This window comes from Chanos chanos, chromosome 7, assembly GCF_902362185.1.
Source record: "Chanos chanos chromosome 7, fChaCha1.1, whole genome shotgun sequence".
Taxonomy (NCBI): Eukaryota; Metazoa; Chordata; class Actinopteri; order Gonorynchiformes; family Chanidae; genus Chanos; species Chanos chanos.
The window spans coordinates 26920682-26992770 of NC_044501.1; the positions used below are offsets into that span (position 1 = coordinate 26920682).

Genomic DNA, 72089 nt, shown 5'->3' on the forward strand with positions numbered 1-72089 from the left:
TGATGGTGTATTGAGGTGCAGTAAAGGTGTGGTGTGACATGGAGTGATGGTGTATTAGGGTGCAGTAAAGGTGTGGTGTGACATGGAGTGATGGTGTATTAGGGTGCAGTAAAGGTGTGGTGCAACATGGAGTGATGGTGTATTAGGGTGAAGTAAAGGTGTGGTGTGACATGGAGTGATTGTGTATTGAGGAGCAGTAAAGGTGTGGTGTGACATGGAGTGATGGTGTATTGGGGTGCAGTAAAGGTGTGGTGTGACATGGAGTGATGGTGTATTGAGGTGCAGTAAAGGTGTGGTGTGACATGGAGTGATGGTGTATTAGGGTGCAGTAAAGGTGTGGTGTGACATGGAGTGATGGTGTATTAGGGTGCAGTAAAGGTGTGGTGTGACATGGAGTGATGGTGTATTAGGGTGCAGTAAAGGTGTGGTGTGACATGGAGTGATGGTGTATTAGGGTGAAGTAAAGGTGTGGTGCAACATGGAGTGATTGTGTATTGAGGAGCAGTAAAGGTGTGGTGTGACATGGAGTGATTGTGTATTGAGGAGCAGTAAAGGTGTGGTGCGACATGGAGTGATGGTGTATTGGGGTGCAGTAAAGGTGTGGTGTGACATGGAGTGATGGTGTATTAGGGTGCAGTAAAGGTGTGGTGCAACATGGAGTGATGGTGTATTAGGGTGAAGTAAAGGTGTGGTGCAACATGGAGTGATTGTGTATTGAGGAGCAGTAAAGGTGTGGTGTGACATGGAGTGATTGTGTATTGAGGAGCAGTAAAGGTGTGGTGTGACATGGAGTGATGGTGTATTGGGGTGAAGTAAAGGTGTGGTGCAACATGGAGTGATTGTGTATTGAGGAGCAGTAAAGGTGTGGTGTGACATGGAGTGATTGTGTATTGAGGAGCAGTAAAGGTGTGGTGCGACATGGAGTGATGGTGTATTGGGGTGCAGTAAAGGTGTGGTGTGACATGGAGTGATGGTGTATTAGGGTGCAGTAAAGGTGTGGTGCAACATGGAGTGATGGTGTATTAGGGTGAATAAAAGGTGTGGTGCAACATGGAGTGATTGTGTATTGAGGAGCAGTAAAGGTGTGGTGTGACATGGAGTGATTGTGTATTGAGGAGCAGTAAAGGTGTGGTGCGACATGGAGTGATGGTGTATTGGGGTGCAGTAAAGGTGTGGTGTGACATGGAGTGATGGTGTATTAGGGTGCAGTAAAGGTGTGGTGCAACATGGAGTGATGGTGTATTAGGGTGAAGTAAAGGTGTGGTGTGACATGGAGTGATGGTGTATTGGGGTGCAGTAAAGGTGTGGTGTGACATGGAGTGATGGTGTATTGAGGAGCAGTAAAGGTGTGGTGTGACATGGAGTGATGGTGTATTGAGGTGCAGTAAAGGTGTGGTGTGACATGGAGTGATGGTGTATTAGGGTGCAGTAAAGGTGTGGTGCGACATGGAGTGATGGTGTATTGGGATGTTGAATGACATGTATGGATGGTGTGGAATACTGCACATAAGCAATGGTTGAAATGACATGAAGTGAATATTGCACATATTCCAATGATAACAGTATGTGAAATCATATGAGTGACATATTCCATATGCCTGGGTTGGAGAGAGATCCCTGAGAATTCCTCAGAACCATGGAAAGCCCAGGATTTTCCAGGGTACCCATCAGGCTGTTTGTCTACCATAGAACAAATTTCAAACCTTTTGATTTCCACTGCCTTCCTTGGAAAGTTTTCTTCACCAAAGTGGTCAAATGTTCTTGTATTTTAATCATTTCATATATGGATTAAAGATTGTGAGAGTATGTCTTTGTTGCTATGGACTATTTACTTTGGCTGTCTGACCATGTTTGAGGTGAGCTGTAGGTAAAACTTTACCCATGTAATGGTATGACAGCAAATAATTTACTTACATCCATGAACAACCACCCCGGACAGACGTGCCTGAAGAAGGCCAGTCACCTTTTGGAGATGGTCAAATTTTATTTGGTCACTCAGACACAGAGGGCAGCAAAACTGTCATCTGAGGCACTGGTATGACTCAGGGGGTCAGACAAATATTTGCCATGTGAACCTGAAAAATATAACAGTTGAATTATGTAATTAAAGTTTTATCATAATTAAAGTTTATATCAATATGAAATTCCTCATAAAAACCCTCTTTTAAACCTTGGATTAAAATCCATCTGTGCTCGAATCTGTGACAGCTGACAAGATTCGATAGTAGTGGGAAAATCTGACGATATATTTACATTGTTTAAATTACATTATAAAAATGTCCACAACATAGGCCCCCTGGTGCGTATATTATATATTTCGTTCAAATTGACGTTCAGGGGCGCTTGTCAACGCCTGTTCTAAATGCAGGCCTGAAGAAAGTCTGACAGTTCGAGAACGCTCTGTTTACATATAATGTCTGCCACAAACGTCAGGTGTAAAAAGTCCTATAAAGCAAATAGTTCATATTTTATTATGGAATAGTTTCTCGTGGCATAACACATTATGAGTCCATGCCCTGTGCAGACTAACTACTTTGTAGTTAGTTGTAGTAATTGTATTCTATAGAGCACGTGTGTCATTGATATTGCTACGAGACATCTGCACCTGTTTGAGTTTATCGACCTCTGACATTAACCCTGCCTGAAGCGTTTAACCTAAACTGCAAAAATGGATTGCAGAAAGTAAATACATTTCTTCAGTTCCTTTAGCTAGCCTGCTAAATTATCAGACGTTAACGGTATGTTAACCCACATGTTAAAACAAGTCACATCTAAAATCAAACAATTAATTATTTAACACATAGTGGAAAGCACAGCAGTTCTATTTTTAAAATATACTTCTCTTGACTCAAATTTTGCCGTAGTGCACCTTCATCTAGCTTACCATTAAAACAGTGGCTGCTCTCGAATGACACTGATTGTCTTCGTTGGTTAAAGACACCGCTTCACAAAACAAACGGGCAAATGAATGAATGAATGAATGAATGTATGACCAGTTTGGTGCCCTAGGCAAGATTTTAGCTGGTGCCCCTTGCATCACACACAATTGCACCACCAATCATTGTGTTCATACATTCACACAGAAACTGCTGAGCCACATTATAGCCTATAACATTCTAAATACAAGCAACAAAAGTACACTCTTAGGAAAAAGGTTCTCATGGGTGCCATATGAAACCATAGAGGTTCCATATAGCACCCTCTTACCAAAAAGGATTCTTGAGGGTGCCATAAGTGTACTTATAATTACACTTAGCATTCATGCACGAAACATGTGTTCAATGAGCACTTCTCTCGCATAACGCATGCTGTTTGCTGTACATATAGGTGTAACGGTAGCCAGCGAGTAGAGTGCTGCGCAGTGGGTATACCGCACTCCCCCGACACCTTAAGAAGCATACTAGCGACTAATCTAAGCGCCCATGGGTTTTAGCCTCCTTGCTAGCACGCCCGCCTCCCATCCCGAGGGTCGCCGGCTTGAGCCCAGTGGTAATCACAACGCAGCGCGGGTAACATAAGACTAATCAATAATGAAAATGCAAAGGCTTAAAACTATTCATCACAAAAGGGGATGGAAAAGGAAAAGCATTTCAGTTGACCATTACAAGCAGGGCTAACGTTGACTGGACTAAGATGTCAAAAAAAATGTATGTCTGCTTTCTCGAGGCAGACAGTTGATAGTTTGTACAGCACCCTTGAAAGAAAAGGTGTATTTCTCAAACCTATGTTGTAGGTTATTCCCCAAACACCTGAATAGTCTTTCCAACTTTCCCTAATGAATTTAAGGTGGGAGTAACTGACGTTAACTCAAGCTATGTACTAAATTAGTGAATGTTACTTTCGTCCAAAGTAAGCTGGTAACATTCTGCTTCAACGGTAATTAGCGAATGTTACCTTTGTCCAAAGTAAGTTGGTAACTCTCTGCTTCAACGGTAACTACAGTATTCTTTCATCACATTACCTCTCTCTTTTTCCCTCCTCCTCTCTTCTGTCTATCTGACATGATATACTGTCTATATTAGAATTCGCCCATACCGTCTATGGCTAAACAGATAAGTTTTCAGCCTTGACTTAAACATAGAGACTGTGTCTGAGTCTCAAACATTAATTGGGAGGCTATTCCATAACTGTGGGGCTCTGTAAGAGAAGGCTCTGTCCCCATCACAACTCAAGGTACCAACAAATAGCCTGCACCTTTTGATCTAAGTAGGCGTGGTGGATCATAAAAGACCAGGAGTTTGCGCAGGTACTGTGGCGCAAGACCATTTAGTGCTCTATAGGTTAACAGTAAGATTTTATAATCAATACAAGATTTGACTGGGAGCCAGTGCAGTGTGGATAAGATAGGAGTGATGTGGTCATATCTTTTGGTTCTAGTAAGAACTCTGGCTGCTGCATTCTGAACTAACTGCAGCTTATTTATACACCTATTAGAACATCCAGAAAGTAAGGCAATACAATAGTCTAACCTAGAGGTAATGAAAGCATGAACCAATATTTCAGCATCTTGAAATGACAATGCATTTCTTATCCTGTTAATATTTCTAAGATGAAAGAAGGCTATCCTGGTAATGTTATCTACATGAGCTTCAAATGAAAGACTGGAGTCAATAATTACACCAAGGTCTTTTACTGCTGCACATGATGAAAGAGAAAGGCCATCCAGAGTTACTAAGTACTTCTGTCTTTTCAGAGTTAAGTGAGAGGAAGTTAGTAAGCATCCAGTGCCTAATATCCTTTACACATTCCTCAATTTTGTTAAGCTGGTGTTTCTCGTCTGGCTTCGCAGAGACATACAACTGTGTGTCATCAGCATAGCAGTGGAAGCTAATACCGTGTTTATAATATTACCTAGAGGTAGCATATATAAAGAAAAAAGCAGTGGGCCTAAAACAGAACCTTGCAGAACTCCAAACTTTACTTCAGTATGTGCAGAGAAGTCACCATTTACATCGACAAACTGATAACGATCAGTCAAGTAGGACCTAAACCATAGGAGGGCCGTTCTCTTAACTCCAACAACGTTTTCTACTCTAATCTAATCTAGTCTAGTCTAATCAAGGAGAATATTATGATCGATTGTGTCAAAGGCTGCACTGAGGTCAAGCAACACAAGCAAGGAGACACAACCCTGATCAGAGGCCAGTAATAGGTCATTTGCAACTTTAACCAGTTCTGTCTCTGTGCCATGATGACGCCTAAATCCTGACTGCTACATTTCATGAATGTTATTCCTATGTAAGTATGAGCATAACTGCTGTGCTACAGCATTTTCTAGGATCTTGGAGATAAAGGGGAGGTTACATATTGGCCTGTAGTTGGACAACGAACAGGGGTTAAGGTCAGGTTTTTTAATTAGGGGTTTGATAACTGCCAGTTTAAAGGATTTAGGTACATAGCCAGTGCTAAGGGAGGAACTGATTATTTTTAGAAGAGGTTCGATGACTACTGGTAGTACCTGTTTGAGGAAACGTGTAGGTAAGGGATCTAATACAGTTGGTGATTTTGATGAAGAAATTAGTGAGGTTAATTCGGTCTTTTGAAGGGGAGTAAAACATTCTAATCGCTGATCTGATATACTTGTTATCTACAGTGTTAGTTATCAAATTATCTGGTTTTAAATTTATAGTCTGAATTGTTTGAATTGTTTGATATTTTCAATTTTGCTATTGAGAAAATTCATGAAGCTGTCGCCACTGTGTATTAATGGTGTGCCTTATTCCCAGTTAGTTTTGATACAGTATTAAATAAAAATCTAGGATTATTTTTGTTGTCTTCTGTTAGGGTGGAAAGATACATTGATCTAGTGGCACTAAGAGCTTTTCTATAGCGCAGGAGGCTCTCCTTCCATACTAACTGGAATACTACCAATTTAGTTTGGCGCCATTTACGTTCTAATTTTCGAGTGGTAAATTTTAAGGTGCGTGTGTGCTCATTATACCAGGGAGCTAGTTTTTTCTCTCTGATTATTTTCCTTTTAAGTGGGGCCACATTATCTAAGGTGTTGCGGAACGCTGACTCTAAGGATTCACTTGCCTGATCAAGTTCTGTGGGGTGTGACAGTGATCCAATCAAAGTTGATAACTCTGGGAGATTATTGATAAAGTTCTGCGTAGTAGTTGGCGTAAACGTACGTTTATTACGATAGCGTGGCGATGTGCATATATTATTACTAAGAAACATTCTCGTCATAGTCCAGCTGTGTTTTTGTTTTGTAGTTTACACATAATACAAAGTCTTGTGTCCATCAGTTTGTCCAAAAAAAAAAAGAATTTTACTGTGTTATATGCGCATACTGCGATGGTTTATTAGGTTGGGCTGTAATTCTGAATTTTTGAAAAGTGCGTCTCCATGTCAATACGTTGTCCTGCTCCTGGTAACTATAGAATGTCCAGAATCAAACACTGATCAGAGTTGTTCACAATTTTGCCGAAAGCACAGCGCTTTTACGCTGCTCTCCAGATAGCAAAACCTTGCGATTTTCTCCGAGACTTCAGATCTGAATTTTAAGCTCTTCGACTCACCTCTGTACCTACAATTTTTAAAAACCCATATGACTATTCAGATTTTCGCCTTGAGTCCCAACGTTGGCCTGCTTGGGCCTTTCGGCTATTAATACAATTGATCGGTCACGCCGTTTTTCTATTTAAGCATACCTGAGGTTTAGCTTTATTAACTGACGAAATCTCTACAGTTTTTGGAAAATCCAGACAACTGTCCATTTCTTCGCCTTTACACCAATAATTGTTTAATTGGCTGCTGTTAAAATTAATCGGACTGACCGCCAGACCTGTATCTTACGGTCTGCTTTATTGAAAGAGTCATTTTAAAAATCTTTTTATTTTGAGAATCCACACGGGAGACATTTGGTAAGTAACACTAACTTACATTTTCACACGCTGTGTTTGGTGGTATTACTTTGATCTTTTTTCTAGAATTTCCTGCATCAGTTCACAACCCCGGTTCTGATACGTTTGACAAAAGTAAGCGTATTAACGTATTATTATTATTGTTATTGTTGTTGTTGTTATTATTATTATAATAATTATTATTATATTCACTTATCTTGGTCTTACTTCCGTGATGGAACTAATTTGAAAAGTGTATTTATCAGATTCTAACACTGCGACGTCATCAAATAATTAAATGTCACACAACCTTAACTTTTACTTCTCTTTTTAACTTTAACATCATATTATCACGAGGGTGTGTGTGTGCGTGTTTATCCATTCATTCATTTGTTCATTCATTTGTTCATGTACAATTGAGTATCAATAATATCAATATACTGCAATAATACGTAGGTGAACAGTAGTTTTTCATCTAATGTCTCCAATCTTAGTTCTTTCTCTTTTTTTTTGCAGAACGTCAGAAGTATGGCCTCTGAGGGCTTGAAGAGAAATGCCTCGTGGGAAAAGACCCAATTTAATGAGCAGGTAAGTCTATGTCAAAATTCAATGACTTTGCTTTTTACCAAATGTAAATTATTCCCTGCACTGACCGCAATGGATTCCTCTGTATTACAGCGAGATCTGCTCAAACAGGTTCTGGTCCAGAGAGAGAATGTCCTGCCACCACATATCACAACCACTCCCCTGGAGGAATGGAGCATCTTCCATGGGAAAACAGCTTTCACTGAGAAGTAAGTGTGAAGCTATCAATAGTAAAATGTCTCAGCAATGCTCTGATTTTTTCTTTCATAGAATATCACCAGTTTCCTAACAAGACATACCTTTTGAGAGTAACCTACTGTTAAATTCTTGGTAGCTCGCTTTGTAGTAGTCTTGACTGTTGTAGTGATAAGACAGAAGGATGTAGTGATAGACTCTCTTGTTAAACAAGTCATTCAAGTGCCGTATTTTATTTTTTTAAGATTTCAAGATGTCGTTGCAAAGAGGATAGTCTATCTCAGTGAACTGGTAAGTAATTGTGGAAATATATTGTACTACTGCAAGTGTACAAGCATTTTGTTTGCTTAGATACTGTACTAAATGAGGAAATTAGCATGTCTTTATAAAAAGAAATAAGAAAGTAGTACCTGCATGACTTTGCCTCATTGCGCAACATTTTACTGGAACACTCTGTTAAACCTATCTGTAGATGTGGGTTGTTAAAAGCCAATGCAAGCTAGGAGCAATTGAGGAGGAAGTGCTTCGTGAGGTCCGCATGGACCTAAACCTCTCTCAGCAATTCACTTTGAAGGTAATATGGCCATAAACAGCTACTTTTTATATTGATGCAATTGGATGATGCATTAGGTGACAGCAAATATTTAGCTCATTTGAACTCACTTGGAAAACATTCTGAAAACGCAATCTCTCTCCTGTCTAAAGATGACCTCGAAGAGGCTGGAGGCCTTGATTGAGAAATTCAGACCAGCCCTGGACTCCCTTGTCAATGAAATCCTGACACCAGTTCTACTTGGGTCTCAGGGAGAGGTAAGTGTTTTTTTTAGACGAGTTTACTTATTTTGAACATTTTCAAGCCCAGTATTCTAATCACTTCCTCTCTCTCTGTTTCTCTCTCTCTCTCCTACTCTTTGCTTTCTTTTTCTCTCCCTCTTATATTTGAAGAGCTCACCAAGAGCACAGAGTAACAATAGGCCATGCTCAGCACTCTCTCTAGGAGTCTCTCCCAAATCACCAGAGGCCTCCATGATATTATGGAGCCGCAGCAGAATGACTAAGTGCCTACTAGATGATCCAGTTCAGCAGCAGACAGTTATGGCACCTCTGATCAATTGCAACTCACTGATAAAGGCCGGAACATCTTCTGGAGAGAACAATGGTGCTATGAAGGACTTTTTTAACCTGACTACCTTTAGCAGCACAGTAATGGAAATGTCAAGGAGGGACTCGAGTCAGCTGGAGGATCCCTTCTCGAACGCTGAGAAACTCTTATCGGCAGTTATCGAGAAGGTGAGAAGAGAGATCTTGAACTACCTCTGTAAATGCAATGGATTATCCCCCACCACTAAACTACTGGAGATGTTCTTGAATTCCAAAGCCGAAGTTAAAGACGTCATAAACGCAGTCTTCCTGAAGATTGCCGAGGTGCCCGAGACTGACGCCCAAAACGATCCACCCATGGGAAGGTACTTGGATCAGTGTATTGTTATGAGTGCCTTAAATGACATGGAATTCAGGCTGAAAAGGCTTGCGTCCAAGAGCACATGGATCCCAAGGCAGATTGCAGTGTGTGAAAACACCATTGCAAAGATAATTGATCGGGTCCTGTTCCTGCCAAAAGACGACACAGACACAAGCAGTGATTCTCCACTTGTGTGGTCCATTGTGGGTGAGACCAAGACATTGTTTAAGAAGTTCCCCTGGATCCAAGTGACTGGAGTGGAGGACTCTGCCAGTGTTTTGCAGGATCTGTCTACTGCCCCTGAGGTTGCCAGATGCATAGTGAAGGAACTGGAAGGCTTGATAGGATCATGGAGTGGACTTGAACAAGCAGAAGTCGGAATCCGATCAAGAATCATAGTCCACCATGTTGCTCGTCTAGCGGCAAAAGCCATTGCCCGTTGCCTGTCAGACAAGTCTTTGGGGTATGACCATGAAATTACGCAAAACATAATCACGTCCACTCGATTTCCAGCAAAGTATACCGTAAAAAGTGAACTGGTGGACAACTTGGTGACCAGACTACTTTTGAAACTTCATCCCCTCAACAAAAGAGGCACTCCGGAGTTGCCAAAGCAAGACCTTTTGGCATTGTGTGTCAGAGTCTCCGCGATGACACATGGAGTTTTGTCCAAAATTCCTGACATTGAGGTGAATGAAGAGGCTGCGTTACCAACTACGACCCTTTACAGAGCCACCTTGAATCTTCAGAGTGCCATAATTAAAAACTTTGGCACAAGCATCCAGGTAAAAAATTTGGTAGCAGCCAAGGACCCTCACGTGCTTGCCGCCCTGCCGAGCATTGTGATCAATGAAATACTGAAGTTATATGAGTGTCCTTCAGATGATGGGTGCTTCCCGGAGTTGGCCAAGAAAATGGAGGAGGAGAAGCTGAAATATTTGTTCTCCACACCATTGCCAGATTCCATGAAAATGGACATGTACAACGAATTTGGACTTTGGATAAGGTCTCTTAGCACATTCAGGAGGGCATACCATCTTAACCCAGAGCCTAAGATTGAAGTTGTCTTGCAAAAAGTCGCTGAGCGTGGTAATCACAAAAGTGATGCCATATGGATTCCCTTTGGGATATTAAGAAATGAAGACGACAGTGATGTGCTTAATGGAGAGACTGAGAACCCATTAGCTATGGACTGCAGCCCTTCAGCTGTCCTGAGACAATTTCCGAGAGCTAGAATATTTGGAGAGGTGGAGAGAGAGCAGACTGTGCTGACTTCTAGTCCTGGGCACAGTGTTTCGAACAGCAGACATGCAATGGCTGGTATAAACCTCCCAATAAAGGGCCAAAAGGACTCGGCGAATGTGAGGGATTTACCAGACAATGATGCAATCAAAAACTGCATTGTCCCTCTTGATGTCGTGCTGACGGTCCTACGTATAGCTTTGCGTTTTAATCTCACCAGGGCAAACACTGAGCCCTCATCTCGAGAGGACAGTTTCGTCAAACACTTATGCGTTTTGCTGCAAGAGGGACTAACAAAATATCAGAAGAACAGAGTGTTCCTCCGTAACCTGGATAAGGTGCTGGCAGACCCAGAGAGCATGAGAGACTACGCCTGCCGTGTTAAATTCTCTTTAAACGACGAACTGAAGACCATACCTCGCTTGGATAAATTTGAGGGACCCTTCTTGAGATATAATTTGTGCAACGACATGTCTGAAAATCTGGAATTATTTAAGATATTGAGCAAACACATGGTGGATCATTTGAAACCTGTCGTCAGTTTCTCTAAGGACACTAAAGATGGGGACTGTACCCCATTCAGTGTCAACATTCCAGCAGTCAGAGTGAAGAGCACCAGTCAAACACAGAGACCAAAGACTAGCCTGGAGGTACTGACTGAGAAGGAGAAAGAAGAGGACCGAGCAGAACTCTACAGACCTTTGACAGAACAGGAAAAACAACAACTGGTGAGACGAACATGTAGTCAATTGCTTTTTGCATAGTTATTGTTATAGTGTTATATTACACTGTATTGTGTAATTTATTCAGAAAGAATCCAACCCAACATTTATCAGAATGATTACACACTCAAAGGCAGCATTTGTCATAGATATAATGCAGTTTACTGTAAATGCTCGTCTGGTTTTGTGTGTTTAACAGATGACAGACAGAGATGCTGAGCAAAGTGGTAAGTTTTCAAAATTTACGTTTTATATGTGAGACTATTTGAAATATCGTAGAGAGTTTCTAAGTCATACTTTAGTCCAACTGCTGTTCACTCATATATTCTGATATCTTGTCATTACCCTCCAGTGTGCTTGATTAGATGAAGCTTTCACTCATTCTGAAATTACTCCCTGTTTTTCCCCAGCCCTGAAAAAGAAAAGAAGGTGGTGGGAGATTTTTTTCTGCTGCTGTAGACGAGCAAAAAGATCAAGAACAACGAAAACATCTACCAGCATCTTTTGAGACTCCATACTACCAGTTTTGCTCTTTAGAATTCATTATTTTCTATAATACACAGTCATTTATATACTTTATATTGATTTCCATATATTTCCATATGTTTGTATGATCTGCATTTCTTTTTTTTTTTTCTTTTTTTTTAAGCCCGCCACCACCCCTCCAACATGGGAGTCACATCGTACTTTTCTCTCTCTCTCTCTTTTTTTTTTTTTTTTTTTCTCTTGTTTCTTCTTATAAATTGTATTGTGTACAGAGGAGACAGGTGGACAGGCAAACGAACAAACATGCAGACAGACAGGTGACATACCGCAGAATGACAGACAAACTGGTGAACAGGTAGACAAGGAGACAGACAGAAGGACAAAATCAATGAAAGGTAATAAGGGAGTGAGGGAAAAAGAAGAAAAGTAAAAAAACCAAAAAAAACAAACAAAAAAAAAAAAAAACAACTATATGTGGGACAAGACAAAGGACTGACGCTGTGATGGGGGAAGCAACGCCAATAATTATAATATGGAAACAGTAATAATAATAATAACAACATTGATGACCATAATACTAATAAGGATAACAACAATACTGACAATAATACCATCATAATACTAGTACTACAGTTACTACTACTGCTAATAACAATAATAGTGATAGTTTCTTTGAAGTATGCGTGTGTGTGTGGGGGGGGGGGACAAGTTAGCTAGCAGGCAAATTCAGTGAATTTATGAAAGGGCATTTCTGCATTTCTTGCAGTCATTTGAACATTAAGTAGAACTTCATTCAACAGTGGTCAGTTGTCTTAATATTACAATGTATTTATTTTGTTGTGGACATGTAAAGCCCTTTGAGACTTTAATTAGTGTTTAATTTGGGCTCCAGATAAACTTGAACTTGAACTATTACACATTTATTTTTCGTAAACATAATAGTATTAAATATTCACTGTTTATTTTTCATAAACACAATAATATACATTACTTTGCTCATGTCATCTTGAGATCACATCATATTTTAGAAGAGTGTGAAATGCTGGACATGGGTTGATATCATGGGAAATATTCAAAGCTTTTGAAGAAAATTCGAAGAAAATGTTACGAAACAATGCTCTTGGTGTTCACATTCATCCTCACGGAAAGGACACAATCCAAAATCTTCAACATCAGCCTTTAAGACAGGATCAGTCAGATTATAACACATCCTCACATCTCTCATAACAGGGTGTCAGATTATAACACATCCTCACATCTTTCATAACAGGGTGTCAGATTATAACACATCCTCACATCTTTCATAATAGCCTGTCAGACAAGCCAGGCCTCCTCAGACCTACTATTCCACCTCAGCATTTCCTGAGAAAAACAGACCCAAGGAATGAAAGAGCAGAGCGGCTCAGAAGTTTGGCCTCTTGCAGATTATTCAGCACTAATACAAACATCCCTTTGCATTGTTTCACTACAAATAAACCTCCTGTGCATACTCTCAGATTATGCCTGACATTAAATTGCTTTTCAAAGACGATAAAACTTGAAGTGAAAAAAGTCAAGCATTTGGCATGTCTTCAAAGAATATTCCACATACCCAAAAGGTTTCAGGGTTAATTATATAAAAATGCCACCTGTTGTCTTTTATTCAGTGAACTCTCAGTGGACGCTATCTTTAAGTTTACTGGCTACCCAAAGCTGTGGGTTTTCTAAATTACTCCAAGGCGTGGGAGAGTGTGAGATACAGCAGAGAAACCACTGTCTTAATATGGACAAGAAACAGTTGGCTCAGTTCGTTCATCCACGGCACATAAACTTTATTAGGATCAATTATAAAACTTTAAAATCAACTCCCACTCCCTCTTCTCCTCTCTTTCTCTCTTCACTAATCACATCCTTCTCTCTCTCTCTCTCTCTCTCTCTCCACTAATCACATCCTTCTCTCTCTTTTTTTTTTAACAACCAGTATTGATATCAAAAGTAGCCTCACATTCCTTTTAGCTTACTGATGGTAGCTAAAATTAGCCTCACAGCCTTACAAGTTGTTTGATTTTCTGAGTTGCTCTAGTATGCACTGGACGTATTGGATAGATTTGGTACATAGTGGATTTCAGCACCTCTGATTAAGACAAATGCCTAGACAAAACATAACAAACTGACCAGGCTTCTCATTGAAGAATACTGAAGAATAATAAAAAAAAAGTGTATTCCTGTTTATTGCATCACCGCCCACTTCCACTCCCGAAACAAACACACACACTACACATTATGTTCCTTTTTTGGCCATTTCTTTTTGGGGGCCCCCCTTTCCCAGACTTCCCAGTCAGGGTTGACTGTGCAAGGACCTCTTCTATGAGAGTCATCAGACCCTCGATGACCTCTCTGCGCTCTAGTTTAAGTGGCAGTTAATAGGAGCACATCTGCAATTGTTTTATGTAAGTACGGATTTCCTCCACTTTCCTTTTCCGGTCCTCATTTACGACATCTAACATCAATGAGTTGCTGTCAATGACCCTTTTATGCTGATTCCAAGCATACATAGCATTGATATGATGCTCTGCCTTCAAATGAGGCGTAAACCTAGAATCTTTAAACAGCGCCTTTTTCCAGTTACAAAAGCCTGACTGTGATGTGAAGCCAGATTCAGGTGTATTGGGTAGAGAAAAATGTCAGCAGGCAAAACAATAAGTCGAAACATAATATTCAAGCCATGAACTGTTCTTATCCAAGGAGCTGCTGAAAGCCCTTTTCCTAGTACCATGCTGAGACACGACTGTACAGGACCCTCTTCTCTGGATCATGAAATGTCTGGGATACGCGTTAAATAACGTGTCATATCTGTATGGAAATGTATAATTAAGGGATCCACAAGATTAGATACTAATAGCTGCTAATGAAAATGTGTAGTTTTAAAGCATGGGCCTACCACTGGGTCCTTTTGGAACAGTATATCTGGTGCTTGATGCAGTTGGGAGGGGCTTGATGACATCTCCTGGCAGCTCTGGCTCACTGTCTGGTTCAGAGCCAGAGGTCTCTGTGTCATCTCATTATAAATCTATTACATTAAAATAACACAAGAACCATTAGTGTGTAATCACAATAAGAATGCCACAGCTTTCAAAACAAGAACACACATGAATCAATGGCCAACATTTTAAAGTGAGGCTTAATCTGACAAAATCATCTGTTGTTACAAGTTGAAGCTAAACTTAAATTCTGAACTGGGCATGTGACTGACTGCCTGGTAGATGCTGACCTAATGGCTTCGACTAGCCTCAGGTATGGAGCTGCTCCGAGGTCTGGGAGGTGATGCAAAGGCTAGGGTCTGTTTGCACCTGATCTACCTGTTTGTTCTTCTTTAAAAAGAAGTCTGATATCTCTCCCTTTCTTTTCATGATTGTTTTAATTGACCCTATGCAAAAATAAGACATCTAAGCATCCAGTTACCCACATTTTAGTCTTAGGTCCTTAGGCTGCCATTGTTTCTGAGTCATAAACTTGTCCTTAAAGACTTTATCAGGACCTTTGACCAAAATGCAGTATAGAACATTCAAACTTTATTAGGGAATTGGTTTGGGAGATATGGCCATATCTGTGCTATAGTGCCACACATTCATGGATTTACACCAAATGTGGTCACCTTAAGCCTAATGTCCTATAGATATCAGTTCTTATGTAAATGTGACAGGTAGTGTAAATATTAAATAGGTCAAATGTTTGCCACTGTGAAATATAAGTATTATGCAAAAATGTTAGCCGTTAGAAGAACCCAAATGATTTTTATCACCTCAGGTGAGTGAAAGGTGACCTGAGTCTATGTGCCTGGGTCAGTGAATGTTGATCTTGGTGTAAACGTCTGGAATGTAGCAACAGGGTCGATAAGGAACTACAAAAATGTTGTGTAACTTCATTGTACCATACGCAATATATAAGAATCCTTCCAAAAGTGCAAACATCAGACAAAATAGAAAAATTCAACAGCCATGTTCTTCGTCTCACTGTAGCCAAGAATTTTCATGAAAATTGGTCATCACATTACAAAGCTGAAGTACCTGCAATTATAGCAGTGACCACGCCAGTTAATTTGATTGGCTCATGGCAGCCATATTCTTTGACTAATTCCTGCGTGCAAGATGCAGGAGTCAGCTGCACAAAATCGCTTGGAAAACTGAAAGACTTGGTGATCCAGGAGGTATGACTAAGTGGTAGCCATATAAGTAGATACTGTTGTGTGTTACATTTTTATTTTCTGTAAGTGTGAAAAATTATACAAACTTCCAAAATGGAATGTTGGTATGAAACACTTGGTATGTTACGATTGGCCACATGGTGGCACTTGCTATAACACCACCATGTGGCCAAAATCGGGGTGTTTTTTTATGACTTGGGTAGTGGGTGACCATAGGAACCTAGTTGCCAAGTTTGGTTGCTCTAACACATACAAACGCTTTTAAGGCAGAAAAATAGAAATCAGAACAAACACAATAGGGTTCAGCTTCGCTGCTTGAACCCCTAATAAATTGGTTGAACATGGAAACATTTTATATGTCTGAAGATCTGTTCGAAAGGGAATACATGAGATCAGTGCATTCGTGTGTTTTTAATATGTGCTTACTGTTCGTACCACAATTACAAAAAGAAAAAAAAATGCACGCTTCAAACAAAATTTACATGATTTATTGTTTTCATTTGGAGTGCATTCTTTTCAGGGTCATGACATTTCGCGCCGCAGTGAAATACGATCTGCATTTCCAAAAACAATGAAGAGATCTAACAGGCTGCCAGTTTCGAATGTTTCATTTACATAAAGTAATTAGCTGAAGTGCATTTTTCAAGTACAATCCCTTTAAACCTTGACACATTTTATGTGGAACGTTCAGTTGAACACAACAAATGTATTGCTTTCAGGTTCCACTTTACTATTGGAAAAAAAGACGCAATTAACAGCACTGGTCCTGTTTAAACAAATTACCCAAGTCTAAGACAGTCACTTTTTTAGTTTATTAAAAAATATTCTTCTTTTTTTCCACATTACAAAATTAATGCGCACAATATGAAGTTTTTCTCTGGTCCCCGTTTCGATTTAAGTGAATATATACAGGTGTACTTGGACAAAATGTGCTGCTTTTGTCCATTTGTGTCCTTCTGTCCCAATGCTCTGTTCAAAAAAAGAAACAACTGTACAATACGCGTTCAAACGAACGTGGCTTGATAGATTCTTGCGCCGCTCTCCTCTACCTCTGATTGGCTGCCTTGGAGACCGTTGGCGTCACCTACAGGTTTTCGGCCGTTCTGCATCCGACTCTGGCATTGACGGAGCTCAGCAACGTAGCCCTCAAAACTGAGGCTCAGCTCTGGGTTCTCCTCCAGTCTTACCCCCTCTACACCAATGCTGTTGTCCAGCAGGTGAGGGCTGTCCTCAGCTGCTGAGGCAGGACAAAGCAGCAGTTGCCGATCAGAGTTTGACGTAAGTTCTGGGTCTACCTTCTCCGTACCTGAGGGGGAGAAATGCTAATTGTGAAAAACTGGGAAAGAAACAGTCAGGGAGGAGACAAGAGCGTTCAAAGTTTCCACACATTTGTTTGTCAAAGCGACCATCTTCCAAATTGCCTTTATCTATTTTCTCCAACTTATGGATAATATAATTTTGATTTTACTTTGTTATGGACAAGCCCTTTGAGACTATAAATAGTGATATTTGGCTCTAAATAAACTTGTTTTTTTTGTTGTTGTTGTTTGTTCGTTTTAACATGCTAGGCCAGTTATTTTAGGTGCTGGTTTATCGACAAAAGGATTCGACCGTTAAACCTGTGTTAGAAGTGTCATGTCAAAACCTTTCTATTCTTATCCTCACAATAAGCCTATTTTCATGAACTAAAAGAGTCAAAGTCACGGAGTGTATGAAGATGTGACAGTTAGTGGATTACTTTTTCCCATACATCCTCAACTCATACAAAAGTAGTTCGATACATTGACTCGATGCAGATCAGTGGTTGTAATGAATTTCCAGATGTTCATCTAGGTATCTTTGTATTTGGAAACATTACAGTAAGGAAGGCCGAATTTGTACTGGTTAAATCCTGGCCTCATATACCCCTGCAGCTCACAATGCTCAGTGTTAAAAATGTATTAGAAGTGGAAAGCACTGACACACTTGATTTACAGAAGTAACTTAATATGATCTAATTTGGTAAACAAAGCTATTAAAACTTAACTGTTTTACTTTTCTTGTTCCTCTGTGTCTGAATGACAATGCCTGTGAAATGTGCATATGTAATGAAAATGAAGTGAACACATAATGAGGTGTGTAATATGCAGTTAACCTAGCAGCACAGGCCATACAAATACACTTATGCTTCTTCAGATCTGTGTGTGTGTGTACATATATACATATGCATATACATACATATATATGTGTGTGTGTGTGTGTATGTGTGTACTCCAATATTATTTCCATCAGCAGTCAATCAAAACATGGTATTTGGCACAATAAGTATACAGACAAGATAAGTATCTCAGCAGATGGGCCTGAAAATAACACCTGTGAGACGTTAATGTAATATTGAAATAATCAGACGTAATTGAATAAAACATAGGACTACTATTTATTCAACACGTCACATCTATTTGGATTGTGAATCTTTGCCAGAAGGCAGCCATAACATGATTTACGTTTTTTTTTATCTTAAAGATAAACTGATTAATTCCTGTTACCTGTCTCCTTTCAGATTTGACCCTGACAGGCATGTGTGGTAGTCACCTTTATCAGTACTCATGTGAATAGATGTTCAGACTAGTTAGGCTAATATCGAAACAAGCTGATTACATTTAATGTGAGAAGAACATTTATGCCCCCTTTCGAAAACTAGAATAAACCTTAACTGGGACTATAAGGACCTCCACACTGATACAAATAGGTCAACTCATATAGTGGGAACCAGTGGACACTTAGACCCGGGCGTGCTTGTGTATGACGTCATCAAAAAGTCCAGTACCCGGAGACTCAGGATCTGGTTCCATCACAGTGTCATACACAGCATAATCATTCAGGAGATCTCGCAAGATATCTTAATATCAAGATATTTTATTTTCTCATTATCATAACTTGGGTTTATTCTTACCCAAACCTGCTCTTTTGTCAGGGAACACTGAATGTCCTCATCTCCACTGCTACACAAACCTTATTCATGAGACGACCTCTATGTGGCAGTAAGACACCAGCAGTGGAAGTGTTTGATTTTCAGTGAGAAGACTTTTTTCCATGTTATAAACATGTATACATGAATTATTGGCATTCTCAGTTAAGTATTTATGTGTTAAAATGTTAAGAAATTTGAAGTATTTAAAGTATTAAAATTTGAAAATATTTGTGTTAAAATGTTTGTTAAAAAAATCCACAAGGAGTCCTTATTTATGCTCCTACATAGATAACATGTCACAGAATATATGACATGTTCTCTCTTAAGACGTGTGTGTGTGTGTAAAAGTTTACAAAGCATGCCTGACATAACACAACAAAGACTGAGCTTCATCATAAACAGTAAGACCAGTCTATGATTAACCTGAGTTGTGAATGGAGAACCTCCATTCAGAGTGCAATTTAGACTAATGTAGATTAATGTTTTCCTAACAAAAACAGACGTCAGAATTAAGTTGTATGTTCAACCACATTTTGATTAAAATTCGTATGATAAATCAAGTTTAATTCAGCTTCAAAGCTTGCCTCTTAAGACCAGCTGCCCTGGAAAGAGCAATGATTGCTCCAGCTCCCCTTTACAGATGATATTGCGTAATTAAAGGATGTGATTATGGTTCTGAATGAGTTTCTATACACACATCTGATGACAGATTATCCATTATGAAATTTCAAGTGGTTCTCTTTTATATTTTCAGGTATCAGCTGTTCGATGATGATCAGAAAGGATTTACAAACCATGCAAAAGACAAGGTCAGAATGGTAAAGAAAGAAGAAAAGGAGGAATGAGAGAGAAGTAACTGATTAATGGGTCATTCAAGGTCACAGACAAGCACAGAGTGTGATTTCACTACAGTTTATTAGCTCTAATCACTGCACAAATACAATCAACTCACATCATCTACAGTCAGTATCTACAGAGGAAGAGAGATGGTTCGCAATTCAACAATGAGGAAAGTGTAATGTGATTACACTTAGCAGTAATTCATTACACAGTTACAATTACATTTCTACTTTTTTTCTTCCTTTCTTTTTTTCTTTTCTGAAAAGGCAAGATACTGGTTTTGGGATTTCACAAGACTATAAAATTCAAAGTCAAGCTGGACGGTTACGACACTGTTGAATTGCATTTCATGAGATGACTGGACAAAGACAGAGAGCTTCTAAACGCAAAGGCAAAGTACAAGAAGGTTAAATTATCAACAACATATTAAATTTTAACTACAAATTTAAAATCTTAATTTTACCTACACTCCAGATTCAGGAAATGTGTTTTTTTGTATGTGTGTGTAAAGGATACATCTTTCATTTCTGGAAAATTCTAGGCTTTAAACATGCTTTTTATTTTTCTTATTTACTTTTTAAAAAATGTTTAACTCTCCTGCCACCAGGTCTTTTTTATCTGAGAAAGTTCTGAAATAAAATCTAGGCATCCATTACACCTTCAAAAACATCCTGTAAATCTGATCAGTTTGGATGGGGTTACTCTGACAGGCCTGTGAAGTGTGTAAAAACTGGGGAATAATCTGGAATGTTTTCCTCTTTTCTAAATCAACATTGTGTTCGCACAGCAGCACAAAATGATGAACTTATGCTCACAAATTTCTATGATTTAACTTGGAAAAAAAAACAAAAGACAACCATTTATGAAACATATGTGTGACTATTTACATGTGAATTTGTCTTTGCGTCTGAGTGAAGTCATCTGAAAACAATGGGAAAAATGGCATGATGTTTGGAACACAGAGGAAGAGTGAAATGAAGGTGTAGTCTTCCTCAGTGAAAGATAAAGTGCATTTCAGTCACTATTGCAAAAATCAAAGTCATAGTCAGGGCTTGGTATCGGTCAGCACGCTACAGCCAATCCACCAAACACACACGCTGAACACACACACCAGTGCACAGACGGTTAGTCACGTTGGTAAAATACCTGAGGAGTCATGGTTGGAGATGCAGGGCGGCGGAGGGGTGAAGTTCGCCTCGGCCAGACTGCCCTCGTGAGGGTCCGCTGGGCCGGGGGAGGGAGGCAACGGCAGGAGGGTAGAGTTTGGGCTGGTGATGTCCCCCTCTCCGACAAGTGTGAGGTCAGTCAGACTCTCCTGTCCCGGTGCCCAGGAGCCAGCCGAGCGTGCTATGGGGGACATGGGGGCGCCAAAGTCAGTGGGCGTGGGTTTGGGGCCACCCGCGGGAAGGCCGTTGGGGTGTGGGTTAGCATGGCCGGGTTTGGTGGAGCTAGGGGTGGAGCAGGTGGGGGTGTCAGAGTTGAGACGCAGGAAATCAGGCAGCACCAGGTCTTCTTTCCTCAGTATACCCCTCTGATCGTCTGCTCGACTGCTCTGGGCACGGCTTAAGAGCTCAAACAGCTCTGTAACAGGACAAACACACACACACACACACAGACACATACAAACACACAAACATCTCCTGTCAGTAACACAGCAATAAAGTCAACAAGTTTTTGTGGAATAGGCATACTTTTCACATGGCAGCATAATGCTATAGCTCCACAACTGTTTCTATACATAAACATCTATACGTATACCTAAATACATATACCTCTATGCATTTAAATATGTCTACAGTTTCTATACGTATACCTATATTCATTTAAATATGTCTACTATTTCCATACATACACTTATATTCATTTAAACGTATCTACTGTTTCTATACATATATCTGTAGACATATACCTAAATACATATATCTCTATTCATTTAAATATGGTCTGACGCGTCTGAAATGACACTTCCCCACACTTTCCCTCAGTATCGCATACATTTCTCAGTGTCAGGTTGGGATGGATGGTAATGTTTGTTGTGAAACTGTTTGTGACACAGTTTTAAACTGTGGTGGAGAATCCCAGGAGGGCGTTTCATGTCTCAGTGGATGTAGTGAGTGAGATTAGTGGACTCCCTCAGACTCACAGACAGATACAGAGCAAGGACAGGGAAAGAAACCCCAACAAAAAACACCAGAAAAGCCAGTCAGCTCCGCTCACGTGCCCCACGTGTCATCACCACACATTGTAAACGCACAGGCAAAGCAAATCGGGATCTGCACCGTTACCTTCCGCTTCCTCTAAATGTTTCTTTTTGGTTTTTATCTTGTCTGACGCATCTGGAGTGGAATGTTTCTCCCCGTTTTCCCCTCTCACAGGCTTCCCTGGCAACCTGTCGTCTCCCTAGCAATGCAACAATCACAACATACATGTGTTTATGAAAGTGTGAGTGTGTTAGAGAGAGACAGATCCAGACAGAAGGACAGAGTGTGTGTGTGTGTGTGTTGGGAGAAGGTGCCGAGTATTTGTTAGCAGTTAATGTTATGCAGGCACACACACACACAAACACACACACACACAAGCAAACACAAGCACACAGACAAGCAAGAGAGCACACAGACAAGCAAGAGAGCAGCAGAAAGAAGGAGGATGAGTTTTGTTCATCGTGTGCACCACACAGACATGCTCTCTGTCAACAGTCAACATAATCTCCGTCACTCTGTTAACACAGCCAACCACGCAGGGGCATCAACCATTAATGAAAAGTTGAGCCATTTAACATGAAAGATATCTATGTCTATATGTCTATACACATATGTCTACATGTATATATATACACACACATACAAACACACGCTAAAAAATCCTTTTTACGGGTTCTTTAATTGATTCTATTTGACTGGCTTCAGCTTGCAGTAACTTTGAGGTTCAAAAGAAATCAACAGACGTAATTTAAGTATTGTCTTAACTTAGTAAGAAACCACTAGGTGTGGTAGTAAAGGTACTGCAGTAGGTATCTATTGCAATGAATCGTACATAATTATGCAACTTACCTACATCATTATAAACTCACAACCCGTAAAACAACATAGAGTTTGACAAAACTGATTTTGTTGGCAAAGCTCTGTATGAGACACTCTGTGAGGGTGAACACGGCCAAGCCCAGACAGGGGAAGGTTCAGGTGATAGTGAATGTTTTTGACACATTAAACCATGCGTGAAGACATGCAAAGTGTACAAAAGATTCAGTCTTACCGGTATGGAGAAACTCCGATTACTCAATGATGCCCCGTGTGTTTTCTTTGACTTGTCTGACGAGAGATGTGATAAAAAAGCTTTTACCAAACATGACCTTTCTCTACCAGAGACAGAAAAATCAGGTGGTTTACACACACATGCACACAAACACAGAGAGAGAAGCCAGTAGCGTGTCTGTATATTTGACATGGCCCGTGTTACATTACTGGATGGGAACACATTCCTGTCAGTGCCACTGGGTCACAGTGTCACTGGGTCTTCTCAGAACACACACATGAGAGAGTGTGTGTCTACTCTGAGAACACACACATGAGAGAGTGTGTGTGTACTCTGAGAACACACACATGAGAGAGTGTGTGTCTACTCTGAGATCACACACATGAGAGAGTGTGTGTCTACTCTGAGAACACACACATGAGAGAGTGTGTGTCTACTCTGAGAACACACACATGAGAGAGTGTGTGTCTACTCTGAGATCACACACATGAGAGAGTGTGTGTCCGCTCTGAGAAAACACACGAACGACACTGCCATTTTTCTCTTGGCCCGGTTTGAACGGGAGAGGTTATGTCAGTAAACTTAAAGATAAACCGAGTTGTTATTTTGATAAATACAGAATTCAGGATTGCGTGTGTAACAGAGCATGTGTAGATGTTGTTTTACTTGTTGTCTTTGTTGTTCATGGCGGTGGTGTGTGTGTGTGTTTGTGTTTGTGTGTGTATGTGTGAGTGTGTGTATGTATATACCTTTTACAGAGTTAGGGTCAGCGTTTTCCAGGACCACACGCAGGCCATCAAGGTTTGAAATTGGAACGCCCAAGTCAAGCACCTCTGCCTCCCCACTCTGTCAAGAGACAACAATGTCACCTTTAACATGACCTCTGACCCCTGTTCTCCCTCCAAACTGCCCAAAACAGTACCATGTTACAATTCTCATCATCCTTAGTCGTCCCACCAACCACCACCAACCACCACACTGCCATTAGCACCTTCTCCTCGTCTCAAAGGAGACTCTTGATCACTTACAGTGGACGCCAGCTCATCAGTTAGTATGGCTACAGTTAGGACATTTCTGTCCTCTGCTCAACACAGCTTTATGCTATCAATAGCATCTGGAGCACAGCTCAGGCTACAAAGGTTCCTCGCTCATGCTAGATGTGGCCGCAGGGCTAACCGCCCAATTCAAGTGCTCTGTGATACAAGCAGCAGCTTTGGAAAGCCACAGTACCAAAATAAACTCAACTCGCTGTGTTGAGTCTTGTGTCATGCTGAGGTCATTTTTTATTTTGGTCCTGCAGTCATTTCCAAGAGGGGGTTTCTCAGTTATAATAAAAAAACAAAACAAAACAAAACAAAACCAGCAGACAGCAGAGTTGGAAAACGTAGACAATCCCCTGAACGTCTGAGTGCAAAAGACGTGCTAGAATTCTTTTCATGCCTTTCCATACCTCACACCCTATGACATCGTCGCTATTTAAACACGGGTGCGGCTTGACCTGCTGCCTCTGCAAGGATCTTTGTCCAGCGCCCTGTTTCAATAGAAGATCCCTATGGCTTCATTCTCCTAGCAGAACAAAGCCATAGGGCTCTTCTGTTAGGAGATTTAGTACTTACTCTGAGTAAACCAACTCTGAGTTTGCACTAAACCCACTTTCTGAAATAGGGCCCAGGTGCACTGGACGGCGTGTAAAATTGCATATCGTATGTTAGGGATCTGAGCTTTTGACCCACACTCTGAGGTAATGTCTGTAAACTGACCGGCCACGCCCTTGTTTTTTGGGGGGCGGGGGGGGAGACAACGTTTAAAGGGTGTGGTGAAGGAAGAGGCACAGATGTTGTCATGGCGACAGAAGCCTTACTATTCTGGCCACCAGGTCGCTAAGGCGGAGGCCGTACTTGGCGACCACAGGACGCAGAACCTCAGTGACGGGCTTGGTTGGTTTGGCTTTCAAACCCACAGAACGGTTAATGGGCACCAGATCCAGTCTGAAAATAGAAAAACAGACAAAACGTTAGTTATACACTCAGATGAAAAAGAAAAAAAACAAAGAGAACGAAGAAAAACAAAGGGGAAAGAAAAAGGACCATGTTTGGTCTATGTTTAGTGAAAGCCTTGTGGGTTTTTTTGGAGAAGGAATATGCTACTGTTATGTGCTGTTTGGGTGAAAAGACACAGAGTGGGTATGAATGAAAAGGGGATTAACCTGAACAAAGTCCGTTTCTCCAGCCTCAGGTCCCGTGAGCTTAAAGTCAAACTGTCCTGATCCAGCACCAAGGGCTTAAAAATAAAAGACAACCCACAGACAAACATGGCAGTCAGGTCTGTGTTTCTGAAGACATTGATAAAGTAGGAAACACATTTTTAGGTCTGAGTAACTCTCTGGAGAAGAGAGGGATAGAGAGAGAGAGAGGTAGGAGGGAGACATTCAGAAAAACAGAGGGAGTGAGAAAGAGAGAGAGGTAGGAGGGGGACATTCAGAAAAACAGAGGGAGTGGGAAAAACAGAGAGACAAAGTGAGAGAAACAGTGAGAGAGAGAGAGAGAGAGAGAGAGAGAGAGAGAGAAAAGCATCTCTCTACCTTTTCACCTCCGATGAGAAAGAGGTCGACGGCTGCCAGGTTGATGCGCTGTTTTTGGCAAAGCTCTAGCAGTACCTGTCGGATGCTGGCGCCCTGTCGCAGTGCCATGGGGCAGGTGGAGCCATCGGGCAGTGTGACCATACACTGCCTACAGCCCCTCTCCCTCTCCCACATCCCCATCGAGTTCCTGAAGTCACTCTGACAAAGCACAACCACAGTCTAGACTCAATTCACTCCCATCATCCCACCGGCCACAGGTCAGCTGCTCATACTGAACCAATGGTTTTCTACTGGTTTCTTAGCACAAATTTTGCAAAATCAGCATTTCAGATCAACCAGAGTAATGATAAACAATAGAGTGATAGTAAGTACTGAATCAGTACTCTACTAAAGTTAAAACAATTATGTCTCACCTGACAAAATGACTGGAGTGTTTAGGATAAAGTTATGCAGGAGTTAAAGAGACTTAGTGTGACTGGAAGACCAGCTCACACTCGCTAACAGTGTTCAAAGGTTGTTCTTTTTTTTGTTAAGTCACTTTGTGGATAATTGAGCACTGCGTGAGGGGTGTGGTGCAGTGTCTCTTACCTCACTCCTGCCCCCTGAAAAAGTTGTGTTCAGTTCCTGACTGGCACCGGACGACACTGATCCCTGAGACTCACGTCTCCCATTAGAGCCAGCTGAAATACACCAAAAACCAGTCAGCACACCACTGATACCCAATCACATCCAGTCGGATCCATTCAGTAAATTATTTGTATCCAGTCCCATTAAATGAGATCAATTCAGCACACTACTCATACCCCATCACATCGAATCAGATCCACTCAATAAACCACTCATACCCAATCACATCCAGTGGGACCCAGTTTGCAAATCACCTGTATCCAATCATGTCAAATAAGATTCCGCAAAGGTATGTTCTGTAGCCAATCACAACAAAGGGCTCTGTGTATGCTCCAGTCATATCCAGTTATATCTTATCAGAGCCAGTAAGCCATCATCGCCAACATAACATCATCACAGCACATCACATCCAGCAAAGACATCAAAACAGCTATGTACACACCACTACATCATATCAAATCCAATGAACACCCTATTTACAGCCTATCAAACCACACGTACATCTACCAAACCAGACAGTTTATAACAGTGAATTATATCACATCAATACTTACTGAATTAACAGTTCATAACCAGCATTCACATCACCTCAGTTTCATTTACCCCTAAGTAGACATTTCTCATCGTCCATTTACTGTATATTTCACAGTGCAGGCCAGTTTCAGTATGATGGGTGAACTTTTTTGAGGGGGTGGTCTCACCATAAATGTAATCTCCAATTTCCCTTTTCTTTGGTCCCTTCCCAAAGCTCCGGTTTCGGTACCAGGAAAAAATTCCGCTTTTCTTATCCGATCGATCATCTCTGATGTCTTCACTTGACATTACTGGTCTGGGCTTTCTGGCCTCCTGCAAAAAAAAAGAACAAAAACAAACAACAAATAAAATGAACAGAAAACCCATAATGAAGAACAGGCACAGTGTTGGAGTAAAGTATAATCGCTTTGTATAACTCACAGGCTGTGGCTGGAACGTCATTTCTTACACATCAGGTTTAACACGTGTGGTTGAACAGCAGACAGTGGCAGATATGCAGATGTATTTATATAATAGACTTTATACAGTTTGGATTCAAATTTTAACTTTTTTTTTCTTTTTAATGTCTGGATTGTATGGATACGTTTCCTGCTCCTATCACTGCGATGACAGTGGTACCTTTCTCGGTGTGGCGTTGGAGCGGTCTGAGTTGAAGCTGTGTTTGGAAGGGGCGGGACTACAGGGCACCTGGTAGGGGTCAGGGAGAGGCTGCCCCTCCACCTCTGCCAAGATGCATTCCTGGTATAAAGTGGACTTCAGAAACCTGGAGTAACTGTCAAACTTCATCAAATTAAAGATCTACATAGAGACAGAGAGAGAGATAAACAATTATATGGAGGTTATATGTAATAGCTTTTATATGTGGAAGGACTGTTAATCATAATGTGTAGAAATGCCAAATGCATGGGGAAAATATGAAAATGGTTTGTTTTGTGTGTGTGTGTGTGTGTGTGTGTGTGTGTGTGTGTGTGTGTGTGTGTATGTGAGTGAGTGAGTGTGTGTGTCTCATGAGTCTTACCTGTAGTTGTTGCTTTTTAAATATATCTGGCGTTGGGGCGGTGAGGACGCTGTCAGCCAGGTGAGCCTGACTGTCGATGTTTACAGGTGTAGGGGCCTTACTGGACACAAAGCTGTTATAGATCTCTGTGGCCCTCTGACAGAGCTGAGCAAAAGAGTTTCCACAATTACCACACATTTACCACAGTATACACCTCAGAGTCTTCCCTGAGTATCTTTCTGACTTCATAAGAAACCCAGGAGTAAAAAAAACACAAAGATTTCAAAAGACTCTGAGGTTTTGATACTGGTTTAACGTGTTATTGGTCACACCAGAACTTAATTTATGACTCAGAGTTTAAACACCATTAAAACTGCACCTGTTAAATTCTGTTCCTGTGTTTCCACAAAAACAAAGAAGGACCAAACCAAAGCCATGTAATGGTAATATATACATATATATATATATATATATATATATAAAAGATATTAGCAGAATGTCTGTGCATAGACACCATTATTAGAGTGCTTATAGATGGAGAACTGTGAGGGTAAGTCATGTTGTTTAAGATGAACTCTGGCTTACATTAGACAGTATTCATATTGACTGAGAGATTTTAAAGTCATATACAGAGGGAATTCCCTCTAGTAAAACTAATCAGTTTTTACTGGTTTTGTGAACATCCATCATGTAATTGATTTAAAACAGCTCTGCTGATAGAGACGTAATGCTGTCAACTGGCCGCAACAGAGTTTTAACATTCGTTAGCGTCCTTATCACCGGAAACAGTGGGAGAAATGAGACGACAAAGTGAAGTGAGTCAGACCAAGGCCTTACATACTCCCACTGTTTACAGCTAGTGACGCTAATTTTACAATCATACAAAACTGAACTGTCAATAACAGTGGCATGCATCAAATGCCCACCAGCTGAGAGGTTTTATAATAAGCACAAAGGTGGATTTTCTTTTCATTTTTAAATAAAGTTATGCCAATAAAACCGTAAACATCCTTTTAAAATTTGTATAACAAATGTAACTAATCACGTCGATGCATCACTGCCTTTAGAGCGGTAAAGTTGTCAAAATAAATAAACAAACATGGGAAACACTAACAGATCTATTTCTTCTATCAGAACTGTTTGTTTTGTCAGTATTAGTCCTGACGATCAGTAACATGTATTTACTAGGACATGAATGTACGTTCTGTAACAATAGTTCAGTCCTGACGATCAGTAACATGTATTTACTAGGACATTAATGTACGTTCTGTGACAATAGTTCCGCTGTGTGACAGAGAAGTTCTTTCACAGCTGAACACATGCTAGTGAAATAAGCTAAAAGGAGTGAGCACAACCCAGCTACTTGTCATGCTCCTACCTGTTGCTTGTCATCTTCCGGGATTTGACTGAAGTCTTCACATGCTTGCCAGAATAAGATGTTCTCTTCGCTAAATTCCTTCCTAAGAAATTCCTGCAGAAACAAACAAACAAAAAAAAAACATTTATTGTGTAAACTGAGATTTTTGCAGAGCTGTATTTCAACACAGGATCAGTTACAATCATTTTAAGACCACTGCTCTGAATTAACGTCATCATGATCACATTTTATCATCATTTTATCCAAAGGCTCTTTATCCAACAAAAAACTCAGCAGGATATATTTTCTGGTTAATTAATGGTTTGTTAATTCAAATAGTCTGAAATTCCTGTCATCAAGTCTTGGTAAAGGTATTTTGGTTGTTTTGTTATTTTATCTTTTTCTGAAGTCGTAACCATGATTCAAACACTAGAGTTTTCACGTTGTTCATATTAACGTTGTGTTGCCTACATAAATCAAATGCCCTGGAGGACAAGCAGAATTAAAAAAAAAGCAAAGAAAATTTGGTGCAGTCTCCTACGGAACAGAGTAGGATATTAATGAGTTACTGGACCGGGCTGAGTGACAGAACCTACGGTGAAGTATCGGACTCCGACGGGGTCTTGCAGTAGGCGTTCGAAACAAATGGCCCATGATGCAACACGGCGTTCTGGGGGGCAGCGTGAGGTGAGGGTACTGGGAAGACTACCATTACTGTCCAGACTGGCCTCGCTACAGCTGTCCCGAAGCCCCACGGTGCCACGCTCTGGAACGGTACAAACAGGGTCAGGGCTTCAGGAGCGACCCGGGTCAAAGGCCCACACAGGGACAGGAGTACCAGGGCAGTCTGACACAAACTGGTGCTATAAACCCAAAGCTATTAATCATATGTTCAATCTGATTTACAGAGCAGGGAGCATGAAGAAACTAGGTCCATGGGGGAAACAAGCAAAGTAAAAAGTCTGAAAAACAGAACTGATACAGAGTCCAGTGATGAGTCTGATGCACTTTGTGGCTTGGAACAGCACTGCACACAACACAGTCTTAAATAAGCTTAACCTAAGTCCACACTGATATCACAAAAGAGAAGTTACAATTAAAGACTTGTTAATTGTGTGTTACAATGACAATATTCACACAGGTTAGAAGTACTCTGCATACCGTGGGCTAAATGGAGAAGTGTATTCAACAAGATGAAGTTGTGATAAGATGTTTTTTCCACTATGACTGAGGTTCTCCTTTCATCCTATTTTGCAGCTGGGACTTTGAAAAATTCACAAAGCTTATGGGCTCTGCCTTTTGCGTAGGCCGAGACTCAGACTCAAATCAGACACATCTCACAGGGGGGTTGTTTTCATATTTCATCTAAGACGTAAACAGTGTTTCATTTGTCAGACTCATTTGTCATCTCTTTCCTTGGGCGAGCCCACGCCATCTGAAAGCTACCGGCAGATTTGCCCAGCCCTGATGCCCGTACCCCTTCCCCTCCCCCTCTCAAAATACCACCGCTACAATGTACTGCTATCAAAGACAGCTTTAGCCCTGTGGGGATGTGACTTTTTGGGCTTTTGCCCCCATCCCCTGCTTACAGTCCTCTCAGTACTAAACATTTCACCCCCAGACCTCCAAAAGGCCAAACCACAAACCTGTAAAAAGTGCCTATAAATGGCACTTCTCCAAAAGACATTAATGTATGACTGTTTTTCTGGTGAGAACCATACCACCAGACAAAAGAACCTGGCCATATTCATGATTTTCTTTGGGCATTGAAGAAAATGCAAGTAATTCAACCAATTTTTGAACCATGTTATTGAACACACTGAGGCCAGCTAAATAAAAATGTGGTTAAAGAAAAGGAAACAAACATATTTCAGCGGTATGACATTTTATACTTTGTCTGCAGTGGGAAAAATCTGCACTTAAAGTGAATAAATAATAAAATCATAAAACCACATGAAATATGTAATTTTGTTCTGAAATTACAACCAGTGCATCCGCAGTACACTAAGTGAACAAAGAAAACTGAACGTTATAATTACAAACAGTAAACTTAAAAGTAGACATTAAAGCAATTTGGAAAAATTCATTTGTAAAAAGGCTGAAGTGAAAGGATACTTTAAAACTCAGAACTTTTTCGTTTATAGTTTCAATGAGACTGTATGTACAACAATTAGCCATCATTTTTGGGTTGCAGAGAGAGAGAGAGAGAGAGAGAGAGAGACGTTTGCTGTGTATGTTAATGTAAGAAAAAGTGTACTCACCTCCATCTGACGTGGCGGCCGTCTGAAAAAGAACAAAGAAAGACATGAGTGAGAAGGAGCCATTGGGACACGCAGAGGGAGAATGAGATGACTGTGGGCTTGAAAAACTCTCTTTAGTCGTCTCACTAATGTCTTTCATTCTGTCTCAGACCCTGTGTGTGCATGTGTGAGCTGGGCCTGCTGAAAAGGAGGTGTTTTCCACACACATGCACACTGATACTCACACACAACCAGGTTCATTAATGGTGTAGACAACTTGGTATACACAAACACAGCTGTTCACACCTTTGTACTGGCCCCACCCAGTACCACCTCCTGATCCTCACCAGACCTTACTCAAACACTAGGCTGGGGGCACACACACACACACACACACACCCACACACACACACACTTGCACATACTTAAACACAAACATACATACACACACACATGCTCACACATACAAATTCACACACAAACATACACTTACATGCACACTCACACATACACACACACATATATACAACCACACACGCATGAACACACACACCTAGCTTTACAAAGAAAGAGGCAAACAGACATAAAAAAACACATGACACACTAAAGCCCCTGCATATGAAGCCTCAACCTAAACTAACAACCTCCACCCTCTCTGTCAGTAACTCACATCCAGAGCAGGTTTCACACAAACGACTGCGTGCAAGTGTGTGTCCCAAAACAGTAACCGTAAAATAATACACAGGCTCAGAATGACAGAGTCAGTGCATAAAGAAATGAGGAAGAGTTTATCACCCAATCACCACAGGAGTGGACAATGAAAACCTTAAAAAAAAACAAAAAAACATGCAAATCATTGGAGGAAAAACAGAGAACAACATGCTCACTTTGCATCGCTCTTTATGGTATGATTATGAATAGAGTACCTGAAAATTAAACTGTTGTAGACAACATATGGGCAACCAATCCGCTGTGGGGTTAACAGTGAAGAAAACCCTATGCAGACCACAACAAACAGAGGTAGGTGTGTGTGTGTGTGTGCATGCATGCATGTGTGTGTGTGTGTGTGCAGCGTGGAGGACAATACACTGTTTGTTCTATAGGAGGAAGCGAACTGGAAACAGAGGCATAAATCTCATACACAGGCAAAAGTATGCCATGAGTTGTGTGTCCACATGTGCCAAACGACAGAGTAACCAAAGCTAACTTTGTTTTTTTAATCATTACGTGTTTTTCAGGGTACTACATGGCACAAGCTACAGAAGTTAAGCAGTCTTTTTTCTTTAAATTTCACAACAAACATCTAAGATCCTCACAAAAGGGAGAGAGCAGGCGTGTGCGCACGGACAAGCACACACCCACACACACTCTTACTTCCTTCACACAGACCATATCCTCACTCTAATTCATCCAGACCTGAGCCACCTGGGCATGTCTGTGATGGGTAGCCACTGACCCTCTCCTGTGTTGAGACAACATGCCACCACATGCATTATGTACTATGAAGAGTCTTTGTGTAAGATCGACGCCTCGTCATCAGGACCATTACAGGGCGCATTCCTAGCCCTGCCTGTCAACGTTACTAACTCTGACATCACTGAGGTCCAACCTTCAGCCCACTGTATCAGATTTAACACGTCAATTTTTTTTTACGCGGATCTGAGGTCAGAGTGAGATGGAAAAGTGTGGGGAAAAAGACCTGATGAGAGATCAAAGTTCAGCTTACAATAGGCACATTCATATCTTCTCCAGTCTCATTTATGATGCAAACAAGCTATCCCGTCTTTCTTACGGCTGAGTGATTAACCCTTCTTTCACACCTAATCTTTCTCTGATTGTCTACACAGGGGATCAATATGTGCTGGCTTAGAGAAAGCTAATCAGAAATGATTTTTCAATGATTTTTTAATAAACGAGAGAGAGAGAGAGAGAGAGAGAGAGGCACCAGAGGCGTCAACATTTGCACCGGAAATGACAGTAGCATAACGTTTATGACGTCCCTGACACCTGATCTAAAGTCACAGAGCTCCTCCTGGTTATTAGGTACTAACACTCACAACATCATTCAACATCAATTTCATTCCTTCACCATTCTCTGTAAAATTTCATTAAAGTGCCTTTAAAAAAATGAAAATGACTTATCACTTTATTACTACAGCTCTCATGCATAACTGCACAAAACCTTTTTTCCCCTTTATCCATTCAAATGCATGCATCCGCTCTCCATAGGCCAAAATCCTTACTATGTAAATACATCCCCGTCATTGGACGAGAGACAGTCCTCTTCTACATTGTTCTCTCACGCTTGTTGAATTGGTCATGTTGCCCTAGCATGTCTGTGGCCCATCGAACTCTTTATCTCTTCACAAGTTGGCTTACTTTAACTGTTAATGGTGAGTGATAGTTAACAGTAGCTAATGATGAGTGATATAATACAAATTTAGGGTGTGTTTGTTTTTATGTTATGGTTTTGTGTAAAATTTTGTTGAAAATAAATTTAACTAGTGAAGTCAAAAGGCGAATGTGTTATCTTCAATCGTGTTAATCCAATTGCTTTCATGCTGATATACACACAATTATTTAGTATTTATTTTTAAACCCTGCTTCAAAACCTGAAGCTAAAAGGAAAAAAAAGAGGGAAAAAAAGCAGACGGAGAGTGAAGAGAGTTAAAGTGGCATCACGTGAGAGTGGTTTGGGTAAGGGCATCACGTGAGAGTGGTTTGGGTAAGGGAAAGGCTCATCCAAACAGCCCTGCTTCTGAGGAACACAGGGGTGTGTCCCTAAAAAACCCACAAAGCCTCATAAGACCACTTCAAAGTGTCACAGCCTCGTAAGAACATAACACTGTATGTCTGACCAATCACCAACCAGAAAAAAAGAAAAGAAAAAGAAAGAAAGATTTAAAGGCAGCTCTTATTGTGTTAAAAACTATACAGAAGGAATTGTAGCTGAGTTGCTAGGTTTCAAACATTTGAATTGATCTTAACCCAGATCTGTGTTTGCCTGGACCTTGCTTTGTGTTGCCTGCTGGCTTTGTTTCTTCTGTTTGCTTTTTGCTCAAAACTAGCCATTTGTCTGGCTCTGGTAATTAGTTTACAATATGAGTCAGATGTGGTTAAGTTTGAATAGAACAAAGATAGGAAATGTTCAACCCCCTCTCCACCAAAGTAATACACTGGGAAACATTGTGATTGGATTGGATTCTTGATCAGGCATAGATCCTGATTTTGATGTCCTGTTTCTTGCCTTGTTTTTGCAGGCATGAGCCAAAACCAGTCCTCTCCATGATAGGGCTGTCTTCATGGGTTCTGTCTGACTTTAAGAACCTTACCCTGAAACACGTGCCAAGCTCTTTTCTCTCGTAGTTTGGGTATATCGTTAAGCTGTGTCAGGGAGATGGGCAGGGCAGGGCGGGGCAGGGCACTGTTAAACAAGCAGCTCAACTCTCTCCGGTCTCCAGAATCCACACATCAGGACCGGAGGACCCATCCCAACGCCACTGAACGGCCCACAGCCTCAGAACACACAGGAGCCCCATCTGTGGTTCAGACAGAGGGAGGGGGCTGCTAATGAGAACCAGAATAAGAATATGAGAGAGATAGAGAGAGAGAGAGAGAGAGAGAGAGAGAGGGAGAGAGAGACCTTGTCGCTACCTTGTCGTGTTCTGTCTGTTATTCATCTCAGACCACGGATAGCGTAGAGGCTGGCAAACACATGCCTGAGTCTTAAAATACCTCCCCGAGTCCCCAGTTTGGGAAGTGTGTTATTATGCAGGGGGAACGGGGTATCATTCGCCGTGCTGCGTGGCACTGTTGCGAGTTGGGCGGTGACATCTGAGAGTCTAAAGTGAGATCAGAGATGCAATCTTAAAATATCTGGTCTGGAGTGTCTCTCTTTAAAGTTGACAAACATTTCTTCACATCAATTTACATGTGTTTAAAAGATGTCTCTTTTTGTTAAAGTTAATGAGCAAATATCATTCTCCTGTGTTTAGGAGCACAGTCCATCCTCTTCCACACTTAGTTTCCAGTCCAATCATTTAGGATTCTTTACAGCCTTCCACGGCAGAAGGAGAGAGCATTTAGACAGAGACATTTTGGCTCAAATCCATATCCTAGTGACATGCAGCTCAGCAGCACTTGGCTTTCACACTGGAACAGAACCAGAAAACTCGTTCAGCTCTCACACTGTCACATTACATTTACATTTATTCATTTAGGAGACGCTTTTATTCAGTGTGACTTCCTAGAGGCAGAATTACAATCCAAGCATGTAGCCATTAAGGAGCAGTCTATGGCATAAGTGCCATCGTCAAGTGTTGTATTAGAGCAGACACAAATGAAAGAAAAGTTGAAAGAAACTAACAGAGTGAACTACAGACAGATACAAGTGGGTCTATAGTTGCATAACGGGACCAATGAACTCAACTTTCACACTGAAACAGAACCAGAGAACTTGGAACTAACAAGTTTTCATACTGTAACAGAACCAGAGAACTCAGAGCCATTCAGTTTCACAGTGTAACAGAACCAGGGAACTGAGAACCATTCAGTTTTTATACTGTAAAAGAACCAGAGAACTCAGAAATGCTAAGTTCTCATACTGTAACAATACCAGAGAACTCAGAACCATTGAGTTTTCACACTTTAATAAAAACCAGAGAAGACAGAACTGTTGAGCTTACACACTTTAATAGAACCAGAGAAGTCAGAACCGTTGAGCTTTCACACTTTAATAGAACCAGAGAAGTCAGAACCGTTGAGCTTTCACACTTTAATGGAACCAGAGAAGTCAGAACCATGAGCTTTCACACTTTAACAGAACCAGAGAAGTCAGAACCGTTGAGCTTTCACACTTTAATGGAACCAGAGAAGTCAGAACCATGAGCTTTCACACTGACACAGGACAGCTGCGGTCACCCACGGCAGCATGAGGCCACACATGTGGTTGCATGTTGTGAAATGTATTGTTTCCTATGGCTGTCCAGCAGTGTAAATATCTCAGCTGGGCAATCTTCACAGACACTGTGTACACACCTGCTGTCACCCCTCGTCCTTATTGGCTCTGTTCACACCTCCCGCGACAGTTTACAAACAGACCACCCCACCCTCCAGACTTCAGCTCAGCTACAACACTATGTGTGGGACTGTGTCCCCTCACCTACACAGTGCCCTGGGGAGAATCTTTTAAAACTTCTCTAGAGCCAAACACCACACTGGCCTCATCCCTCAAAGAAAAGCACTTTATCTACTAAAAACAGTTTCTGAAAGTCTACAATATTCATGGAGGATAGCTGAACACAGAATACGTCAATTTTCGAGGAACCAAATGTGGAGACAATAAAGTGAGATAGTGAAGTAGTAGGTAATAAACACGATTCCTCACATGCTGTGATCAGAGGCGGAAAAACGGAAGAAAGAGGAAATGGCTCTTAACTGATCTCTCAGCCTGTCTAAGCATGCCTGAGCCACAGCAGTGACTTCACCCAACCGCTTTCAATAGCCAGTGCCACGCCAGGCTAAGAAAGACCTGCTTATCCCAGAGCACAGCTGTGGGAAGACACACTGTAGGCGGCCACAGAAAAAGCTCCTCTGCCCGTCAAAGCTGTGTTTCCTGGGCGCGAGCCGAATCCTCACACAGCTGTCCAGGGAGGGTGACAGGAGGAGAAGGAGGAGGAAGAAGGAGCTAATGACTTAAGCAACTGACCTAACAAAAAAAAGGAAAAAAAAAACACACACACACACACACACACACCCACTCACAGCAAAACCCCAAAGTGAAAAGATCTGAGGCGACTCACCAACTTAGCTGACAACATTTTCCTGAAGGAGAGCCTCTTTTTTACACTCATAATAGAGCGAGTTCTCCGTCTCTCCCTCTCTGTCTGTCTGTCTCCCTCTAAATTGGGTAAGACAGGACGGCGTGTATGTGTGTGCATACCTGTGTAATCTCCACCCCAGGAAGAAAGAGCAAGTGTATGCACACAGGCCATGTCTGAACATGCAAAGTCAGCCCAAAAATATGACAGCACCAGCATCACACACAGAATCCAACAGACTGCTAAAGTATTCATGGCAGCGCAACAGGACACACACAAAAACACACACATGCACGAACACACATCATAAGGGAATGTTCAGACCGCATGTTTATTCCATGGTAAAACACCAAGCACTTCTAATATCTGTTCCATCTAATAGCCTCTGTTTAGGTGGAAATCTGTAAGATCGAGAGACAGATAAATTTAGGTCAGTTTTATTTTCCCTCACCTTGATCACACTGGGTGGCCTTACTATATTTATACATTTGTTTTCATTATTGTATAATTCAAGTGGAGAAACTACATCCTCCTGCATAAGCAGTCTGCTTACATTATGTCTATTGTGTGTGTATTTGACTATGGCACAGTATGTTTTAGTACAGTATATTGTGGTGTGTGTGTGTGTGGGACCTGAATTAAAGCAGTCTGAGAAACTCCTGGCATTCTCTACCCTTATATGACCAGGCTGACATGAGGACATGTAATGTTTGACTTGTGCTTTTCCTCTCATTTTCTCTGTGCCTCCTAAATTTCATGTTTTCAAACACTGACTTGGAGTCACCATCTAACAAACTCATTCAGTGACCTCTCCTCCTTGGTCTGAGTACAGTGAGGGTGTGTAAAAGGAATGCTGTGACTCACAAAGGTATGTCTCCAGTGGTGCGTGTGTGTGTGTGTCTATCCATGCATGTGTGTTTGTGTCTGTGGGTGTTGGTGTGTCTTTGTGCATGTCTGTGAATGTGTGTGTGTGTGTGTGTGCGCGTGTATGACTATGTGTGTGTGTGTGTGTGTGTGTGTGTGTGTGCGCGTGACTGTGTGTATGTGTGTGACTGTGTGTGTGTGTGTATGTATGTGACAGCAAGATAGCCTATGACTTGTCCACATCTGCTGCATTTAAGGTGAGTCAGCGTTTTGCATGATTTTACAGTTTACGATGGCCCAGAACTCAAAGGGTCAACATTAATGAGGCAAAGATGATTTCAGAGTCATTTTCGCTGAGCAAAACAAACCTCTTCCTCTTATCTATGGCAGACAACAAACTGCCCCAAAATAACATCAGAGACCATGGAGACAACTTCCTCTGAGGCCAGAGGGGAGGGAGGAAAGGTTGGGGGTGACTTCACTGATAAGAGTCAGAGAAACATTTCTGATACAGGAATAAGACCACGGAGAGCTTTGAACGCTCCTGATAACCATGGCCTTCCACACTGTTTGGAGCAGAAAAACACACAGAAAGAAAGTATTTTCTTTTTTACTAAACTAAGAACAAGTTCAGAATTACACCCCTGATGGGCTGCACATCCTGGACTGTGTCCTGGGATGAGATTAAATTATCCAGATTAAATAATCCAATTCATAAAAGAGAAAAAAAAAAACCCTTCAAATTTCATTAACTGTCTTATACTTCCATATACCACATAGTCTCCCCGCTCCACAACCAACAGCAGACCTAAAACAGCATGTAGTAACAGAATAACATGAAGCAACATTAAGTGGGCTTTCCCATTGAACAGTTTCAAGAAGGTGAAGCTAAGGTCATAGCAAAAAGAGCTACCCAGTAACAATGATCCTTAATGCTGTCTCTGATACTGCACAAGGGTGGCGACGACGAGACGGCTTCCTCAAAAAAAAAACAAAAAAAAAGGTAGGATTTCAGGGTGATGACGTCATTGAGACTGCATAGTACAGCCATAACTCATTCTTGATTGAAAAAAGTGTCCGACCACAAGAGTCATGCTTACTGCATTTTCAAGAGGCTTACAAAAAGATTTATCGGAAAACAGGCCCATTCTCCCAATGAATGACGTTCGCAGAGACAAATGCAAGTTAGGAAACGTCCCAAATTTTCACCTCTTTTTTGTTTTTCTTTGAGTCCTGTCCTGTCAGAAAGCTGTGTCCAAACACTTGACTTCAATTACCTCAGGAAGGACCCAGTACTCTGTGTTTCAACAGCTCCCATATGTAAATTTAAGTTATCACTCTGCAGACACTTCTGTGTCATTTTGCAAATGATGCTCCATAAAAAAAACAAATGCAGCAAAGATAAAAGCAAGCAGGACACTGAGAAACTCAAGAGGCCCACCAAGCCGCTGTTTAAAATGACTTCTTTTGTTCGACAGCAACAATAACCTGAATCAGTCTTTCATGTGCACTGTTGCGTCTATTTTGGTTGTGAATTAGAGTGTAATTTTTATCCTGTACCCGTTTTCAGTCGAACATGAACATTCATGCTCGTTTCAGACCGTGAAGTTCAGCTCAGTTGATTGCCTGACTAAAGCACACATTAAATCTCCTCTCCTACGGTGAATCAACACCGTCAGTCTTAAAATGAGCTTAAAATGAGATATCAAACTTCTGACTTGTCCTGTTTCTCCTCCCTTCCCTCCCTCTGTTCTCTTTTTTTTTTGTACAGCTCACAACTGAGCAAAAGGACTTCCAAAATGCAATCTGACTCCAGTTATGACATGAGAGCAGATTATCATGAACAGAATATACCTCTTTGCGGCGAGCGCTTTGTACACTGGCTGAGCTGGTCCCAGAGTTGCGTTCCAGTCACAGCATAACTCTATACAAGATGCGGGTAGCTGACTGAGTCAGAGATTAAGACTGTGACACTGACAGAGAGGGAACTATTTACTGATCTAAAAAGACTTCATTACAAAGCTCTGGTTACTCTTTCCTGTGCTAGGATCTAGGTTTGGCCAAACACATCAAAAGCACCCAAACAAACTTGCAGAAAACACTAGCCTCTGACCGGTAGGCTGAAAGTATCAAATGTACACGTTTCAAAAGAGAGAGTGACACTGATCCAGTGAGACGGCCAGAGTGAAAACCTGATATGGTGAAAGGGGGAGGGGTCAAGAGTAACACCTATGGGAAAATGTCCCTGGCCCCTTACTGATTCAGTTACTCTACAGACAGGTTCTCATTCACAATATGTTCAAACAGAGAGAAGGAGACAGAGAGAGAGAGAGAGACTAGGACAGAACAAATCAGAGTTTTCTCTCAACTATATATTTGTTGGCTTCTTCTTGTTCTTCTAAAGCACAGAAGAGCTTAAATTTTACCCTATAACCGACAGAACTGAGGGGAGTGAAGTCTCGTCACTGCGATCTCACACATCCACAAAAAATCCACTAATCCACTTTAACGGTGACAATCCACACCACATTCTCAGGAGAAAAACAATGAAACATATTATCAGATGAAACAAAAAAGAAGGAGAAGAGAAGAAGAAGAAGTACTTTACTCGTCACACACACACTGAGCAGTGAGCAGTGCAATGCAGCCTCTGTATTTAAGGAAACCCACGCATATGCACAGCTGGGATTTGAAGCCGGGGCCTTCTTGCTTGACCACTGAGCCACCATGAAGAAGCAGGCCCATGGAGTGATAGAGGTGAGGGAGGTTAATGAAGAGACAGGCTTTGCAGTCTTGGGGTCTCTGTATCTCTAACTTTTCATTTCCATAGAAATAGCCTCTCTTATTTATGGCCCAGCAGCCTTGACTGTTTAATCTGGAGTGCCGTATTAAACCAGAGGCCCTGCTCTCTTATGCCTTTCAAATCGCCATGATCTTAATAAACGTTTACAGGTGACATCAACTGCCCGTGGATTCCTGCTCATCAAGTGACGGCAATTAGTGGTTAGGCTTGAACCACAGCCCAGGGAACTGCTGTAAATATCTCCAGCGTTGCATTGGCTGTCAGAGAGCAGGGGGGTAGGGTGGGGTGAAGAGCTAGTGTAGAAGGTGGTGGGAGAGGTTCCCATCAGGAACGTGGGACGTTCCCAAGCAACAGCACGCATAAAACAACCGAACGACCACACAACTGTTAATGTCAAGTCAAGAGACCTTTGGAAAAACGTTATATCTTTATGCACACTTTAAATGAACATTGATGTTCAGTTATGTGAACTACCACCTCAACAATCTGTAATACTTACTGACAAGGAGTCAGGCTACACACAGGTTTGTCTTACACATTTAGTACAAAAAGACCATCCCCATCTAAGGCACAGACGTTAAAAGAAAAAAAGAACCTTTTCTGCCCCTGGGCTTGTGCTTATAGGACCATAAAATGAGAGGAAAAGTGGTGTTCTGAGATCCCCTCTATTGTGGGATGAAAGACTTCCATCACCGGGGTGAACAGGAAAACACGGTCACAGTCAGCAAGGCTTCAAGACTAAAGAGAGTCAAGTGATCCTGTGAAAGAGAGTACAAGAATACCCCAAAATCTGAATGCCGCTAGAGTACTAAACGAGGTCCATCACACACATACAGAATCATTCGTTTCAAACGTGACTGCAACAGAACAGAAGACAATAATTACTGTAGACTGATAAGAAAAAAAAAACAGGATTAAACCTGAAAACAAACACTGTTAACAACAAAGAGAGAAAAGTCACTGAAGCCCTCCCCGAACATTAAGTTCTGTGACACTGTAAAGACCTAAGTAAAGACAAAAATGAGAGGAAAAAGACAAAAAAGTGACACAAAAAACTGTAACTGTGAATATTTAAATCTCAATCTGATACAGGTTTTGTGAACCAGTTTCTTGAGAAGTTACAAAACCGAACGGTTTCACTTCAGAAAAAAACATGTATAGACATTGCAGTGTTACACTCCCAAGTTTGCCAACACCAAAAAACAAAGCAGCTGAGTGGATGAGATATCATGGCTCATTTTAAATCTCTCTAAGTCGCACAGAAAAGATCCAGATTTCTAAAAAGCCCGAGGAAGAAGATAAACTTGAGGGCTCAGTTGATGCTGACCAAAACATTCCACAGCAAGACCGCACAAGCTCACAGCAGTGCTGCTCTGAAGCAGTGTGGAAAAGACTGGAGCATGCACTTCAGATCCACACAAACCACCGAATCACAATCACACACAGAAAGCACAGCAGCCCAAAGCCTAGAGGAGAAACTTACTGTAGTAGAGGAGTTGAGGGTTAACGCCGGCTCCATGTGTGTGTGTGTGTGTGTGTGTGTGTGTGTGTGTGTGTGTGTGTGTGCTCAGTAGTCAGCGTTGCCTCAGTCACCGGCAAAATTGACCGTGTCCATTCAGCATTCAAGCCGTGTGCTCTGTGAGTTTACTAGATGAAGCTGGAAAAAAATAAAGATACAAAGACTGTCTGCTTCAATCACAGCTCCTCCAAATGAACAAACTTCTCTCACTCTCTTTCTGTCTCTCTCTGTCTCCTTCTCTCCTGTAGCCTCCCTCCTCCTCCCCCCCCCCCTCTCTCTCTCTCTCTCTCTCTCTCTCTTTCCGTCTCAGTCTGTTTCACTGCGGTTCCTATCCTCAGCTTACGCCCACTCAAAGGAGAGTCTGGCTGCCCCAGGCAAGTCAAACTCAGCTGTGATGTCACAGTCAATTTCAGAGCACAACACACACACACACACACACACACACACACAAAGTAGTACAATGTAGTAACTACATTATCACTAGGCTACTGATTTCCTAAGAGAGATCTCTGAATTTTAAATGCTTTGATAAAAACTTTTTTCCCCACTGCTTTTCAGAACATTGTAGGTTCGTTTAAAAAAATTCCTTTACTTTTGATGGGCAAAAGAATTTTTTGCCCAAGAAAAAAAAAGTCTACTGCTAGAGCAAGCAAAGCTATGGATTTGAAAAGATTAGATATGGGACTTTCAGGAAATCTGTGGTTTCTTGGCCACGCCCCTCCCTCCCTCCCCCAATCGTACCCAACCCCTAAAAAGTACAAAACTCTTTGAAAGAGCACACTGAATCTGAATAAATCAATCTTTCAATCTCACAGACCAACTTAGCAATTAGTTACACATGAGCGAACAAGAAAACGACCAGCTTGCAAAACACAACATGTACGTGCATGCCAGGTGTCGCCATGTGTCGTGCGCAATTTTCTGCATTTAGGCATGTCTACGCAAAGGCTCTAACACAAGCAATGGGGAAGAATATTTTAAAAATCTGACTGACAGCTTATACTTTGTCCTCCTACACAATGATGGAGGCATGTCTGGATTTTTCAGGTTAACGCCACAGCTTCCCTTTCAACAACTAACTGAAACCGTTTGTCTTCACTACAGAACAACATATTTTGCCAAATAAAGAAAACAAACAAATAAAAAAAAAAAAAAAACAGTCCACCGCTTACAACACACATACACAACCAGACTTAGGCTAAATATAGAACCTGGGCAGACATTTGCTTGTGCATGTCCTCTTTCATACGTGATTGTTATAAGATATATGATTGTATATTGTAATACATGTTAATTGTAAGTAATTAATGATTTGTGTACGTGTGGGGGGTGCTCTATGTAAGCTATGTAAGTTTTTTTAATATCACTTTAGGGTCTGAGATTGTACTGAGTGTTGGGTTGGGTGATTCCCAGCCGTCTGCTCACCAGCAGAAATGGTACTTACAGCTTCAGCTCTTTCTTTCTTTGGCAGGAACAATGTTGAACTTACTGGAAGCACTTAGTAAACTGATTCAAACTTCAAGCCTCTTTAGTTCGGCATAAAATGACAGCGTAAACTGGCGAGGAAAGGCAGATTAGCTGTTACGCACATGCTATCTCCCTCTAAACTCGCTTTAGAAATGTGATTTTTCCTGTATTTTAAGTCTCACTAAACATAGCACCATTTAAAAACCTCTGTGTAAAAAAAAAGTCTGTCCTCATTCGGAAAAGTCGAAATCCGAGGGAAGACCAGCGAGGCTGCGCTTCCCTTTACCACAGTTTCCAGTTGGCAGAGGAGGAAAAATGACATTAGGCCTGTGAAATTACTGACTCTCCGTCCAGGAAAATCAACAGCGAGGGCAATCCTACAGCACTAGCATTCCAGACTCCTGGAGAAGCATCTCACATTTCCTTTTTTCAGAACCTCAGGAACCACACTTTCTCTTTTTTTCACAAAAAACCATGTAATCGGTATTTAGACACTTCCCAAACGTGGGATTAATAAGAAAAGAGCAAGAGAACAATAAAGTCTGGCCTCTAAATCCTAAAAAACAACTGTCTACATGACTGAGTACAAAGGAATCAGTCAGTCTCTTAAACCACACCGCTCAGTCAAGAGCAGGCTAGGGGAAAAATGTTGTAGCCTCTTTGTGGAGTTATGGAGGTCAAACTGAATCTGACTGGAGAAGGCCAAAAGCACTGCTTCAGCAGAACACATCCTGAATACTGCCGAACCATCGGCCATCAAGCCACACACGCCTGTGTTTCTCCTTTCCGAGAAACAGGCGTGGAATGCCTGCGTCCAAGCGGAACGATAATTAGAACCCGATTGCGGAACACACGTGGACGCACGTGTGAAAAGTAACAGTTCATGGAGAGCCGTGTGTCCGTGGGATGTCACTCGTAGACCTCCATGGCCATGTCTTCTGAGGAAATGGGATAGTCAAAACAAGTCTGTATGTTATCATACAGACAGACAAAGCCACAAAGCAGCAACACACTCAGATAAAAAAACTAGGCCAACAGAATGTGTCATCAGAATGCAAAAGCGAAATCAAAAAGAAAAAAAAATAGGTGCTTTGTCCTGATCAAACCAACAGGGCAAAACTCAGGTACTAGTTTGAAGAATTTAGCAATGACAATATGATAAAGTAAGTAATGACAATATGATAAAATAGATAACTGTGAGTACTGAGTTCTTCAGCCTTTTCAAAGAGATAAGGAAAGGAATGAGGAAATACCAGTTTACCTGTGAGCCCCTCATGTATCCACATGTAAGTGTACCAATGCACACTTATAAATGGATGTGCATGTGTGTGTGCGTGTGTACCATGGAACTTCATTTGCCTTTAATTAATTAATGCAAAATGTTTGTTTATGGTACATTTCCATGTCACATCTTTCATCTGTACCCCAATCCACAGCAGAGAGAAGAAAAAAAACAAAACAAAACAAAACAAGGAAGCTTTAGCAACATTTGCATGATCTCCATGGTTACAGCTGCTAATTGCCTGTGCTACTATAGAGAGTGAGAGAGATGACGGTTTACCTCCAGGTCATCCAGTGATCGGGCAAAGCTAAGGTGTTTTGAGCGTCTGGATGAATGCCTGACAGAAGAGCGCCCTCTGCTGAGAGCCCAGAGCTTTGATACCTGGGAAACAAGAGGAAACAAGAAGAAACAAGAAACAAGAAACAAGAAACAAGAAGAGGAAGCGATTTTCAATGTAACGATATCATTTACAACGATCATTAATATCATTCTTTTGTGCAAACAGCATTTTAAAAATATTGGTTAGGTGACTGTTGAACTTGTGATGTTTAAAACAGCATGAATTACTATATATACAATTAGCCTATATATGTGTTATAACAGAAATATACTTTTTTTTCGATCCATGAACACAATATGGGATCTGAGACTGTCGAGGATGAACCATTTCCTGCAGTTCATACCATGTTTTACAGGGTCTTGTATACTCACAAACTACAGTGAACCGTATGAGAGAACACTGTTTCAAACACATCCTTGGCATCGCACCAACACATCCGTTTCACATGCAATGTCTCACAAAAACTGATCTGACTTAATCAGGTTTAAATTGATCTGAATTATTCAGGTTTAAACTGATCAGATTTAATCAGGTTTAAACTGATCTGGTTCCACTCTGAGTTGAGTTTTCATCAGAGATGATGACCAAGCCGCACACAAGATCACTGCAGCATTTTGCAGTTCAGCCCACTAAAACGACCAATTCAAAAATGCATACAAAGAAAAGAATTCTAAGCAGCAGCATCAAATTTCAGCTGGATTCCAGTTTAAAGGCCAATGCAAAACCACACATGCGATGGCTCTGGACATGACTTCTGAGTTTGAATAAGAAAAATGGTGGCAAACACCACCGAAACATTACTGCAGTAATTCTGTAATTTTTCTTATTCCCTGCATGAAACCGTTTCTATCAAAGCAATTACAAGTCAAAGACAGACACCAGGTTTATCTGTAGTAATACTGTGCTAGCATGTTTCCATCACACATGAGTATATTAACCTCACAGGTGCATTACATCATCAGCCATGATATCTGGTAGAATTGCACTGTTGTGCTCAGATCTGAGTTCAGAGCATCATTCTATTCCCACATTCCCATTGCAGAACTAGTTTCTGCATAATTACTGGACAACATGAAAGCATATGTTTGAGGTTGCCTTTTTAAAAGATACTAAAATAAAACAGTAATTGCAGTCTAATGCCTTTAAAATCATTTGCAAGACTATTTGCGCGTTAGACTAATGCTGCTGTTGTTGTTTTTGTTGTTTATTTGCTTGTTTGTTTGTTTATTGATAGATGTCAGAGCCAAATATATTTAGGGATAGCATAAACTGTGGAGAATTACAACCATTAAGATCTGTGGGATCAAAGACATGCTTTGATTTTTTTCAGCATCGCTGGGGTTTGGTTTCACCTCAAGTCAGAGGAAGTTAAACCTTGTTGACACATGGGTGGGTCCATTTTGGCACTAGACTCCATGTCATTAAACTATCAGTTTGTTATTTTTATGTTACGCCATTTCAGTAGACTGATATTGAAGAGTGATTTACGATTCGATATCCAGTAAGTAGCAGAACGACTCGAGACAGTGAAAACAGTTTTCTGTCTGTCTTAAATACCAATAGCAATAGATCCTGCCTCCCACGAAAACAAACGAGAACAGAGAATTTGAAAATCAACATCCTGTATCGGGTTTAACAGTTGATACAGCCACAAGCGTGTATATCATGGTAAATCAATATAGTTTTGAGTGCAGTTTATGTTGTTACAGATGTTTGAGTGAAAAAACATCTAGGGCAGTGAAAAAGGCCAAGCCAGGGTTTATAATAAGCCCTTATGTCAAATGTGGTGAAGTGCCCTTTCAGCAAAACCATACCAGACATACTGGACTAATCAACCCAACTGTCCCATCTGCTGTGGTTGGAGTATGTCGTACCACCTGTTCCATAGATCAGTGCACCCCCCCTCCCTCCCCAGAACAAACCATCCACTTTTCTGTTTTGTGATAGACTGTCAAATGAGTCACATGAGTTACAATTATATAATCAGAGATCTGGTTGATTTAAGTAATTCTGCAAAGATAAACAAAATCACAAATAATATTTATGTTATAAAATTTTATATAAAGGAGTTTTTAAGAGCAGAATTTTTAATATTAGTGTCACGTTTGTCTATTCTAATAGGAACTCATGTCTTCTAAAAAAAATGTTTTGTTCTTTTCTTTGCCAAATAGTAACATCTCCAATTCAATTAATCAAATGCTGAATTTTACTAAGATATATCAACACAGATGGAATTGAACAAACAATAAGAACTGTAATATTGAACTTAATGGCATGTCAGTGCATTGTTGTAAAGTCTTAAATCACTAACCTTTCTTTCGGCACTCTTGTTTTTGGCAGCACTGTTGAAGAGCTTTCGAATGTTCTCATTCTGCCGTGCAGTTGCCTGTGGCTCCGTGAAGCCTAACGCTGCAAATCTTTGGAAAGGTTTCTGATCCGTGTCCAGTGGTACAGCACCGTCTTTGGGCCTGCTGCCTTCAGCCTCTTTCTGCAGCGCGCCGTCGGCAGGAGGAGGACGTTGCCACCGTGCCCGGATACCCACGCGCTCAGGCCAGTGTAGACCATTCTTGTGGGCTGCACTAGACCCAGTCTGACTCAGCTCTTTACACGCAAGAGGGGTGAGGTGAGGGACATCGGCCAGAACTTCCAGGCTGTTTGAGGAACACCCATGTAAGGGGACTGGAGCTACAGGGCTCGGAAGGGGTTCGGAGAGGAGACACCTACGCCCAGGCTTAAAGATTGAACTGTTCCTATGGTGGCCGATTTGACCCGGCTTAAAGGGTAATGGAGGGCGATCCCATAGATGGTTGGGAACATTTGGCACTGGGCCATTGGAAAGGTCAGGGATCAGATCCCAACTTCCTCTGTCTGGAGATACATTCCCTATTCCACTGTCACCGCTTCCGCTGTGACAAGCGTTTGTCTGATCTTCGTCTGCTACCTCCCGGTCAAGTTTTAGCCTCAATTTCTCAATGAAATCTCCCATGTCACTGTAGAGGACCGACACAAAATGTAAAATAGTATACGGTGTGACAGGAAATTCCAGACAGCCTTGAGTGTCTGGGTCAGGTGTGCACTCGAGACCAAAGTAGTTGATGAAGCTCTTGTGAGCTTCGTGGTCACAGAGTTCCGGGTCGACAAAGAAAACATGGCACAACGTCTTCAGACAAAGACCTTCTTCTGTCCGCTGCATTCTGGTTTGTGCTGCATCCATAGAGACCAGGGCAAAGAAGCGTTTGTCATCAGAGCAAATGACACAAAGCACTAGGTTCTCGGCGGGCCAAGAGGTCAAGACAACTCCTCTGTCGTCGCAAAGCTGCAAACTACGACAGGTGATCTTCAGCACCACCAAGGAGTGAGTGTTCTGTTCCTTCCCGATCCGGCTGATGCATCCACGGATGGTTTCCAAAGTCCCTTCGGCTGTGTCGGAGGTTCTCAAATCCAAATCCATGGAGTTCACATATCCCACGATCATTATCATATTTAAATTGCTCACTGCAGGATAGGCACTCCGAGGCTCTAAGAACACAGGGTCATCGCTTAGGATCTGAATTGTTTCCTCTGCCGATAACAAGTCGGGATTGCTTTTGGACTGGCTTTGCCAGGCCCAGTAGGACAGGTCCGGTTCTGACATGGGTCTCTGTTTTGACTGCCTGTTTTTATGTGAGTTGTTGGATGACTGACTTAAGTGTTGAAAAGCTGTGTTAAAACTCCCAACGGACTGCCTGTTCGCTCCCACGCTGTCATTCTCAAGGCTCGGGTGAGTCTTCTCTTTTCTACGGAAAGCAAGCTCCTCTTCACTCGAACAAGAATTAAAAAGTTGTCTGCGCGATGCAGCAACGACCAAGCGCAGCTGCTCTGAGGACATCCCGATGAGCTTCGCCACAGCCTCGTGTGATGCCTCAGATACATCAGTGTCGTTCACGGTAAGGATGCAGTCCCCTGGCCTCAGTCCGGCATCATCAGCTGGGCTTCCCTTCAAAACGCCACACAGGACACAGGGCCCCTGCCCGGACATGGTAAATCCATAGCCAGACTTCCCACGTACCACCACCACCTGTCGAACCCCTTGCCCAGCAGCTAAAGGCAAGCGCTCCCTTGATAAACCAGTCTGTCCCAGTAATCTCATATTCACAGTCTCACAAATGCAGACCAGTAATGCAACAATGCGTTGATAGCTTCTCCCAAAAACAAAATCAATATGGCACCAGCATCCTGAAATCAAAAACACAGCATACCTGTAGTAAAAGCAAACTGGGTCAATTTCTCTCAAGAATTATAACTTTTTGTTTTAACAAACCTAAACATATACACTAGTTTACCGGGATGTTTACATCCATGTCCCACCAAGAGCTATATGAATATCGCAAGGCAACGCATTTAAAAGAGTATTATTTAGAAGTGTACATGAATATGGTGAAAGTTAAAAGAAACATCACATTACTTCAGCGAAGTCGCCTTTTCAAAGCATTTTGAAATAGACAACCTTACTATTTGTTTTCTCCATTACGAGACGTAAAACACAAACTTTTGTGTCAGTTTTTTTTTTTAGCATGAACGATATCCAAAAGTACAAGCCAAAAAAACGTTTTGTGGGCAGAACCAAACATTACACACGACAGCCATGTGTCAAATTTCCCTTTTTAGTTTTTCCATAGTCAAGTTTCGTCGGGTTTTGTCCGACACGATTAAAATGTCTCGTTTAACTAGGTTCCAAACTTAGAAACACATTATTAAATAATTACGTACCCGTTTTTGTATTATTCCCAAATTCTCATAGCCCACCTCAAAATTCCTTATGGTAGCAGGATTTCAACCGCTTCCATTCACTATTGTTGGAAATACAAAGCGTCATTCTCAGTAACTATGGCACCGTAACGTTCGCTAACCCAATGTGCTATCTCATTGGCCAAAATACCCATCAATCTTTTTCAGTATTCAAATAAACACTGCGCTCCTATTGGTCTTGACTTCGAGCCTATGGCAGACTTCGCGATTAGCACTTGTTCAGTTTCTGTTTTTTGCTGGGGTTTTTTTTTTTGCATAGAGAGGTCACTTGAAGTTAATATCAAATCCCACGGCACTTAAAAACAAAGCCAGTTAAGTGTATAGTTCCTCGACTTTAAGTAACACAAACAGTGATATTGAATATCTTAGTTTGAAACACTGTTTTGCCTTAAATTCTATAAGTGTAAACAATAATTCAAAAACAGATATGTTTATTACCAATCGCAATCCGCATTCAGCATATAAACGCGGGCGAAAACATGAATGTGACGTCCTCTTCAAGTGAAGTACCGGCGGAAGCAAGACGCAAGTTCTACTTTATGGCCATCATAGAGCAAAGCATATTTCAGGAAAGAAATAAGTAAATTAGACCGTTACTGAACTTTGGCTGACGCACCCTTACGACAAGCAAGCGACCGGTTTGTCCTTGTGTCATGAAATATGGTTACTATTTTTTCCCCTTAAACCAAAACGGTGCTTGCTTCAAATAAACTACTTCAAAATTAAATACTTTCTTTAAGAGCCCACTGAAATCCCACGGAGAGCCATTTTGAAGCATTTTGCTAAGAGTACTTAGGAATTTCAAATCATCCGCAGCATAATCTTCTTCCCTCCCTGGCTAAGTGCCAAGTGATAATTAGCAAGTCTACTATTGCCATTTGCCTGCATTAAAGGGCGCTTGCGGCTTACGCGTCCTTCTGTCACTTTAATTCTAAGCGTCTGTTCTCAGTGCATGGGAACTAACTGGACGTATGTGGGTACAGTCATCTACAAAACTTCATGACAAACGCTCAAAACACGTTTCGAAAAATGATTTTCAGCAGCCTTCTGACACATTAAACAGAACCGTGTACCGAGGTATCGAATCCATTACTCACACACGCACAGAGAGAGAGAGAGAGAGAGGTTTGATATCAAACACATCAGTTTTCTCTCAACTATATATTTGTTGGCTTCTTCTTGTTCTTCTAAAGCACGGAAGAGCTTAAATTTTACCTTTTTTTTTTTTTTACCACTCTCGTACATAGCTGTATCCATCTCTCAAAGAGCGACGACATCCGTAAGATCATCCATAAAAACGGCAAATTCATGGTGAATATTTGAGGGCCTTAAATTATTAACTGAGAGGGGGAAATAATAACGTTCACTGAGTTGCAGGGACGAAAATATAATTTTTCAGTAGTGCCACTACAAACACACCAATCAGACAGGATGTTGGAATTAATTCAAGGCTAAAAGGGTAAAAAAAAATAAATAAATAAAATATTTCACCTGCATAATATTTTTAAATCAAAAATTTAAAAAAACTTAAAGGGAAAGGAAAAGCACTGAATACAGCTACACTGGACTGATTGTAGGGTAAGATAATTACACAACTGAAGCAAACAGTATCTTTCAAGTGGAACTTTTAGACTGTCTTAGCCTTGGCCACTGTTCAAGGTAAAATATCTGAAGTTGAGCTGTATTCATTAATGAGACTTTGAAAAAACATAATCCAACCATCATTCTTTCAAAATATACCAAAATATACCGGGGCCTGCCCAGTGGTTTTGCGCATAACCATTGTATGCTTACTTTGTAATTAACCTTATTGTTAACCTTATTGAAACCATGATGGTGTGGAAGCCAGTGCTTTCAGTATACTGTACATCATATTCCTCCTTTGCTGAACTGCTTTCATCTTTTAACTGTTATGCATTATATGATATCTGTGCACACTAAAGAGACTTTTCTGTTCCCTAAACAAATAGCTGCTTGTGTCTAATCTCTGCTGTAGTTGTATTCATTCCCAAAGTGCAAAATTGTTGAGGAATGTTTTCATGAAAAAAAAAGAAAAGAAAACTTCAGTGACATAATGACATGTCTGTAATTTTTTATTGATCATTATTGAATGATGAACAATACACATACTTGACATACTAGACTGTAACTAGACACCTAACTCCCTTTGGAATACAATACTGACTGGATGTTGACATTCCATTTCCATGTACTGCTGTGTGGAAAAGTTACATGACTATGACTCAAACCTGTGACAAAGCTACAGATAGACAGAAGTGAATGTTAAATTTTCCTTGCTTTTTTTGTTTGTTTTTAATCACCTGTTCAAAACAAATAAATATGTGGATTAACTGTGATAGGATGCTGCGGCAGGGTCATGACCTAAGACTGAGCAGCTTTGCTGGAGAGAATCGTTCTGTGAGGGTTTTTGGGGTGGAAGTTTCCAGTTTGTTTTGTCTGATCAGGTTTGGCCCTGGCTGGGTTCTTTAAGGCCGGCGTGTGACCAGGTGTTGGGCTTCGGAGCCGGCGGTGAAATCATCTTCTCTAACAGGTTCATCATGCGCTCCTGTAGCTGCAGACACTGAACCTGGAGGAAATTCTGCTGATGCATCGCCCGCCGCACCTCCCGACATGTCTCCTCTATGGCCCGGCTCACTTTCTTCTGCTCCTGCAACATGGCCTCCATCACGCGCACCTTCCTCCTTCGTAGCGACAGCGATCCCGCCATCCTCTTCCTCTTCACAGGCTGAGACCTAGCAGCGCAGAACAGAGCGGTGAGGTGAGCATATCCTAGCAAGATCATGAGAGTTTTCACGTTTATCGGTAAAAGACCGTCTGAGCGAATTTTGTTTCACTATCAGTTAAACTACTGAAAACATACTACAGTCTGCCCTTCTACACCCCTAACCCCTGCGAAAGTGGAAAAACCAAGAATATCGCTAGGCCCCCCAAAACCTGAGCTCTTAATACTGTTGATTATATTTGACACACACAAAAAAGTAAAACAATACACAGTGCTGCATTTATGACTCACTAAACTTTTTTTAGTTTTCTTTACATTTTCTAGTTTGTGGTTATCGTTTGCAATTTTCTGCAGTAGGCCGCAAGACTCCAAAAAATTTCCAATTTAATTATTAATGGCAGACTGCAAAAGTTAAACCTGTGAAAGTCAAAGTTCAAATTCTTTTAATTATTCATTTAAAAAATAATTTGCAATGTTTGCCGTCTATTCTGATAACAAGAATTTGCATTTTCACTCAGTCTTAAAATATATGTATATTGCTGAAAATACAGTATGTTGTTATTTTTTGTTATGCATATTTTTGTTTTGTTGAGTTCGTTGGACAGGTCATTTTCAATCCACCCAAATTCTGGATATTAAATTCAAATCTGTTGTGTTGATCGAAGTTGTCTGTAATTTTACATGAAATCTCCTCCTATGAGCTAAATGCCAACTCATTTCTCAAATTATAATGTACTGAGGACAGTAGCCTGCTATAACTGACAGTCAGAGGGTTGAAGCAAGATCAATGTACATTTTAAGATTCTTACAGCCCCTTATATGGGAAGGGTGGACTCTGTTTTTTTGGGTTCATATTAGGAGTTGGATGCAAAAGCTGTTGCTAAACTCGTGGATACAAAAGAATTATTATGTTGCAGAGTGTGAAAACACACACAGATAACAAAAACTGAAAAACCTGCAAACAGAAAAATACTTTTCAACAGTTTAACTTGGGTCAAAACCCATTTTATTTTCTTTCTCCTTTCTTTAAGGGGGTTACCGGTGTTTTGACTGAGGACTTGTTTTACAGTACCTGGACTCCAGAGAATGGAAGCTGATAGAACTCTCTGTTCCATCCTGGTCCTCCTCCTTCAAGTCTCTTTCATCTGAGGAGCCTGTGTACTCAGGCAGGAAACCTGCTGGAGAGGTGTCATGTCCAGACATAGGACACTCTGTGAGGGAGGTGGAAGGCCCCGATGCCTGTAGGTCCAGTAGACTTGCGCGGCTCTGTTCCGGTACTTTGGACAGGATCCTTTCTATTGCCTTGTAGTACGGCCAATCAGGCGATCCCGCGCTTCCATTGACTGAGTTCTTCAGCTTACTGTTAGGGTAGATGTACAGATGAATCACACTCAAAGACATTGCACAACACAGCTAAAAGAGAAATTCCTCTCCAACGGGTTTAACCATGTTATCTGAGATCTGAACATCTCACACATGAGACTCTGAATGCATGAATGCATGTTTGTGTTAGTTTATACACATGAGCAAAATCATGCAGAATTGTAATACGAAGGTTGCTTAAAAGAAATGCAGAGGCTCTCCCATTGGTTTAAAACATACAACAACATAAACAGAAAGGTCAACTTTTATTTCTTCTTTGTCTGATTCTCTTTCTTTCCCAGATGAAAAGGGAAACAGACCATGCTTACATTTGCCTGTACTGGAAAGTCATGTTTGTGATTTTCATCTTGATCTCCTCTTTGTGTCTGTGTTCTCCGGTCAGCTCAGAAAAGCGCTTAGCCATCCTTTCGTAGATCTTGGCGTTCCTCTTAGCCTTTTTCAGATCCGTCACATATTCTTCCCACACATAGACCAGACCTTTCATCTCTGCGTCCGTCCAGTTCCGCGCTCTTCGATGCTTCTCATTTTGCACTATGTAGCTGAAACTGTCCTCTGCCGCCATTTTGGATCCGAACCTCACAGAAAAAAAAAAACCTCTGGAGTTGAAGATTCCTGGAGATAGTGTTTGTTTGATTGTTTATTTTTGCCTTGTTGGTGTGCCGTGTTTCTAAAATCCTTTGCTTATTCCCCCCTCTTGCCTCTCTGTCTCTCTCTTTCAGCTCTCAGCGTTTTGAGGCCCAGGCTGCGTGAGTGCCAGAGACGGGCCTCTCCACTCCCTTTTCCACATTCTCAGTTAAGAGGCCTCAATATGGGGCCTGAGGCTGGAGCAATCCGGTTTTAAAAGCTTTTAAACAGGGAAGTCCGTCACTGTGAAGTCATGTTGCCCTGGCAACCAGCACTCAAAGCCCCTCCTTCAAGCTCCCTTTTCAGCCTTGCCCCCTCCCCTGCTCTCTTTAGGACACACTCTCTCTTTCTCCCTCTCTCTCTCTCTCGCTCCATAACAAAAAGCTTTTAGCTGAAAGCCAATGAAGTAGAGACAGAGGCAGGCACACAATCTGAAATATGACTCTTCTGGGAAAGGATCTGTTTCCGTGGCAACTTGCCCTACTTGTGGATTCTCTGCCAAAAACAGTCGCTGTTTTAAAAGCTTTTAATGAAGAGTAAAAGGATGGAGAGTATCCTTGATCACACACTGGAAAAATCTGAAACATAATTTCTGCTTTATCTCTCTGAACAAAAGCAAGTAGGAGAGAGAAATTCTCCAAAGAAAGGATATTCTGAATGAATCAGAACTGTCCTCCCTTTCTATCAGTCAGAGGCCCTGCATAACTCCGTATGAAATCATTTCACACACACACACACACACACACACACACACACACAATTAAGGCTACATGGACATTTAGTATTCAATCCAGACATCCCTATTTGGGCATAGTTGGGGAAACATGAGAATGTTGTTACTGGCCATTGCTTGACCATGTTAATCTTAACAACCCCACCCCTCAGCCCCCAGCCCAGTAACACTGGTTTCCCCAAAGACTTAAAAGCCTTGTGCAATGTCCCCTTCCCCCTTTCGTGACCTCACCCTGTACATACACCCCCATAGTGAGAGGATAAACAGTGCTTGTGAGAGCTGCGTGTGTGTGTGTGTGTGAGTGTGAGACAGGATTTGGGGAGTGGGATACAGGGCCTGTGGGTTATGGGCTAATTATTAAAGCAGTCCAGCAGAAGGCTCTCTGCAGGGACCAGAGATTACTCCTCCAACATGACACATGGCTCACATCTCATCTCTGTCCCCCTGTCTCAGGTTTAAACTCATTATGCTCCCATCTGTTCTTATATCTGATACCTATCCACTATTCCTCAGTCTCTACGGAGCTATGCATTTCACGTGAAATCACTCAGTTGTAAAGTTTATATCCACAATCATAAATCTAGGAATAGTGTTTGGGAGGAAAAACAGTATAATCTGCTTGAGATTAAAGGGAGTTTTAACCCCAAGATATATGTTGGGAGTAGAAAACACAGAGTATACAGAAAATTGTATTTGTAAGTCGCTTTGGCTAAAAGCATCTGCCAAATACCAAATTGTAAATTGTAAATTCATGATTTGACCATTTCTGATCACCTATTCAAACAGCCTTTCTTAAGGTACAGGTTTAACTAAACAGGCCCATTTTCACCTAACTCAAACGGAGTACAAACAAACCCATGCTTTTTAATACATGATGAATGTGTTACATAAAACAGCAAATGCTGGTCGTTTTGATAATGTATCATTTAATCCAACCAGGTTTAATGATATTGCTGAAAAGTGTTCTCTTTGGCATGGATTTTGACCTAAGAAGACTGAACACACACACACACACACACACACACACACACATACACAAAACCCATAAACAGCTTGGTAAAAGCATATGTGGATGTTGCCTCCCAGTGTGAAAACAGCTGAAGTGGCACCTCAACAAAAACATATCTTTGCCTCAGTAACCATCCTGTCAGATGTTGGAATGATAATCCACTACTCTTCTATCTTCATTTACATCACATGGTGGTGTTCCGTAAAGCATGACAGACTTACCTGAAGGAAGAACTGGTCCATATAGATTTGGAGGTTCTATTTGTAGTCCATGAAGTTTCTGAAACCTTTTTCACACAAGCAACATAGGTACATTAACCAAGACATCTGTGATGCATCAGTCACTGGTTTCCACATATACCATGTGCACTCGGGTGATAAGATGCTACAACTGAGTCAAACCAACAGTTTCCGTCCAAAATAATTTCACACCATGTGAAAAACTTTTTTTAACATCTTTAATGTTCATTAAGTATTTCAGTAGCTATTTAATATGCAAGAGTTTTTTTTGTACATATTACACTGCAACAATAGTATTCTTAGCTCCATATGCTTTACAATTTTTTTCTAGCGACCCTTTCTAGGCAGAAAAAAAGCCATCATTACTCTTATTTCCATGGCAACTATCAAATGAGAAACTAGTCTGGAAATAACAAAACAATACAAGTGCAATAAAAGCAAATCAAATTTCACAGTAAAAAAAAGATTCAACTCAAAGAGCTTATACAGCATTTCTGAAAAAAAATCAATAAAAAATTCTAAGTAATACAAATAACTGACAAAAAATGAAAAAGGAAAAAAAAAAAACATGTGAGTGCAGCTTATGCAGTCATACTTCAAAAACATTTGTTTTGAAAAGAAAAAAAACCCCACATAAAATACATACAGCACACACATCCATACACATACAACCACACACATTATGTATTATCTTCACCTAGAAATGTAAGCTTACATTTGCATGTGTGTCACATGCACCATGCAGAAAGCCAACAGTACACCTTTGTAAACGGGTCCGTTATGGACCGACCCAGGGCTGACCAGACAGGCAACCAGAGCTGCTTTAACAGAGCTACAGGAATCCACATCAAGGCCTGCCCATGGACTCCAAAGAGCCAAAGGTTAAGGCCAGAGTTAAATCCAACATCTTATATAGCATGTACTACTAATATGTCAGATTACCATGTAATACTAACATGTCAAATCTCCATTTATGTGTAAAATCCCCCTGAAGACTGCAAATTGCACGCTTCTCTGGCTGCGTACCCAGTCCTGCAGCGAAGCATTCTCCCTCCCTCCCTCCCTCCCTCTGCTTACAGAGCTCTGTGGTAATGGGACAGAGGGAAAAGGATGGGTTTCTTTGTGCGTCTTGGCTCACTGTAACCGCCACCGTTCACATACAATCATGGCCTGGTCCTTACATACTAACGAAAACAAAAACAAAAAACGAATTGCAAAAACATTTCAGCATAATCCAACGTACCAATAATACTGATCTGTGGTCATCTGCACTCAATGTTTTAGTGTCATATTTCCAATCTCTTTCAAAACAGGACTGGAACAGGTCACATTAAAACTAATGATGAAAGAAAAATGATAAAAGTGAAAAAGAAGAGGGCAAAGTCAAGTAAATAAAAGGGAGAGCAAAAAGAGAAATAATGCATATTCTAAATGTAAAATGCACATTACATCATAGGTTGAATAGAGATGCATAACCATAGCTACAAGTGGAATGTTTTGGTCTGTAAGTGCCACTAGGGGGCAGTAAACATTCATGCTCAGTCTTTTCAAACTTTGCTCAGAGCGACAGCACGTGGTAAGGGAAAAGGAAGAGGGGGATTTTGGGGTGAGGGGTATCAATAGTACAAAGACCGTACTCCACTCTGCACTGAACAGTGTTTAAAAACATGCACAGAACACCCTCGGTTTCACAGATCATCTACAATAAAATTACCCACAGCAGTCTTTCACCCCTTTTCTTTTTTTTGTTAGTCCTAGAGCTTTAAACACCAGCTGAACTGGAACCAAACTCAAATTCGTTCACATTACAGTCCACAGTTTCTCTAGCAGCAATCAGGGCCTAGTTTCACTTGATAAAATGAAGTTTGGTGGATGTCCAAATCCTTCTGCTCCTAAACCAAACCCAAAGGTCTCCGCAGAGAACAGAGCTAAGACAAACAAGTCCGTCCTCTCTTGGCAAACCTGGACATGATGAAAACAAAAAAACAAATCCCTCTAGTTTTGTTCTTGCTCTCGCTCTTTCTTTCTTTCTGTCTTCTTTTCTCAATCTTTGTCCAGACACTCTTCCTCAGTGATGCCTTGAGCTCTCAGCTCTTCGAGGACGTTGTCTAGGTGACCAGCGTCGGGGTAACCATGGCCGGTCAGATTGGAGCCAAACTCGGTCTTGTGGTGGACCTCATTCCAAATGACTGTGTCTGATTCTCCTGTGGTGCTGGACGTGCCCACAGAGAAGATAAGCCTGCGGTCCCAGGCAACCAAGAGCAACTTCAGTACCTGAGAGAGAGAGAGAGAGAGACAGAGAGAGAGAGAGAGAGAGAGAGAGAGAAACACAAAGAAAGGAAGAAAGAGACAGAGGGGGAAAGAAAGGGAGAAGTTACAACTAAAGTATAGGTCAGAGAGACAGTCCATCTGGTTGACCGATACATCAGTCAATTTTAGGAGTTTCTGAAATGCAAGGTGTATTTTTATTATTGTATTCTCTCTCTGAGGATGTGCCCTTACCAAACGGCCTTTCTCGCTGTCAGGGAGGTAGCAGTGGCGGGGAAATCCACGAGCGGTGAAGGGCTTACCGGGGTTTGGATGCTCAGGGCCCTGAAACAGAGAGAGAAAGACATCTGGATGCTCAGAGACAAGTCTCAAGACAGAGCACTTTACTTGGACTGTATTTTCTTAAAAATCAAACAAATAAATCACAGAATACATTGTATAGACCTATACATTTTATATATCTGAACACAAATGACACACACGCACAAAAAAAAGTCCCAAAAATGTCCTGAGAGCTTTGGCAGGCTGCACCTGTATCCTGGGAGGTATGTTCTATTTGGTGTCGAATTAAATTTTATTCGATAGGAAGTTAAGTGGATGAGTCTTACCTGTATTCCAGGGGGTATGTTGTAGATGATACGGATGGTTTTGCAGTCGGGATGTCCGGGCAGCGAGTGCGGGATGACGTGGTACTCCATCTTGCCAGGCGGCTGGTTTCCAGTCTTGACGCCGTAGATGGTCTTACAGGTGGGGCACTGCAGACTCCCGTCTTTATTCCCGTTATTGTACATGGCCACCAGGCACTGCAGGTGGTACTGGTGCCCGCATTGGGTCAGCCGACCCACTGACTCTGCCCGAGAGATCCCACCCACTCCAGGGCCCTTATAGCCAGAGGGACCGCCAAGAGCCTCCATGCAAATAGTGCAGTCCTGGAGGGGGGGGGGGCAACGAAGGTTTAGGTACAAACTGGTCAAATGCTATTCATGACAAGCTACAGAGAACTTGTGCACTTTGGAGAGTAATTACTATTTCCTGAGTGTAGTGTGTATAATGATTATACAATTTAATATGTATTAATACGTGTTTTTAGGGTGAATTTGACTGATATAGGTCACTGACAAACAGGAAGGATGATTTGACGGCTGTTAAAAGGACTAAACACTAAAATGTGTGCACTCACCTCTTCCGGAGGATTCCGCACCTTCTGCAGGTATCTCCTCACCACCTCCTCAGGAGTCCGACCTGTTTGTGAAACACAAATAAAACTCTTTAATAGGATAAACAGAGAGGCAGACAAACAGAGAGCGTGTCACTTTTCTCTGCCAAGAGCTCATTGCCTTTTCATTGGCCAGTCGTCTGGGTATTTTCTTCCCTCAAAAAAAAAGGTTCTTTGACCTTTTGCATGATGAATTACAAATTTAATCATATGTGTTAAGTCGGGACACAGGATGGATATTATAAACATACGCACATAAACAGTGTGTGTGTGAGTGTGTGTTTGTGTCTAACCTTTGCGAGCCTGTTTCTTGGTGGTCTTGCGGCAGCAGTGACCCAGGCCTGGGACTGGTTTGATGTCACTCTTGCTGACGGGAGGTGGGTGGAGCACGAGTTTAGGTGGGCGGGTCAAACAGACAGGAAGTCCAGCCGCACTCATCAGAATGCCAGTAATGCCTAGAGCAGAGAGACGTGGAACTGATTTACTTAACAAGTTTACATTTGGATGGCTGTGTTCCTTCTCTTCTTCTGTCTCTAGATCTGCCACTGCACCTCTATCATATCTGCCATCTTGCTGTTTTTTCTTCTATCCCCCTGTTGTTTCCGTATCATGTTTTTGTTTGTTTATTTGTTTTTACCTGCCAGTGCTGGGTGAACTGGACTGGAGCCATTCAGGTTCTTCACAGGAACCGTTGGAACACTGAAAGACATAATTAACACACATTAAAATTTATTACAACACAAAAACACAACACAACAGAACACAGTAACATACAGACCCATATCCAAATACCTCAACTTTAATCCTCTGACGTATTCCACAAGAACAAGTTAGCAAAGAATCTCAAAAATGACACAGAGTTGACAATGAAAGAGTTTGCGCAGACAAAAGGAGATGTGAAATCGTCTTCCAGTCTGCATTTTTTACTGGTCTACCAACCAGTCCTTTGACCCATACTGTGGTAGTCTAATCTTTTCCGTCATATTTCCTGTGATGCTGAGCAATGAATGGGTGTTTTCAGTGAATATTTTTGTGTACCTACATTCTGTCACCATAATTGCCTTGAGAATTTTTTCAAACTAGATTTAAAAAAAAATGTTAGTGTCTGTGTCTTGCTTAGGAAGACGTCTGGCTGGGAACTGGAGCCCATGCTAATACGATCACTAGTGCTGTTCACTTGTAACTGAAGTTGCTAATTAACGAGACGGCGGTGTCAGCCCTCAGGGAGAAAACAGAGAGACGGAACTTCCACAGTAATCTTGCCACCTGTCTATAGCTGTGCTCTGACTGCCACATCTGATCCGACAAAGTGCCTTGTCATACAAAGCAAAATGGGTCAAACAATCTGCCCATACCTGGCACTTTCAACACCCTTAAACTAGCTCACGGTGCCTTCTCAGGACACAGGACCAGAGAACACACACAGATGGCGTTTGGCCCCAAACCAAACCAACTACCTGTTGGCCAGTGTCAGCCTGTGAATTAAGGGGTAACACACAGACCCCTGAAAACACTTCACATCAGTTTAACAGTAATGACAATCAGTGGATCAGTGACAACCTCATACACTGTTGTTTGCCAGTCATCTATATGGGTTATGGAATATGTACACTGACTGACTGCAGACAGACATATAAATCTTAACATTTAGATACTGCAGCTGAGTAAATGTCACTGTGGCAACCACCAAGTAAAACAAACAAACATGTACTCACGGAAAAGGTTTGATAACCGTCATGTTTCTGAAGTGTGTCTTGAGAGATGCTAATATTCTAACAAATTCTAATATTCTTCCTTTTCTTCTTCAAAGCCTGTGACCACAAAACAGCACACACAAGCCTTGTCGTGAGCGTCCAACGTACAAGCGTCTCGCCGCAGTATCCTTGAGCAGTGGAATTCTTTTTCTCTCCTTTTCTCGTTTGTTCTAGTAACCTGTATAGGTGTGTGTGTGTGTGTGTGTGAATGTCTGCTTCCCCTCCGCCGTCTCTTATAGAGCTAATCCACCTGTTTCCATCTGTTGACTAGCAGCTCAGAGCAGTCAGAGAGAGAGAGAGTGACGTCACAGCACGGGATTACACCTGCACGTCACACGGCTCAACCGCCATAAGGTTCCATCACGCTGGCACATAAGGTATGACACACATACACACACACACACAGGCACTTACATACATACTCATACACTAAGTCACTCATGTTCACACATGTACACACACACACACACACACACACACACACACAAGCTGTGTGCACTTAAATCTCACCATAAACCCTTTAAGGGAAAAGAAAGTTTTGTGGGGGTTTTTTCCCCAGTTAATGATTTTTCAGCGTTCTACTGTGGATTTGATGTGGCACACATTAGTTGGGGTAATGTTTGGAATCAAATAATAATCAGAAAATGTGGTTTTGTCAGGCTATCATCAAGCACGTATTCTCTTCATATGCCGTGTCACAAGCCATTCTGTGTTGTAGACAAGCATGTATCATAAAAAATTAAACAAGATGTTTAAATGTGAGCTGTGTTAACAAGGTCAGCATACGTATGCCAGAGAATGACAGGAAGGTTTGAAAATGTCAGAAGTGAGAGAAGAGATAAAAGAAAGAGGGAAAGAGAAAGAGAGAAAGGGAGGAGTGGGGGAAGACCTAGTGTGTGACTCTTTAGTCACGTTTGATCCTGGCTAATCTACGGGGTATTACCTGCAAAACCCACATGGTCCGCAAACATAATCGCAAACTCACCTAATTAAGACAAGCAGGTTAGTCACACACACACCCACAGAGCAGAAACAGAAGGATGAGAAAAACAGAGACGAGCGGTAAAGGTGAAATGTGCAGAGAGCAGGTGTAGCAATCTTTCACGTCATCACTCTCTTCCTGACGACAATAGCGATCCTATGCTCAGCCTGACAACCCCACAATCTCCTAAAAATCCTCTCTCACCACTCTCATCTCCAAAAACTCTACAAAGCAAACAACTACTTATCAATTTAAAAAAAAATCCCATCCTTTTCCCCAGTCTAACAGTGAGTCAAATAATAGTTCACTGTACTATTCAGACACCTGACAAGCATACCAAAGGGTCAAGAATGTGGATGCCATACATATTACAGAATAAATCAATAAAAACTGAATCCAGTCTGTAAAATAAAAGCATGAACATACACTGGGGAGACATGAACCAGGGACGAGTTGCAGTCAAACAAAACTAAAATGTGACTTTCTAGCCTTACCTTTAAGGTTGCTTGCATTTAAAAGAATAAATACATTTCACCAGAGGAACCCAGTTTTTACTAAAAAAAAAAAAAAAATGAAATCAGCTTGTGACAGCAACACGAGTTGATTTTCTTTTACTTTGCCACAGAGTAATGTAAAAGAAAAATTAACCTTGAAGATGCTGCCAAATCCTTTAGGAAAACCTGTCGACATCTGTAAGAATCTTAAAGTGAGATGAAAATTCCCCTTTCATGAGCACTGGACTATGGGCCAGGCTCTAAACAAGTGGGGAGAGGACATGGCTATGATTTCTCTCTTTTTGTGAAACTCTGTTGTGGCTATACGACAAATTTACGACCACAAGGTCCTCACCTCACAGCGACGAGGTTTACCCCTGCTTGCATACACACAGTAAACACGTGAGTTAGGGTCCTGTGGTACTGAGGTCTTATAATGTGGCCACGACGTCGTTAATAATCTGGCCACGAAACAAGTTTAGCTGTCGTCAAGCGACACTACGGTTGTATGCAGGTTTTCGACACGTATTTTTCACACGTTGATCCAAAATAGCACGTCAGACCCACAACCTCACAAAGTTTTATTTATGAGTTTGCGAGAGCAGAAGAGTTTCGTGGCCTTGTTTACCTCAGCAAATTCAAGATGGGGACTTCCATCTGAACAACACCACCACAAGCCTATTGGTTTAAATGGAGCATGTCGATGACTAAAGCTATTTCCTGGACTTTGATTAACATATAGAAGCACAATCAAGTCAGTTATTCTTATAAGTTATTCTTTTAGCCGGTGTTATCCCAGTCCCTTTCTCAAACCGAATGGGCGACTCTGTGTGAAACCTGGTGGTTTATATTTATATTTTTAAAGAGTCATGAGAAAAAAGATGACGCTGCCCTAAGTTAGCCTAAATCCACAAAATAAGGAAGAGGTGCCTACCACAAAGAAAATGACGGGTGCAAACGCAAACCATTGACTCAGACTGAGACTACACTACATCAGATCTTCTGCTCACAAACTGCACACTTCTGCCCCCGATACACCTAATCATTATTACACTGTCTCAAGATCCCTCCAAGACATACTACACAAAGTGAGCAAAATCGACATTTTTCTGCGCAACTCTCTCTCTCTAAAAAAAAAAAGCTACGTCTTGTTTAAGTGAGTGTGGTTATATCAGTGACAAGTTTATTAGGTACGCATTCACACCACACCATAGAGCACTGGGTCGCGTGTTGGTGGCTTGCTGTATCAAGCACGTAGAAATTGATCCAGCTACTGTTTGACTGGACATCATAACGGACAAAACAGGAAATGATTCTGAGTATGGTCTGATCACTGGGGTCAGGAGTATCGTATTTCCGTGTCTCAGAGACAGAACCTGGTGTTTTCACCCATCACAGAGGTGCTTGGTGACACAGAAGCTGAGGGAGAATGGCAAGATCAAGCTGTGTACATTCAAACTACTTCCATGCACTGACACTGGGGAGAGAGAGAGAGAGAGAAGTGTTATTTCGTGACTGGCTCAACCATCTGGTGATATCTTGTTCTCATTTGACCTGCTGTTAACACAAACGCACACCTGCACACACTGAGCTGCTCTGTTTATTCCACTAAACACAACACACACCAAATAAATTAAAATACAGAGACCAAATACAGAACACCTCTGGCATGTTTAACGACAGGACAACGACCCAACCAATCAATTCTCTCATGTAACCGAACAGCTTTGGTCTAGATCGGCATTCTGACGGTTTTTTTCTTCAAGGTATTTTGGCCTTGACATTGTCACAGATGATTCATCTCATCAGCATATCATCAATCCATTCATTTTCTCACAGGGCTGTCCATAGCTTCATTTGTGCCGGATCCTGCCGGAACAGGTTCCGGGACCTCCCAGATTGGGATCGGGCACCTATTTGACTGGAGCCGGCATCTCTTTTTCACTGTCAAAATCTGTAAATAAATTTTGTGTGATATTTAATGTTATCTGTTCCGTCATTCTTTTATTTCCCATTGAAGTGACTCGTAAATCACTTGTTTGCTAATTTTGGATGCATTTTAAATCTGATTTAAAAGAAAAAAAGAGAGAGAGAGAGACTTCAGTCACTCCACACTGAAGCGTGTGGAGTTTTGTCAGAACAGAGGAGATCCATAGACAGACAGAACACGTCACTTAGTTCAGGTTCTTAGCCTGCTTGCTTTTCGTGGTTGTAAACAGAACTTTTGGCCCTAATTCCAATTTTCCTCCATTGTAGCAATCCACAGACAAAAGGAAAATGACAGGGAAGTGAAGGGACAATCAACGAGAGAGAGAGAGAGAGAGAGAGAGAGAGAGAGAGAGAGAGAGAGAGAGAAAGAGAAAGAGAAAGAGAAAGAGAAAGAGAAAGAGAAAGAGAGAGAGAGAGAGAGAGAGAGAGAGAGAGAGAGAGAGAGATGCTGTCTCTACACGCTTCCCCCTGCTGCTTTTGAGTGATTATTGTGAATGCTCTGATTATGTAAATAAATAATGCTTTGTTTGACAGTTTAGTTTAGTTTTAACAGCTAGCACCTGCTGTTAACTGGCGTTGTCCAGTGTGCTCCAGGCACTGTGGATTCTGTGACGGGTTCCTTGACTTTTTCTCTCCCCCGACCCGCCGGAACAGCACCCTCTCTGTGTTCCAATTTACAAATTAAACACTGGGGCTGTCCCAGAACTTGACCAAAACAGGTGTTCCTAAAAGCCTAGAGGAAGAGAATCCTAACCTAGATGTCATTAAACTGTCTCAATAGTCAAAAGCAGATGCGCCCTCTAGTGGTTAAAGAAGAAAAAGCAACTACTTGGAACCTGCTATGTGCCAGCGCTACTGGACAGAGGAGAGCTGGCCCAAAGTCCAAACTAAAAGGTGTAACATCAATTATGTTAATGAGTAACCTTCTAACTGCAAAACAAAATGGATTCAAACAATCTTAAATCAAACTTCACGAAACTAAGGAATCTCAAAGACATTCTAAAGGACTGTGGAATCGTCTTCTAGGCTAAATGTTCCCTGAAAAAAGCAGCTCTTCCTTGGGTAAATGAACATGAAGTTTGTGTGTTGTGATTAGAGTATTGAAGCCCCCCCCCCCCCTCGTCTTCTCCCAAGTTCTTTTCATAGTCTCCCGTAACACACCAAGCTGGGGGGCAGTGCTCCCCCGACAAATGAGCTGACTATTTGTGTCTAACAGAGAGTGTCTGAGTTCCCCTTCATACACACACACACACACACACACACACATATAAAACAAACACACTCACTCACACGGCCAACTCCACTGCCGCCACCATCATTCTTTCAAAGACAGACTCCTAAAGTCTCCTACTTACTCCCTCCCTCACTCTCTCTCTCATTCCCTGCATTGTATTGCAAATATAAACCAAACCTTGCACTGCAAACAAAGGTTGCCATGGAGATGCTGTCTGAACATACATACACACACACACACACACACACACACGCACACAATGAGGCCAGTGGGGCCACCAAGAACAGACAGAGCTTGGGAATCAGGGAGAGGTGGGAAACCAAGAGAGAGGGAGGGAGGAAGAGGGAGAGAGAGGGAGGGAGGGAGAGGGAGAGAGAGGGAGAGAGAGGGAGGGAGGGAGGGGGGGGAGAGAAAGAAAGAGAGAGAGAATGAGGAATGGAGGGGGATATCAGTCAAACAAGACCCTGACCTCTTGACACTGACGAAAAAACTCTCATCATCTTTTTAGTAGATGCCCTTCATTCCTATTTCTTTTTCTGGTTCCTCTTTTTCTCTTTCTGGACATACAGACCACATGTATTTAACCACAGATTACCACTGAAATTAGATGTGAAATCTGGTTTTGCGCATCAATGTGAAAGCGGAGCTAAGCAGAAGTGAAAGTGAAAAAACATCTTTCTCAAACTATTCTTATACTCTCAAAAATGTACAAGATGTAACCAAAACTTTGATGCAAGCTCATCACCCTGCTAGTTGTCTCTCTCAGGTCAGCGAAGGGGGGGTGGGGCTTGTCCATAAGAACACAACAGAGCGATTGCGATGTTTATGCCCACGTCAGCGTGACAGGATTCCTATGGTTCGTCACATCCATTTCTAAGACTGTCCATAAACCTCACTCAAGAACATCAACACAACCTAGTGAGGAGAGGCTTATGACATTGACATTGTCCAAAGACTGCGTTCCACCAACAAATAACAAAACCTTTACACAACAGACAAACAGGTCTCAACCTACTACATTTGTAGCTGAAACACCAAATTACAAAACAGTAAATAATATTTTGATGAAATTTTCAGTCGAGTCTGTGATCTCCGTCGTCACAGTTTTGAGTATAAACTCTGTGGCTTTCCATAAGGTTCCTTTTACACAGAATTTTATTCAGTGGTCCGAGTGGGAAAATGCATGACGTGTGACACATGATGCTTTACAAGTAATTTGAAAAGGCGAAGCCAATTCTATGAACTCTATAAAAAGTGAAAAGAATTCAAACAAACCAGCGCTCTTACACACATAGGCTTTCGACTGCAAATGACTTCAAAGAACTGAAACTCTGAAACTTCCCCTGTGAAAAAACATTTTTCTCTCTATGCTAAACTTTCAGTAATATTTATAGAAGATCTTGATGACTTGTTGCACCTCAAACCACAATTTTCCATGACCTTCAACCAAAGACAAAGATAGAAGACCCCAAAATACTACCTGAATTAATGGTTTTTACTGAAAGCCTGAACACATGCACATATTTTTAGAAACACACAAAATCAATCGCAACCAAGCGATACCGCATATTGGGGTTGTCTGATAAAACAGAAGCTTAATGTGGTACCCTGACTGGCAATTTTTAGAATCAGTACCAAGGGATGTTATTTTTTCCTTAATGGAGTAAGTGAGGTCATCCCAAAGAGACAGAATAAACAGAGGAAATACAGTGATAGTCATCGTCATGGCAACTCACCCAGAGGCTATGAGCGCCCGCGACTGTGCCATGGCAATTCGTTGCAGGGCGGGTCGACTCAGCCCAGCCAGGCTGGCACGAGGGGGCACGGGGGCCGAGCAGGCAGCAGCCGCCGACGAAACGGGGCCCAGGACGCGAGCAGAGGGCGTGGGGGCACAGGTGGTCGCTGTGGAGATGAGAGGAGTGGCTATCGCAGGCGGAGAAGGAGGCGGGTTAGGGGCGGAGACAGAACTGGGCGTGGTTGTGGGAGGGGGAGGCGGGGGCACTGTAGGGGGAGGGGGGCGTGTGGATGAGAGAGAAAGTGCTGCGGTGGCCGAACTCAGCTGGGCGAGCGAGTGGCCAAACCCCCCATTGGCTCCAGTGGTGGTGTTCCTGTGGGGAGAAAGCACACGGGACAGGGCTGGGGGGTGAGGAAGGGTGAGTGAATAGGAATACCCCCGCATGGTGGCTTTCGGGCTGGGCGGCTTGACCATCTGAGGAGGTTTCCGCCCCAGAGTGTGGGCCATGCTGGAGGTCTTGACGCCCAGGACCAGCATGCATTGCTGGCAGGAGCAGGGCTGGCCCAGGGAGGTGATGGAGGACGCAGGAAGGGCTCCACTGGGGTAGGCGCTACCATTGCCCCCACTCATCCCAGACATCCCCATCCCAAAGAGGGAACTCCCGACCCCTGCTCCAGACCCCGAACTGCCACCCCACACGTTCGGCCTGGGGAGTGGGCCGGAGACAAGCGGGTAGGCGAGGTCCGATCGCCTCTGGATGCGGCGGCGCCGTTGCGTCTGCCTGTTGATCTGGGTCATGCTCTGCAGGTCGATGAGGTAGCAGAAGCCCAGCGGAGTCAGGTCCAACCAGGGCTGCTGGCGGTCCCGCGCAGCCTGAATGGCTATGCTAACGTCCGTGTCGTAAGCCGTCCACGATCCCGAGTCATTCTCCCACTCCCACAGCCAGCCCTGGCCCGGAGCCGACGTCGGGTCGTAGAAACTCCTCCGTACTGGCCGAAGCGTACCTGTGAGAGACCAAAAAGAAACATCAGGGCAGAAGATGTAAGGAAACATACCAAAATTTTATAGAACAAAAACAAGCTCGAGTTTTGCTTTTGGTCGATGAGACAGCACCATACATATTTGAGAGGTGACAAAGTTTGGCCCACTACCCAAAATATCATCATAATAATAATAATAATAATACTACTACTACTACTAATAATAACATAAAAACAAAGTCAAGTTTTATCGTGCCCATTAATGATTAACATAAAATTACAGTATGTACACTGAATGTAATGTGAACATCCTGTGGAATGTTAGATACAGGAAACTACATTCACACGCTGTGGAAAGAGTGCTGAAATCTAATTAGTTTGTAAAAAACCGTGGCAATGAATGACATGTGACACAATGGTTATTCATTCATTCGCTCATTCTCTTCTCTTTCATGATCTCACTCTACTGCTATGCTTTTCCTCCTCCCTCATTCTTTCTTTTTTTTGTGAGAAACAGGTCGTTGCCCTCCGTTACCCCTCTCCCCTGGTCTCTGCAGTTCTCTATGTATGCAGACAGCCCCTCACAAAGGCCTTTGTCAGCATTAGGGGAGGGTGATGGAGTTCACCCAAAACTTGGCTCAGAATCCTACCCTTTGTTTTCCTAAACTTGAGTCTACGTCATGGATTTTCATCTAGGCCTACAGTCCAAGAGGATTTAATGTCTTTCGTATATAAAAAAGAAGAGTCAAGCTATTTGCCATCTACAGGTCTGCTTTCCTCATGAGGACACAGAGCTGGGCGAAAAGAGCCGTGATGCACAGAATAACTGTAATCAAGCCAAACGCTTCTTAGGGAGGGGGGCTGGGGTTCAAATGGGTTACAGGTCATAGCACACAAGCATACCATTCACACGCTACAAGTTTTCAGACAGTTGCAATTGGAAACCCATTTCACAATGAGTTGCTTGGGTTTATGGCCAATCCATGAGATAAAAAATAACAATTAGGATAAACAATGAAGCAATATTTCAAAGGCCAAAATCAAACCGGCAAAGAGGCTAAATTTGAAGGCCTGCAACACGGACGAAAGTGCAAATAAACAGATTACGGTAAACAATGAGTTACGTCTTTGTGCAATCACACTGTACTTACCAGTGTCTTGGCGAAACTGGTGCATGGACTGCAGGTCGATGATGTATGGGGATAATCTCGAGTCAACCTGGCCTAGTACCACACTCCCGGCACCCCGAGGGTCGCTGCGGATCACCGCCTCGATATGGTGAGACACTGCTGGGCTGTAAGGTCGCCAGCGACCGTGCTCGTTCAGCCATTCCCATACGACCACGGCCGATGCTAGCAACATCTCACACCTGCAAAAGGAAAACAAACTTACCTAATGCGAAAAACATCCGCACGTTCTCCTTATCACTACCCCGCTTGTTAGTAGAAGAAACCATAGGAGGACCGTAAAAGGACCAAAAAATGGGCAAATTCTTTGTGCATTTGCACATCCTCGATATTTCTATGCATGCACTGTTCTTTCCAGTTAGCTACATGGTTATCAGGGTATGCAATTTATTTAAAAATCCTATAACTGACCAGTGCAGGCCATTTAAGTTGCAGTCTTCAAGCACAACTGGCTATACATCCTGCCTTGACAGCGGGATAGTGCTAGCAATATGCATTGTAATAACACGCGGACTTGCATATTTTGATAACTTATAGAATTCTAAAACGACGACCGACAACCGAACAGAAGGCAAGCATACTGTGAAAGAAAAATAGCATATTAAAAGCTAACAGCCCAATTAAGTGTGTCATCGGTATCTTGGGGAAGCAATGGAACGTTCGGCACAAAATGATTTTAGTAAAATACTGTGATTTTGTATTGCCATGCGATAACATCTTAATTTAAAACGAGACGTGTAAAATTTAAAATGGTGTCAGGTAATTGCCATCATGTAACGTTAGCCATGTACAGTTCCCTTTGATACCTGCGTAGGCTCGGCTAGTGTCTGACTCTCATTTATAATGCTATCTTAATCTCAATCGCAACACTTACCGGCGAAGGTCTCTTTGTGTCCCTTCGGCTCTCCGTTTACATTAAAATCTGTGAAGGCGACGGCAACTCTTGAAGCGAATCCATATTCACATGGAATTTTGGGGCAACTGTGATGGCTTCTCCAGTGAACAAGTGTAAATCACGCGACTGCGATACTGAGTTACTGTGGCAAATTAAGAGAAAAATCTTTAGGCAAAGTTAAAGGCAAAAGCGAAACGTCATACATGTCTTAAAAAACATTACAAATTATCTTTCGATAGGACAGTAACATAAATATATACTGTTTTACATTGCAACAACTGTACATTTTCGTAAAACGATTAATGTTTTTGGTCTATTCGCCACTTTCCACGCCCAGTGTTGCTAACTGAGCCAATCGCATTTAGAAGTCTCTCTTCTACCATTCAATCTCCGCCTACAACTAAACGGCACATAGCTGATATAAAGCATGTTTTACACTAGAGCAATAATGTGCGGTTGTTGAACAATAAGTGCTATACAATTATACGACTTAACGAGTCTTAGGAAACAACTTGCAGTAGCATTACTAATGTAATTTACAACATATGGCAACCAAAAAAAAAATTTGGAGATGCCGGGGATTGAACCCGGGACCTCATACATGCGAAGCATGCGCTCTACCACTGAGCTACATCCCCACT

At 41.8% G+C, this 72089-nt stretch overlaps 3 protein-coding genes and 1 non-coding gene across 4 annotated transcripts; all 4 read right to left on the bottom strand.

The window, feature by feature from the left end:
* Window positions 1-16727: 16727 nt before the first annotated feature.
* On the bottom strand, window positions 16728-49324 carry rgs12a (regulator of G protein signaling 12a). The gene is made up of 17 exons (XM_030779124.1): window positions 47507-49324; window positions 45135-45236; window positions 31123-31144; window positions 29458-29627; window positions 28883-28975; window positions 27526-27669; window positions 27126-27305; window positions 26675-26819; window positions 25935-26026; window positions 25347-25544; window positions 24972-25045; window positions 24627-24753; window positions 23515-23611; window positions 22766-22821; window positions 21799-21913; window positions 20660-21094; window positions 16728-17029 (listed from the first exon to the last, which is right to left on the bottom strand). The coding sequence occupies exons 1-17, from the start codon at window positions 49322-49324 to the stop codon at window positions 16728-16730; spliced, it is 4170 nt and encodes a 1389-aa protein (XP_030634984.1).
* A 3120-nt stretch (window positions 49325-52444) lies between these two features.
* msantd1 (Myb/SANT-like DNA-binding domain containing 1) lies at window positions 52445-54671 on the bottom strand. The gene is made up of 3 exons (XM_030779125.1): window positions 54424-54671; window positions 53799-54086; window positions 52445-52736 (listed from the first exon to the last, which is right to left on the bottom strand). The coding sequence occupies exons 1-3, from the start codon at window positions 54669-54671 to the stop codon at window positions 52445-52447; spliced, it is 828 nt and encodes a 275-aa protein (XP_030634985.1).
* Window positions 54672-58757: 4086 nt separating this feature from the next.
* On the bottom strand, window positions 58758-71484 carry dtx4a (deltex 4, E3 ubiquitin ligase a). The gene is made up of 9 exons (XM_030780609.1): window positions 71428-71484; window positions 70518-70735; window positions 68388-69390; window positions 60836-60897; window positions 60492-60653; window positions 60163-60224; window positions 59591-59911; window positions 59217-59306; window positions 58758-58988 (listed from the first exon to the last, which is right to left on the bottom strand). Exons 2-9 carry the CDS (start codon window positions 70726-70728, stop codon window positions 58758-58760), a joined length of 2142 nt encoding a protein of 713 aa, XP_030636469.1. The 5' UTR covers window positions 70729-70735; window positions 71428-71484.
* Window positions 71485-72014: 530 nt separating this feature from the next.
* Window positions 72015-72086, bottom strand: trnaa-cgc (transfer RNA alanine (anticodon CGC)). Its single transcript has one exon. It is a non-coding gene; the product is annotated as a tRNA-Ala (tRNA).
* Window positions 72087-72089: the final 3 nt, after the last annotated feature.

What these genes read in the sequence shown, in the direction of transcription:
- rgs12a (XM_030779124.1), bottom strand. Translation starts at nt 49,324, where the DNA reads ATGAGATTACTGGGACAGACTGGTTTATCAAGGGAGCGCTTGCCTTTA. An exon ending in CCAACGCCACACCGAGAAAG is followed by an intron (nt 26,820 to 27,125) that starts GTACCACTGTCA and finishes TTTTTTTTGCAG; the next exon opens with GAGGCCAGAAAGCCCAGACC. An exon ending in GAGAAACGGACTTTGTTCAG is followed by an intron (nt 24,754 to 24,971) that starts GTTAATCCCCTT and finishes TTCTATTTTCAG; the next exon opens with ACTGGATCTGGTGCCCATTA.
- msantd1 (XM_030779125.1), bottom strand. Translation starts at nt 54,671, where the DNA reads ATGGCGGCAGAGGACAGTTTCAGCTACATAGTGCAAAATGAGAAGCAT. An exon ending in AACATGACTTTCCAGTACAG is followed by an intron (nt 54,087 to 54,423) that starts GCAAATGTAAGC and finishes CTACCCTAACAG; the next exon opens with TAAGCTGAAGAACTCAGTCA. An exon ending in TTCCATTCTCTGGAGTCCAG is followed by an intron (nt 52,737 to 53,798) that starts GTACTGTAAAAC and finishes CTGCGCTGCTAG; the next exon opens with GTCTCAGCCTGTGAAGAGGA.
- dtx4a (XM_030780609.1), bottom strand. Translation starts at nt 70,728, where the DNA reads ATGTTGCTAGCATCGGCCGTGGTCGTATGGGAATGGCTGAACGAGCAC. An exon ending in CAAGAAACAGGCTCGCAAAG is followed by an intron (nt 60,225 to 60,491) that starts GTTAGACACAAA and finishes TTTCACAAACAG; the next exon opens with GTCGGACTCCTGAGGAGGTG. An exon ending in TGCGGAATCCTCCGGAAGAG is followed by an intron (nt 59,912 to 60,162) that starts GTGAGTGCACAC and finishes CCCCCCCTCCAG; the next exon opens with GACTGCACTATTTGCATGGA.